Source organism: Perna viridis, chromosome 10, assembly GCF_037379345.1.
Source record: "Perna viridis isolate PV_CMFRI_1.1 ecotype Kerala chromosome 10, ASM3737934v1, whole genome shotgun sequence".
Lineage (NCBI taxonomy): Eukaryota > Metazoa > Mollusca > Bivalvia > Mytilida > Mytilidae > Perna > Perna viridis.
This window is the reverse complement of record NC_142454.1, coordinates 18,586,129-18,645,082: the sequence shown is the minus strand read 5'-3', so window position 1 is coordinate 18,645,082 and position 58,954 is coordinate 18,586,129. Positions and strand designations below refer to the sequence as shown.

The window sequence follows — 58,954 nt, the reverse complement described above, 5'->3', positions numbered from 1 at the left end:
ATAATGGTTCATTGACGAATACAATACCTCTTCAAAACTTGATACTAAAAATAAGTCATACATAGATGTATGTCTATTCCATGAGTATGGAAAAATATGCAACTGTCAAACAAACTAGATTTCGATTCAATTGCAAAGGATTATTACAGCATAAATATGTGTGTAAATCAAACATCTAAAGTTACCGTATTTCGTTTTGTTTTCATGAACACTCATGTTATGTACCGGCACAGATGTTCTTCAATAAGGTATTGAATGGTTCAAATTACCAGACAAAAACATGAATTTTAGGACGTATAACAGCGATCAATACGTTCCTGTGATAATTAGTTTTAATTTTTTAAATGAAATATATGTTTAGTGAATTATGGCATTACTTGTTTACGATTTCAGATAGATGAAATAAGCTTTACTCCTTAATCTAAATTTAAAGATTACAGTGAAAAAAAAACATTTTACAGAGATTGCTTGAATCTACATTGTTCACAACTTTGATAATTGACAAAAATCAAAACCTACAAAGATGAAAGGAATAAGTAAGAAGCAAACAGTCAACTTTCAAAAATACTCGTTGTATGCAGTATTATAGCAATGATATTATCATACAATATTGCCAGAACTAACCTACACTACTTTTCAACCGCACTTCTGGTCATTGCTACGAAAGTTTTATGATCGTCATCATGAACTCGTGGATCGTATCGTATGATGTATCCTTCTGCACCATGAAAACCGATTTGTTCTCGGTGTCATAGCTTTCATTTCCTATTTCGACTACTTTAAGAGCAACAATTCGGTGGGTTTTTCTAGATCAGCAGAGGACGCTTACCGGTGTACCTGTTTATGCTCAGGGATTCTTTAGTGAAGTCCGTGTTGCTCATTTACTTCTGTTTCTTTGTACGTGTCATTTTGGTTATGCCACGTTCTTTGTTGTGTGTTTCTATTCATTATTCTTGGATTTATTCCTTGTTCATGTCCAAATATTGGTTCTCTTAATTTCCCTATAAAAATATTAATCAATAAATTATCAGCCTGATGTTGTTCATTTCACTTCTTTCAAAAGGACGGAATTGCTATTTTTGTTAATAAATTAAGCGTTAAAAATAAAAAGTAATGTTTAAACACTATTTTAAGTTCTATTACGTAATTCGTTCTCGCAAACAGTGAAACACTGTACTCTGCATATTTGAATGAAGAAAAAAAAACTAAATATCATAGCGTTGGTAATAGAATAGGACAAGTTTACTACATTTTAGATTGTACATGAACTTCTCGTTGAATAGCCATCTGTTCCTGTGAAACTTTGTTGACTTCCCAAACTGTACTCATCGGGTACGTAAATCAACCAGGCTATATCTCGTTGAATTGTCCTAAATAGATGTAAAACGATGAGTTTTAGTGATAGATTTTCAAGTTCCACTAAAGCCCATTGAAACTTTGTTTTAAAAAGCATATGTTTAATTGTTACATAAACATTGTGTAAATCAGCATATTTGTTACAGGTAAATGAATATTTCTGTACTGTTTTCTAAGACACGGTTTTGTTCAACCTTTATTACTATCATAATTTAAAAAGTTGTTAGGTCGACATCACAGTATTTGATTTACCGATACGAAGATTAGGCAGATATCACCGAATTTATCCCATTGATTCCGCTATCCGAATTTAACTCGATTGAAATGTGACGGTTGACACCGGTGGACCAGGAGTACTCATGACTTTTAGTGGAGTGCATATTTCAAGTGTTGTGCATGTGCTTGTGCGCGTTGGGTGGATTTCTTGTCTTTATTTATTCTGCTGTCTTCATTATGTATATGGATCAACTCTGTTTCCTGTTTTCACGTTTTAGCCATATTTTTTAATGACGATGGTAATTGTTTTTTTTTATTTTTCGACATTTAACAAAATGCACTCCCTTTAAAATTTGAAGGGCAACTTTTTATTGAGCACAGTCGATACCAAAATGTACTACATATGTGAATGCTTATTCATTAGGAGCCTTTATTTGTTTCATGGTGTAGAGCTTACAAAAAATATGGAAGGATCTAACTATAACAAGAATGTAACCCTGTGTTAAAATTTCGTTAAAATCAATCAACTAAAAATGAATGTCTCATAATTAAACGAGAAGGCATACAAAGACAGCGCCAAACATTTATTGATTAGCAACTGCTTGAGAACAAGAGACTCAAAGAAGCCAATATATGTGGCTGAATTTGATATTCCAAAGGACTTATAATCAAATGATATTTTCAGGACTCTTCAATCATACATAAACTTTATGGTTTGTGTTACTGCAAATAAAAAGAAGGCTCGTTTAACCTATGTTTCTAACAGTTTTGTAAATAGAAAAGGCTGTCTCAAGGTTATACTTTAATTTTTTTAAATACAGAGTAAAAGAACAAAAATACAAATAAACGAATCTACTAACTAAATATTAATCATAACAGTTCAATGTACTTTCAGGAGGAAATAATCATATATGAGAACACTAACTAACTGGAAAGATCGGGCAAAACAAAAAAGGACATGTGTATTTTTGATATTTTGTTTGAATTGCCATAGTAAACAGAAATTAACATTCAGTTTTTCATATGACCCGTGCTCTAAGGAGATAAAAATTATATAGAATGCACTGTAGATTTCAAAATTAAGGGACATAACTCTGTAAATGACACTCAAATACAATAGAATCTATTGGATTTTCAATGTTGATTATCTCCTTAAAGCAGGCAGATTTTAATGAATAATTACACATTTCTTAATATAGACCCATAAAACAACTTAATTACAAAAATGAAAATATGTAGCCTTTTATGGGGTGTATCACATTTCTCCGATTTTGCATGATTCTTACAAAGACAGCTACTTAAGTACTTCACCGTCTAAGAATCAGGCAAAATATGTATAAGGTGTGGCACATGAAGGAAAAAACACAGATTTTATTGCATTAACCAAGTATTTATACCCGATAATCTCCAATGTGTTTGTAAAATTTGCCTATTAAGATATTGATAGGTCAAATTTAGTTGAAATGCACTATGGAAAAATGGCGGGAAAAATATGTACCTAAGATGTACAAGTGATCATATTTGCCTATCAATTTATATGACGAGAGCAAAATTTATAATTAAGGCCATGTAATTCAAATTCCAAAATTATCGCCACATGGTTAAATTAATAAAACAGAATATATTGTTTTAAATGTTTGCACTGTCAAACATTAAGAGTGTATCATTTGTACAATGTGGCAAACTTGCATTTGCTTAAAACTACCAAATCAAAAAAGGTTAGATGCGAAAGGTAATTTTTGAATATACAGCTTATGTATACCGGTACTTGTTGAATGCCAATTCAAATAGGGTCTGTAAGTCTCATGTACAATTTCTTATTTTAATAGACAAAGATTTTTGGCTTTTATATCTTGTACAAAAATTCCGTTAATGATTAATTTCCCCTGCATTTAAATGGTAGACTTGGACAAGTAATGTGACAAGACTTACATACCCTAATGCTGCAAAAGAAATTTCACTCAAGTATATAGATATATTTAAAAAGGTTTATTCCATAAAACACACGAAGTCTTGGTTTTCAAATCAAAAGTACAGAGAGAAATAAGATGTAAAAACAATAAATAAAACACATGTAAAGCTCATCATATAAAACCTACATACACAATGTAAAAAAACTGCTAAGTATGTTGTATGAATTGAAAAAAACTAAAGCTTTTTGAACTGACAGGTAGCTAAGGTGAATGGGTCATGAAAAAAAAACAATATGGTCACAGATATGGGTTTGAAAAAATATACTAATACCCAAGTGAAGGGCATGGAAAATACAATATAGGCGTGAAGTCGGACATGCAAAAAAATACAGTATAGCCCCGATTAGGGGCACAATGGTATGGAAAAAAAATGTGCTAACATCTATAAGGGTGAGCATGCACGGCAAGACATCACATAAAAAGCTACACCATAGATCTGGTGCATTTAGCCAATACCGATTCACAGGGTTAAAAAAAGTAGAATTTGATACTATTTTATTTTGCTACATTTTGTTTAGTTACTTACAAAACTTAGCGGGTGTGCTCAGGCCAATCATAAGAATATATTTGTTTGATGTGGCCTACTCAGACTGTTTTAATGGGTTGGTATAAGATGTTAGGTATTAGATTAATCTAAAACAACAAGGAATTTTTTTAGTACGACAGTTTTTCTCAAAGCATCAGCATTATCAGTTAAATTTTCAAGTTATGTCCAAATTCCCCAGAGTTGATAAACAAGATCAAACAAATACACCTTTAAACAGTATTTAAGTACTAATTGAACTATCTGATATCAAAAAAATCATTTTTTTTCCAAATATGTCCCCTGTGAACAAGTGAAAAAAAGCAAATCTAATCTGTCTATACTACAGGACAAACCCACTAAGAACACCACTAACAAATTTTCTAATTACATTTATATATAAACAATAAACATCAGGCATGAATCCAAGGACTGGCGTACCAGGTGTATGCCCCCCCCCCCCCCCCCACTCCACTAAATCGGTAAGAAAAAAAATTTTCACCACAAGTTTCACCCATAATATTTTTAGCCTTGCTTTGCACGGCATTTAATTCGATTTACACCCCCCAAAAACTCAAATCCTGGATCCACCCCTGAACACGCATAAACAGTTCTTTCAATTATGACATACATTATAAAAGATATATGTAAAACTGTTTAAAAGACATTATAAAAACCACTATATGGCTTATTTGGATTTAATTAATACCAATATGTTTATCATCATACACACATATATTTTAAAATGTAGACAAAAATTTCTGGATAAATGATTTTTCTTATTTTCACTGGTTCACAGAAATTTGAATTAGAGGAATTTAGAACCACTACTTCTTACACTGAAGTATTCCACTTTATTGGGAATATGAAATTAAAAATCAAAATGATATCACATAACTTCAGTTCATGTTTACGATGCAACTTGGTGAGTGTTTCTAGAAAAGCTTACCCTACTGGTGCACCTGGTCCATGCTCCCAGTTTTTAGTGGAGTCTGAGTTGTTTCATTTGATTTTATTACTTTGTATGTATGATTTCAGTTACTTTATGTTCTTTGTTGTGTATGTCTGTTTTCCATATCTGGTCTTTGTCCCTGGATTACATTCTTTTGATTACCACTGTAACCTTGGTTCCCTTGATTACTCTTTAAGTATCACTGTAAACGCCAAAAGTTAGAGTAAGCAAAAAAATTACACCTTTGTGACACCAAATCTCAAAGAAAATTTCATTCTACAAATATTACAAATTCATGTCACAATCTCTTCAGTATATTTATTCACATCCCAATCAAACATAGGAAGACAAATGACACACATTGATGAGTATCTATATGTATTTAAATAATGGCAAGAGAATGGGCACATGCGTAATTTTCAAATTGTCATTTCAAATTTCAAAGTAAACATGGTAAAGTAATTTTGCAAAATGATTTTTATTTATTCTGATATTAAAATAAATCAACATTCACTATTTTTATGTACATTTAAAATTGTGATCCGATTGGTCAACAATCATCAGTTTTCCATACATGTATGTCATAGATTCAGAGAATAGTTGGATAGATTGCTTCAGTGATGTAAGTACATGTATAACAATCTTTAGTATTATGCTTAAACAGTTTCTCAATTTGAAACTTGGAATATTCAAATTTTATCAAAATTAGTAGATAATGAAACAGATTTAACAACATATAACCAAGGTTAAAGCAAAATACATATTATCAAAATGGTTTGTAAATAAAACTTGGATTGTGTTTTTAAAAATATCTTTAAAACAAAGTGCAAATAAAACTTAAGAACTAGTTCTGAAAATTTTTCTATCTCCACAAAAATAATTTTAAAAAAATGGCTCAATATTATGTAATTAAAATAAAATCCCCTAACCTGGCCATATACATAAAAATAAATGTACATACATGTACAACATATATGTATATAGATAAGTTATTTCTTTGGCAAGAGTCTTATTTCCATTTTAAAAATAGACATATATATATTAAAATTTGCTTCCACTGGCAAAGCAACCTTGTACAAACTGTACAAATAATGAGTATCTTAAAATGGTTATACATAAATATATACAAAAAGAACATGAGTAAATTCTAAAATAGTACATGAACAAATATACATACTTTGGCAAAAATGAGATATTTAGTTAATTCAACACAACAAAGCAAGTACATGTATGTAATCTACTACAAATTAATACCTTTGAAATAAGACATAAAAAATGTACAGTGTTTCTGCACTGTCTCATTTAAAATTAAGTCAATAAGATGACAACACTTCCATGATATTATGACATCACAATGGAACATGTTATAAGATAACCAAGGTTCAATCATAACCAAGCAGCTCTGAGACTCATGTCTCTCAGAGAGCATTTAAGGTTTCATCTGTCTCTTGCTATACCATACTGCAATATATTTGCATATATCAGTGCACTAACTTAAATTTCCAGCACTACTAATGCTAAAACAAGAACCAATAATGATTTGGAAATGAAAGAACTTTTTTTTATAGAAGAGTATGCATGCAAGAGTAATTGAGGGAACCAAAGTTATAGCGGTAACCAAAAGAATGTAATGCAGGGACAAAGACCAGACATGGAAAACAGACAGCAAAGAACATGAAGTAATTTAAATCAAACATACAAAGTAACAAAAGCAAATGAGCAACTCGGACTCCAATAAAAACTGGGAGCATGGACCAGGTGCACCGGTAGGGTAAGCGTCCTCTGCTTTTCTAGAAACACCAACCGAGTTAATAAACAGCCATGAAATAAGCAAAACCTGTTGCTGAAGTGTGATCACTTCTCCCAATTGTTTCTGAGAGGAATGAGTTCTTTGTTATAGATTACATAAACAAAAATGTCAATATTGTTGTATTTCAAACATAATTTACCACAACTTCTCCTTGTCACTGATGTTTAGGTTAAATCCTCAGCTTATAAAGACTTTTAAGGCTAGCCTAAAGACACTCATTTAACAATAGAAAAAAAAACAAACAACTTTGTTTATCTAAAATTAAGCTCACCCCCCCACCCCCTGCAGAAAAAATGCAGTAAGCACCAAAATTATTCAGTTGGAAAAACAAAACAGGAGACAATGGCATCAAATGACAACATTAGGGAAAGTTTCATCAAATTCCATTCAGCCACTTTAGAGGAGTTGTAGATAAGAACTGGGGACAAATGATTGAAGAGACAGACTGCATGATCACTACAAAATAAACATATGAAATTTTCTATGAAAACATTCAACAGACAATTAAATCAGCAACAGAAATTTTCATAAAAAAGTTTGGTTTTAACATGTTTTAAATGGCACATCATAAAATAAGTATTTAGTATTTGTCTTTGCAGAAATTATATAATAACATTAAGTTGGTTTAATATTCAATAAAAATAAAAGAACCCACCATTAACAAATGATTTATGTGATTTAACAACAATAAAAAGTTTGAAGAATTGTACTTAAGGAAAATAAGACTTTCTCCAGTTAGTCCTATTGAGATGTTTCATATTTTCATGTATGTATGTGGTCAGTTGGTTAACCTCAAATCTGAATGAATCACCAACACACACTTATTTATAAAAACATTGTATAAAGCTGAAGGCTATATTTTCATCTGAATTTTTTTCCTTTATCCAAACATTTGCACAAAACAAAATTGACTAAAGACATTGACTCTGATTTGCTAATTTTACAGGTTAAAAAATCTTAAAATAACAACAGATATTTCTATCTTAATCAAAAAATGAAAAAAAAATCATAACTAACAAGCACCATGAAAAACATTGCACAAATTCTTAAAAATATAAATAAAACTACCTAGAAAAGAACACTGCATACATGTACGAGTGCATGTGCATGTTCAATTAACAAGATAAAAAATATGTCAACTGTAATAGCAATAAAAATTTTTGTGGTTATTTCACACATACGAAACAAAATAAACATAGAAATCGTACTAGCCCTTAGGATGTTCATTGTCTCATGTCGTCATTTCACACAAACAAAACAAAATTAATGTAGAAATCGTACTAGCCCTTAGGATGTTCATTGTCTCATGTCGTCATTTCAAACAAACAAAACAAAATTAATGTAGAAATCGTACTAGCCCTTAGGATATTCACTGTCTCAAGAAATTAACACATGATCAAAAATGTAAACAGTTATGTGATTGTAAGATTCTTTCACATGATTAAACAGTAGTGAATTACATTATAAATATATGTACAAGTAAACTGTTATAAGCTAAGTGATTATCTCCCCTCTTGATATTTGCTTTCCCTGCAGCAATATTACCTCCCCTGTAAGATAAATTTGCATCCTCTTTTGATGTTTTCAACTCTCCTGAAAGTATGACTTATGGGATATATTATACACTCATGCTCGTACCATTTTTCAGTGTAAAGTTTAAGACATGATATTTTTTTTTAAATATCTACTGCTTATTGTTATATACATACTGGTTAAAATACTTTTTTTGTTCGTTTGTTGGGGTTTAACGTCCGAGCAGCAATATTTCAGCTATATTCAGACGATGGTTGGCTAATTTATTGTTTAAAGAACTGATCAAGTCACTAAAAACAACAAAGCAGCTTAAAGCAGAGTTGATTTTTAGATAATGTGTCCACTTTGGCAACGATATGATAAAAAAAATCATTCAAGCTGAAGTGCACCTTACAAGGAAAGTAAAAATACTATAAATAAAATGATACATGGTATCACTACATAATACATTTTAACTTTGATACAAAACAAATGTAGAAAATAATCCTGATAAAGCAGTAAGCCCTAAACCTTTGTATTCATATTAATAAAACATTAACACATGAAAAATTTTGATTATTTTCGCAACAGGGTTTCTTGATGATGTCATCATATCTACTGATAATTCAAATAACAATGAGACAACTATATATACACATGAATATAACTTTTCTTGCAGAAATACTACAACGGGTCTTAATTAATTGAACACCTAGTAGTACATGTAAACAGAAAATCTAAAGTTTCTAAATATCAAACTTCCAAAACAGCACCTTTAACTTCTTTATCTACTATATGAAATCCTTGAGACTTCCATGAGGTCAGAGCTAGAATAATTCCACATGTTTCCATGGTAATACAAACAGGAAGTAGAGCAATGGGAGATAAGCACAATAAAATGTATTTCACTAGACCCAAACGTCTATAGTTGAATGATTTGGTTGAACCAAAAATAAAAAGAAACATCATTACCCCTCCCATAAATCCACATAAAAAGTTGACTGATTGTGGCATAGGGAGTGGGAACAATGGAACAAGAACTATATTAGGTATTGTAAATGGCATGGATAACCAGCCTAGCACTATAAATAAAATTCCAAATTTAAACTTTGGTGGAATGGCAGGGCACAAAAGTGTCATCATGATACCCTGTACCCAACGCTTTCTTTGTCTTATATAATCCATTGGAGAAAAAGTACTTTTTTCCCACATTTCCCCCTCAATAAATCCAAATTTATAACCATTCTTCCATGCAGTTAATCCAAAAAAGCAATCTTCTGCAATGCTCCCATCAATTCCAAAATCAAATGTCACTGCCTTCTCTACTGCGGCATTTACAACCACAAAACTTCCCTTCCAACTGAATAATGGTCGATGAAGATAATTTAAACAAAAACGCAAAATTCCATAATCGATACCAACTCGTACTAAATCTGCTATGGTTGTGATCCAGCTAACAATTTCCTCATTAGCATATGTTATCACTCCCTGGCCTAGCTGATATTTATCCTCATTAATAAAATTCATGATACCAATGGCAGAAGATTCTGTTAAAAGTGTTTCTTCATCTAAATGTATAATCCAATCTTTATCAGTCAACATGTTGATGCCATCTTCAAGACAATACTGTAAGGCTCTAGCTTTATATAACGTCCCCTTCGATGTCCGATAAGTAGGAGGTACAACAAGTTCTCGAGTACGTGTACTCTTTGGCAAGTCAATGGCTTTGTCTGTTACAACTTCAAAAATATAATTTTCTAAACCAACCATAGAACAAATCTCTATATTCTTATTCACATTTTTCTTTACTAATTCAGGATATGTTCCACGTGTAACAACTCGAAAACACAAAAATGGACCAAATAGCGTTGACATCTTTAACTTTGGTTTTGCAGGATGTGTGTTAAACATTAGAATTCCTAAAAAGTTACATATTGATAGTGGCAAAGGTATAAGGGTCATGTAACGCATGATGTACATGATAATTGTTGGCCATTTTCCATACCTCTCATAAGGATCATAATCAAATTTAGGAGCAATAACTCCACCAGAAGCTGTACAGAAGATTGTCAAAATGGTGAATAAAAGTATGATGGTTAGGAAATGTCTAATGCTGAGGCTAAGTTTTCTAATCACAGATAGTGCCATAGTTTTTACAGGTTCTGAAAATAGAAATCAAATACATTCTAAAAATCATATCAAGCATTTTATTTTTCAAATTAACAATGTTAGAAATAACTACATGACATATAAAGTACCAATTTAACATTAACACAGCCATATTTGGATAGTTGGCTGGTATCAAAATACCACACAAGTTCACGTGCAGTCAAATACCACACAAGTTCATTTACAGTCAAATACCACACAATTTCATATACAGTCAAATACCACACAATTCAAACTACTCTAGAACTTCAAGCTTCATTCAATTTAGAAATGTTTTCTTCAAGTTTTGCAATGTGTTTGAAATATTTTTAAAAATGAAATAGCTTCAGAAGGATTTTTTTACGACAGGTTTCAAGTTTATTCTGGGTCCTATTTAAGACAAGTATTTCTGTATTATGAGTTTATTACTGAAAAAAAAAACACAAAACTTTTTTTCCCATTTACTAATATTTAGAAGTTATAACCTTTTTAACATCTACTAGGAAGACACATACAATCTATATAGACTGGACAACATTAATGAGATTATGATGCTTCAATATGAAGACATTTAATACATGTAAATGAATCCATATTTATATCCTACCTCTTGAAAAATAATAATTATCCCCATGAAATGAGGAATCTACGGAACAAGGAGCTGTTTATTCTGAGTACATTTTTCTACTAACTCTAAACCCACAGCAAAAACAACAATATTGTATTTTTTAATTCTGAATAACTTATACAGAGTGCTATGTCAAAATAGCATGATATGCCTATCCCTTTAAATAAGCTCATGCAATAATAGAGTAGTACTTACTGAGACCACTGCTCAGTTACACTGCCCCCCCCCCACCCCCACCCCTAAATACACACAACAAAATGCTTCTACAATAGCATCCATCTTAATACATATGGAATTTGAGGTTTCATTCATTCAAAAATTTCACGTGAAAATCAATCCTACCCAATCTACTGATTGCAACTACATTGTACTAACACTTCATCCAAAAGTTTTAGAAAATCCATAAAAGGATGTAGGCAGCATCTGGATGACAACATTGTAATGACGGTATATTGACTGACCTATATATACATCACTATTCTGAGGTCAAAACTAACAAATGTGATGCACACTCCCAGTTGTTACTAAACATATGTCTAATATTAATATACAATAATACATGTCACTTAATTCTACCGACCATGACTAACATTTTTATCCCGGTGGGATTTGTTGTCTCCTTGACATATACACCATACCTATTCTCTTTATATTTCAAATTCAAACTTTAACACTTACATGTATTACATAAAATACACACCCCAACACAGGGAGGGTTCATGAGTTAAGACAACCCCTTCTCCTGGAAGCAAAATTGTATTAAAAACTGTTAAATATGATGAAGCATTATTTAAGTCTTAAAACCCTCCTTCTCCCAACCCACCTAAAAATATTTCAGGTCAGGGATTTTTCAGTTATGTAGTTAATTGAACTGTATACTTACATTAATAAAACAAGATAAACCGTTCATTCATACACACGAATATTAGTAAAACTCCGTGACAGATGTAATACATTAATCATGTTGATTCCCATCACCATCAATATGTCTGATTACTCACATCCTGATACAGGAAAAACCTTTCAACACCCAATAATCACTTCAAATCTTACTATTCTATTAGGATGATTTTGATAGTATGTAGTAGTGTACACAGAGGTTGTCCATCATACTATAGAGTACAATGGTATGTTGTTTTTGACAATGTCATAAAATGTCATTATTCTTTGTTAACCACAATATATACATATAAATCAAACAAATGTCTTAGGCAGAAACATCACTGTTTATAAAGAGTCACCAAAGTCGTAAATACAATTTTCAATTATTTTGCAAAAGTTCTAGTAGGTGACAATGTGTAATGTTGAAGATATTGCATTAAAATCAGTAAATAATTATCATTTATAGGAGATGACAATGTGTAATGTTGATGATTATCTGTGGGTGATTTTTGCAGAAAGTGATAGCCCATTTTTGTCAAAATTTAATGAGTAAATTTTCATTAAAACAAGTTCTACTATAAATTAAGAATTTATTGTGATTTTTTTTTCATTTTATTAAAAAAAACAATACAACTTTAATTTTAGCAAATTTGAGGAAAAACTACCACAATAGTTTATATGTTAACAATTCCACATTTTCAGTCTTCATTATTGTTACATTAAGTTTGTCATACTAAAAAAAAAAATTATTTTTGAATTTATTAAAGTAAATCATACCTTTTATAAAATTGAAATCTCTATTTCATCATCATTCGTAAAGTATTATTATCATTCCCAAGAAACAATATGGGGATCACATACAAATAAAAAAATTGTAGAGGTTACAGGGTGGTAGGGTTCAAAGAAATTGATTCTAACTAATTTTAAGTAGCATTAATTAATGCTGAAATATATATTATCATTAAACTTTCATTGTTTCATGAAAACATGTAGATAACAAATTCAAAATCTTGTATACAACAGTTGGTACATTATCTTCTTAATAAACCTATTAACTAAACACATCATACCACATCACCCATTCCTATGTTTTACTGTATTTTTTTACAATTGTTAATTATTAACTTTTGACAAGCATTTAATCATATCATTGCATCTTACTATGAAAGAATTATAAATTTCTTGTGAATAAAAAATAAGTTCAGCATGCTCAGCCAAACAACAAATTCAAAAAATTGAAAATTGAAAACTTGGAAGTTTTTAATAAAATATACAAGTTAACACTCTTTTTAAAGCATGGAAATTGACACCCATGAATGAAAGTAAATTAGAATTTCATAGTGACCAATTAAATACATGTACACTTGGTTCAACATGTCCTATCTTGGAAATTCTATAAAATGATTCTCACCAAAAACAGAACTTTATTACCAGGGTAAGATTATCTGTACTTTAATATACAAAATCCCCTTCTTTAGATTGTAAACATAAAGTACAAATGTACATGTGTACTACTTTTATAATTTTAAGGCAAGTTCAGTGGTATTATCCCAGATAAACACTATGTATCTTTTTAAAATCCGTCTTGTACATGTAAAGTAGAGGAGTATTTTAATCATTGGACCATGTGAATATCAACTTTGTGAAACCACTTAGAAACATTTTTCTCATAACATGTAATGCAATCCTTCATATATTTAGTAAAGACCATTTGATATCCTTTTTTATTTACATGTACATGTAGTGGTTCAGGACTTCTCACTTACAGCTTTATCAGTGCTATTCACATCAGTAGCTGATCAAAATAAAAAAGAAGTTGGAACAATTCTGCACTTGCAAAATTTGGGCTTAAATGAACAAATGACAGCCCTTTATGATTTTCTGGATCTTTGGCTCTATTTCTGCACATTGCATGTTATGGGAAAAAGTTTCTATGTGATTTCATGGGTTTCAATTTTGCAATAAAAAATGTTTGGACTTGAGCTAAATTGAAAAATATCAGTACTACTTTATTAAAAAACAGGTTAGGTTTAAAAATATGCAGATGGATTGTTAAGATGGAAAACTTACATACATGCACTAAAATTGAAATCGTTTTTTTCATTGATTACCATTTAAATATGCACTTATAGAATGGTCATACTGTGAGATATGTTAGAACTGAACAAAATAGGTCAACTTTATGTGGGTGAAGTGTGTCAATAGATTCAATGGAGTTTTTCACTGAGGGGGCATGATCTGACTGTAGAGGTTGAACCCTGAACAGTTGGGGCAAATGTGGACACAATATTAGTTTTTGACACACTTAAGCATAGGACATATAGTCCATTAAAGGCACAACAACTGGTCTGAACACAATATACATGTAGTACAAAATTTGAAAATAAACATATCAATGAAGTAATCTTATTAATAAATCCAGAAAATAACCAATGATCTATAATCAATCACATTTCAACCACTCATTGATTACTTTCCCAAACTGAACAATTTCCAATACCAAATTTCTTGAAAATTTAATTGTTTAGTGATCAGTGATTACAATGAGCATTTTTTATTGATATGAGCTATTGTAAAAAATGTCTAAAACATCTTCTTTTTCTTATCTTTATGCAAAGGAATTTGCCAAACCAAACTGTAAATACTCAAAAACCTTGTACAATCACCAAATTGTGTATGTCAAACAAGAGGCTCCAAGGAGCCAGAATCACTCACCTGGTTAAATTTAGCTTTTCAAGGTCAATAAATTTAACAAGGAGTTGTCCAGCAGTTTTGATTCAAGAAAACTTAGGTAGGAATTATCATAAGGATCATTTCAGCAATTGAAAGTTTCTTTCTATCTATTACAGTCTTCAAGATATTGGCCGAAAAGTGTATAAAAAAAAAAAATAAAAAAATAAAAAAATAGACATTTTTCACCTTTTAAGGGCAGTAACTCTTACAAGGAGTCGTCTGACAAGTTTGATCCCTGGAGACTTTCGTTGGCCTTATAGTAAGGATCATTTCTGCAGCTAAATTAATTTGGCTAAACCTAACAGTTTTGAAGATATAATATGTGGAACAACTACTGTCTGACCCCTATGTTCTAATATTAGTAATGGCAGCAATGTTTTTGACAGATCAAAAATCCCTACAGCAGTTCTATGTTGAAAAATAAAACATAGGGGTCAGACAGTAGTTTTTCACATATATCTGCAAACAGTTAGGTTAAGCCAAATTCTGACATCAATAAAAGTGTTCAGCATGCTGAAATCTATCTGTGGTCAAATTTTCATTTTAATCTGTTAAGCCATGTTGGAGTTATTGCCCTCTTTTGATGTTTTTTGGCTATTTTTAATGTTATTTCTTTCAAAAATCTTCTCCTCCGACACTACTTGACCAATTGGAACCAAACTCAGTATGAATGTTCCTTGTGGTATCCTACATAGAACTGATGTGGGGATTTTTGATCCATTGAAAAACATGGCCCCCGTTACTAAAAATAGAAGATAGAGGTCAGACAGTAGATTTTTGCATAAATCTCCAAAATTGTTAGGTTTAGCCAAATTCTTTCAATTGCTGAAATGACCCTTATTACAAAACCTTCAAAAGTCTTCAGGAATTGAAGTTGTCAGGCAACTCCTTGTAAGGGTTATTGCCCTTGAAAGATGAGAAATGAAGTTTTTTTGTTTTTTTTACACTTCTCAGCCAATATCTTGAAAACTTTGATAGAAAGAAGCTTTCAATCCCTGAAATGATCCTTATGATCAGTCCTACCAAAGTATTCTGAAGCTAAAATTGTTGGACAATACCTTGTTGAATTTATTGCCCTTCAAAGACAAACTTTAAACGGGTGAGCAATTCAGGCTCCTGGGAGCCTCTTGTTTATGTTACTGGAGTATATAGGGGAAACTGTTTTGCAGTATCTGTGTATAATGGCCAGTTACAGCCCGCCCTGTGGTATGAGGATTATTTCGTCATTCATTTAAGACCAATGGGCGGCCTTGGACTGACATTTTCATCCTGATGGGGTTTTTGTCTCTTTGACATATGCACCATACCTATTCCCGTTTTTTTTGTTTATAGTGTGTGTGCATGTGCAATAATCTCAATCAGCATCAGTCTATTCCATGAAGCTTATTCAAGGGGACAGGCATATCATGCTCTTTGACATTGCTCTCTGTGGACCTTAGTCACAATTAAAAATACAATATTGTTGTTTTTGCTGTGGGTTTAGAGTTAGTAGAAAAATGTACTCGGGATAGACAGCACCCATTCTGTAGATTCGTCATTCATTGGGGATAATTTTTTTTAATTTTAAACCAGGTTAAATTTTGCTTTTCAAGGGCAATAAATTTAACAGAGGACATTCATACCAAGTTTGGTTCCATTTGTTCAAGTAGTGTCAGAGGAGAAGATTTTTTATAGAAATGACTTTTAAAATAGCAAAAAAATGTCGAAAAAGGACAATAACTTCAATATAGCTTAACAGATTGGAACCAAAATTTTACCACAGTTAGATTTCGACATGCTGAACACTTCGATGCATGTCAAAATTTGGCTTAACCTTCAATTTTGGAGATATATGTGAATAACCACTGTCCGACCCCTATGATAAATTTGAAGTAACAGCAATCATGTTTTTCGACGGATCAAAAATCTCCACACAAGTTCTATGCAGGATACCCCAAGGAACATTCATACCTAGTTTGGTTCCAATTGGTAAAGAGGAGAAGAGTTTTGAAAAATTGTTAACAATGACAGACGATGACGAAGACAGATACAGTGACTGCAATAGCTGACATGGCTTTCAGCTTTTGGAGTTAAAAAATTGCTATGAAAACCCCCATTTTACACCCTTTAAAAAATCTCTTTATCCATGCCAGCATGTGTTCTGGTACATGTACATACAATATCAAACACAAGTTTGATACATATATGTACATGTATCTAATATCAAACAGCCACCATTTAATTCTGTTTCTGAAAATAGCATTAGATACAACTGTTGAGTCACTTTCATCTCATAATAACAGATACATGTATAAAATGTGTAAATAATTAAACCATTTACCTAAATTAAGTCATTTTTCCTATTTAATTACATTCAGAAATAGAATTATTTACTTTATCTGCTAATTGATATGATAGAGCTATGAATACTTAAAAATGTTTACATATTCAACACCTAATGGACATCCAATGATATGACATACAGTACAAGATGAAAATCTAGGGTCCTAAAATGTTGCAGAAAATATCTGATATAAATACACTGACGAAGGATTTGAAATTAAAATGACCAACTTAAAGTACTAGTAAAGATGTTTTTTTTAATTTCTTTTCAATTGAAAACAAAGCATTAAAGACAGTGAAATTAAACCAAATGACACCATGAAATATGAAGCAATATGTATTGGTTATACCAATACCATCCGTGGAGACTCGTAAGAGTAGTCAAGGATGTTAAAAACCCCTTAATATTAATATCAATTAAAGCTATCGACACCCTCAAAATAAAAACCTCAAATCATGTTTAGCATCAGACTGAAATAAACCTATACAATCACAAACTTTATTATACCTATCAATACAAATGGTGTCAGAAATATGATACCTCCCTATTAATGGTATCAAGTATAAATTTGGAAAAAATGATATTTTTAAAGGAAGCCAAACATGAAAAATTATCTTAATGACAATAATGAAATAATCTAATTAAGTAGCACTCCATCTAAGAATCATGCAAAATGCAATTCATGGGTAAAAAGCCTACATATTTTTTTTTTGATATTTTGTTTGAAATGTCATAGTAAACAGAAAATAACATGTGGTTTTTCATATAACCCGTGCTCTTAGGAGATAAAAATTATATAGAATGCACTGTAGATTTCAAAATTAAGGGAGATAACTCTGTAAATGGTGCTCAAATACAATAGAATCTACTCAGACTACTGTATTTTCAATGTCGATTATCTCCTAAGAGCAGGCAGATCTGAATGAATAATTACACATTTCATAGTATAGACCCATAAAACAACTTAATTACAAAAATAAAAATATGTAGCCTTTTTTGAGGTGTATCACATTTTTCAGATTTTGCATGATTCTTACAAAGACAGCTACTTAAAGTGTAGGACTGGGGAAAATTACTCCCTGTACCTATTGCTACCTTAAACTGAGGACAAAAGTACTGTATACATATTTAGACATATTTGTTTGGATTTTCTGTTTCATAAACACTCTTAAATTTTGAAAATAGGGCAAAACTGATAATTGAAAATGTTGATTCTGAGTTATTTTTGCTCTTTCTTTACCTGCTTTTAATTAATGCAAAAAAATCTTAATTGCATGAAAAATCTTGATAACTGCTGTTAGCATGATACATGTGCATATAGTAAATTAAAATAAGATATACTGTACAATGTACATCACTCTTATTAAAAGAAAAAAAAAACTTTAACATCGGGAGATAACCTCCAGGAGAAATATAAAAAAAATTTTAATCACAACAAGGGTCTAGCGTTAAAAGTAAAATGAAGAGCTATATGTATCAGGCTTTTTTTAGGGGGGATGGTTGTACTCCTCCTTTTAATTTTGTCTGATACTGACAAACAAGAGGCTTCCAGAAGCCTGAATCGCCTACCTGGTTGAATTTTGCCTTTCAAAGGTAATAAATTTAATAAGAAGTTGTCCAACAATTTTGACTCAAGAAGTCTTTGGTAAAGCGTATCATCAAGATCATTTCAACAATTCAAAGTTTCTTTTAATCTATCACTGTTTTCAAGATACTGACTGAAAATTGTTAAAAAAAGTCATTTTTCCCCTTTCAAGAGCAATAACTCTTACAAAGAGTCAGGTCTCACTAACCACTTCCTGGTCAAATGGCCACCCCCCTCTCCCCACCATGCAGTACCAAAAACACACTGAACCTAGAAATATGCATTTTAAATGCATTATTTGTGTGTATTCTGATCAAAAGTAGTTCAAACAAAGCTGAGAATGTGTACTTTAAAATCATTTTTGTAATTTACTACAAAAGTGTACGAATATTGTTTACATGTGTGAGTGGTTTGCCTCCATGCTGTCAGTTAGCAGAAAAGGTAAAAATGTTGATTTTCAGTATATTTTATTCAAGTAAATTTTATGAAGAATTTTTACAATCATCATACCATTAGAATAATGATTTTGAAAGCTTATTTTCCAAGCTTCGCAATGGTATGCAACTTTCAGGTGTCAATTGTATTTAAAATTCACAGTGAAACACTGAAAATTACTTGTTTAACATGCGAAGTAATGGAAACGTTAGTAGTGGTTAGTGAGACCATAAGCTAAATTATGGCATATTTCAGAGAAATGCATAATTTGATGAAAATTGCCTTTCCTGGTCATTATTTCCATTTTCATATAATATCGGTCTAGTCATATTGGTAATCTGGCTATAGTTTAAGACGTGCATTGTGCATGATATTGTAAACAACAACATAGCAACAAGATTTTTATTAGTAAAACTGACTCATAACTTGACATCATCCCTAAAATACCTAACGTCATTGCTTGGGATATTCAAAGTACTTAAATGGTCATACAGCACAGACTAACAATCACACAGTGATGAAATAGGCATGATATTAATTGTTGAAATCTGTTCTTTTTTTCATAATGATCAATGATATTTACTATTACAGCTTTTTGAATTATTATAGTTATCAATTTGGTGTGACAATTGAGCTAAAATTGTATTTTTTTTAGTAATTTAGGGAAAATATCACTGAGGGGCATGATATAAAAATGACCATTTTTTTGTAGTCCCATGTCTGATTTGATAGTTTTGGTCTTATTAGACTCACAATACCATAAGCTGTCATAAAAAGTAAAAAAATAAAAACATAAAAACTCATAAAATCTTTATAAGGTCTCACTAACCACTTCCTGGTCAAATGGCCACCCCCCACCCCCACCATGCAGTACCAAAAACACACTGAACCTAGAAATATGCATTTTAAATGCATTATTTGTGTGTATTCTGATCAAAAGTAGTTAAAATAAAGCTGAGAATGTGTACTTTAAAATCATTTTTGTAATTTACTACAAAAGTGTACGAATATTGTTTACATATGTGAGTAATTTGCCTCCATGCTGTCAGTTAGCAGAAAAGGTAAAATTGTTGATTTTCAGTATATTTTATTCAAGTAAATTTTGTGAAGAATTTCTACGATCATCGTACCATTAGCATAATGATTTTGAAAGCCTTATTTTCCAAGTTTTGCAATGGTATGCAACTTTCAGGTGTCATTTGCCCTGAGAATTCACAGTGAAACATTGAAAATTACTTGTTTAACATGTAAAGTAATAGAAACTTTAGAAGTGGTTAGTGAGACCTCATCTGACAACTTTTATCCCTGAAGACTTTTGTAGTCCTAATAATAAGGATCATTTCAGCTATTGAAGGAATTTGGCTAAACCACTACACTGAATGTTCTATTTACAATAATGGCTGCCATGATTTTTGATGGATCAATAATCCCCACATCAGTTCTATGCAGGATACACCAAGGAACATTTGTATCAAGTTTGGTTCCAATTGATCGAATAATGTCAGAGAAGATTTTTGAAAGAAATAATATTAAAAATAGCAAAAATCTTTGAAAAAGGGCAATAACTCCAACATGGCTTAACAGATTAAAACCAGAGATAGATCTTATCATGCTGAACACTTTTACACATGTCAGGATTTAGTTAAACCTAACGGTTTTGGAGATATATGTGAAAAACTACTGCCTGACCCCTATGTTCTATTTTTAGTAATGGCGTCCATGTTTTTCGACGAATCAAAAATCCCCACAACAGTTCTACGCAGGATACCATAAGAAACATTTACACGAAGTTTGGTTCTAATCAGTCAAGTAGTTTCAGAGGAGAAGAGTTTTGTATAATTGTTAACGACGATGACAGATGACGGACGCCAAGTGATGGCAATAGCTCACCTGAGTACTAAAATTATAATAACAAAGAGTCTACACATGTATATAATAATGTATGGAATGATATACTTATCTTATACACTACAAAGAAAGTTAAGATAACATTTTTTATCCCAGTATCAAAAAGTAAATAAAACAAGAGTATCCTTACCATGTGGGTAGACAGTTCAGTAATTATCCTGCTATCATGGTATATCAAAATATCCCTATGATTGTTAACGACACTATCGTCTCTCTGAAGTGATTTATCTCTGCCCATTCATTCCCCTGAAAGATAACAAAACTGACGTCACTCAGGTACATAGGTAATTATAGGTAGAATCAAAAGCCCAAATCAATAGTCAACAGTCGCTTATTTGATTAACTTCAATTACATTAGTACTGTTCCTGAGTATCATCAAAGCCTTAACAAGCAGTTGGTAGATACATGTGAGAGAAAATTGGTGCAGATTCAAATACTTATTAACACAATCTATAATAATGATAATCAATAGAATATTCAGCCTCCATAGTACATTTAAATTATTTTAGTTAGTAGTAGATGAATCCAAATCTACTTTAAAGGTCACTTCTATAAGGCACAGATCATTTTTCTTCTCAAAGGTGGCCTTGGATTTCATGTTGAGCTGGAAAAAAATGTTAGCATACTCACAAAAATATTTTTTTTTTTTTTTGCAGCCCTGGAGCCAAAATTTTCATTTAAAAAACAGAAAATTGATGAGGAAATATGTAATCACAACTTTTTTTCTGTCCATCACTGAGTAAAAAATAATTTTTGCTAAAATAATGCCGGTATTTTTTAAAAATCCAACTCCTCCCCCTTCTTATTTAATGAAATGGTTGGTGCCTTAGGCTAAAATGTGTCTGATAAGATCAGTTTAAAAGAGACTGTATAATTATAGTATTTAATGTCTATACATAACTCTGTACATAAATTGTAGGTTCTGGAGGAATTTAAACTGATTTAAAGAAACTTGAGAAGAGTTGTGTGGTTTAAACAGGTTTCCCTTTCCTTCAGATTTCAGGGAATAGCACAGCTCAAGAAGTTTATAAGAAACAACCAAAAAAATAAATGTATAACACAATACTCATACTGTGGTAGTGTATATTGACCAAAATAATTTCAGAAAGCACCATGGCCATTGCTTGATAATACAGGAGGACACTGATAATACTGCAGAATTCTTAACTTGTTCAGTTTGGGCAAGTGAAAAAACAACTAGACATTGCCCCAAACTGGACTAACAAACTCGCAGCCTATTGAATCCTGTGCATTTGAGGTACAATATGGACACATGATTCATAGTAGATACAATTTTTATGGAGAATGAACTTTTGCCACACAGTTTTGCTGCCATTTCTAAAACACACATCTCCAAACCACAATCAGTACTATTTTCCCTACGACACAATGACAGAACATGACTGCAAATTTATTTTAAACATGAATTCCTGACAATATGCACATCCCAATATGGCAATCTAACACTCCACTGAATTTCATTACAATCCTGCAAGTTGTTAAGGAGGTGTTGCAGACAACGCATCAGACTAAGTTTTGGTGAAACAGTTCAACAGCTGTCATATCTACAATTTTCGTCCTAACATAAATTCCTGACAGTGTCTCCATGTGGTTATAATACATCCCACAAAGTTTCATAACAATGCGGCAAGCTGCTAAGAAAATAGTTCAGCAGACAGAGCAAGAGGTTGAAACCTACATACATATGTACCTCCACAAACTTGGTTTGTGGAGGGTATAAAAATCAAGCCTGATACAGCTCTAATTTTGTATTATAATTGAATGTTTGACACAGCATAAGTTAGTGAAATGGGTCAGAAAAATTTATAATTAGATATTTTACATATCAAAGATAAAAGAAACATATATAAAAAGTAAAGAAAATTCTTATTTGGCATAAATTCAACCCCATCTATGCCTTTATGCATAAAACCATGTATTAAAATTTCAACCAATTATACTTTGTTTAAGAAGAGAAGTTAAGATTTTAATCTTTTTTTAGTCCCTTTTGTGGTATATGAAACACTGAAGTAAAATTTAAATATCAACTTGATCGAGTTTTATCAACTAATACTCAAGTTATCACATGACTATAATTTTGATATTACTGGAACTGACGTTATCACATGACTATAATTTTGATATTACCGGAACTAAAGAGAAACATGAAACATGTTACAATTATTTTGTTCCAATTACAGGCCATAGGGCAGGAACGTATCAGACCAACCCCATTTTTTCCTTGACTGCAATAATGCTTGCCTGATTTGTTAAACTTTTTGAAACTAGAAAAACTGTGAATAAAGTATACTTGTTAATACTCCTACCCTCCTCTTCCCAGTAGACATATATTTTTATGAGCAGAAAATGCCATAAATGATTTAAGACATTCAGATGGAAAAATAAAAGAGGCCATGCACAAAAGCATCTTGTTTTTAAGACTCTGAAAGTTTCATCAAATTCCACAGACGTTACAGATAAGAAGATGGCCACCCCTCCTCCTGGTCAACCTACATGTATCAGAAATCTGTGTCTTGTATCAGGGAACCAAAAAGTCATTCAGGTCCCAAAAAAGGGGTACACAATGGCATCATGGCAGTATCAGAGGAGTTCTGGAATAATAGAACTAGGGACAGCAAACGGACACCATGATTACATTATACATGTACCTCCTGCTTGTCAAGCTGGGGGTATAAAAATGGATTTTCACAAGTTTCAGGGTCCATATATTGAAAGTATCTCAAATAAAATGCATTACACCAAAGAATATATGATATAAAATTGACTTAGGTAATAAATGTCAAGGAAAACAGGGGGGTGGCTGAAAACATTTGTGCCATGTGTACCTGATATTACAGTAGCCTTACCCGTGCATGAGCATTTGCAATATATGTTTACACAAGTCTTAAGGAGGTAGACCAAGGGTAAGGGACACAAGTCTTACAAATCATTGGAACGTTTGTATTTACCATTTTACATCAATCTCATGTAAGCATCAAAGTAATTTGGACTGATTTTATTCTGTTTCAAATGAAAGCTTGATATGCTTTAGTGAAATTGAATATAATACAAACATATCACTGATTTCATGTGTTATGTCCCTTACCCTAGGTCTACCGCCTTAAAACATATTGAAACATATGTTTAGGACAGATATGGTTATACATGTACCTATATTTCTACTCATAAAAATGACATGGAAACAAATGTTTTCCAAATTACATGAAAACCATACCTTTATAAATTTTTATATATTAAATCCTAAGAAAGTCATATGATTACCATATAATATTGATTTACTTGTTTTTCATGAATTATATTTGTTAGTCCCATAAACATATGTTAAATGTTTTTCGTACTGATAGAGGTCCTAAATGTATGAAAAACACATGAGAAATGTTAAAATTTGTCCGGTGTAATATGAAACAAGCTACCATCAACATCTTACATTTTGAGACACAAACTATAGTCGGCGTCACATAAATAACATACTGTTAAAATTTGAATAAAAATATTTTCTACGACTTTATTGACACCTACCGTCGTTTAAATTGTCTTAAATGACTTGCTCATTCGTTTAGCCAAACGGCTTCTCCCTAAACATTGAATCGTTAAATTCCGGTCAGATTTTAATTCTAGGTGGCAATATTTACATTGTAAAAAGTCGGCCATGTTTACAGTGATCGGGTTGCTAGGAGATGTTGTTTACGTTTAAATGGTTTGTCCAAAAACCGAAGAACCCAGAATGCAATTCGGCGTTATTTCGGATATCTCGGATTTATTTTACGCTAACAACGTATAATACCGAGAAGTTGATCAAGCAGACGATTGTCACCGGAGTTCGACGGGAACTTACGCACTTCGTTTGTAAACAAATCGTCCCGTAAAAACCAACATGGCGGATATTAGTATGGGATTTTCCCGTAAGGATTTGTTACGCATGATTTAAGCTAATAAGCGACTTGTTTTTGAGAAGCTGTTTGGCTAAACGAATGAGCAAGTCATTTAAGACAATTTAAACGACGGTTGGTGTCAATAAAGTCGTAGAAAATATTTTTATTCAAATTTTAACAGTATGTTATTTATGTGACGCCGAGTATAGATAAGCATATATGTAATTAGGACAAGGTGACTCAATAAATGCCCATAAATTCAATCAATATAATTATATTATCTCAGCCAAGTACATGACTCAATCCAAAGACCAAAATAAAATTCTACTCACAAAGCTACAGAATGTCCAATATTCCATCATTTTTAGAACAAGGAGAGGCTAATTACATGACTACATCTCTGGACATATTGTATTGATCCAAGAGATAACTATATTTATAACAGTTGCTGTGTATTGTTAGAAAGATAAAACAGATATTTTGTTCATGTGTGTTTTGACTTTTCTGTAGTCTTGCAACTTGGATCACTTAGTACATGTTATCATGTTCTCATTTCACTTGTTAAACAAGAAATCTGTGAGTGATGCTCACTAGTGATACCCCCGCTTCCAATCCTAATATAACAAGAAAAAAAAAGTTCTCAATCAACAGGAAGTTGTTGTCAAATTTTTTCGAAAAATGGGCCCCACCATATGGCATAGCTACAGGAAGAATGTATTAAAATTTCAAGCAGACGTGTTGAGTAGTTGCTGAGAAAAGTGAGAAAAAAAAAGCAACTTTCAAACTAAAAAAGAAAAAATAACAAAGTCTTTGTTAAAAAGAAGTTTTTTTACCAAAAAAAATTCCCACCATATGGCATACCTACTGGAAGTATATGCTGAAATTTCTAGTTACTGTGATTAGTACATGAAATTGCTGAGAAAACTGTACACATTTGTATGAAGACAGTGTTACAGAACCACAGACACACTGAAAAGGGGTATAAAAATGTTTTTTTTTATAATAAAACAACAATGTAAGTAAGGACAGGTACATGTAGTTCATTGACTAACTCATAGTGTGCAATGAAAAACAAGAGGCTCTCAAAGAGCCTGAATCGCTCACCTGGCAAACCATGCGCTATTAACTAAGTATGTAAAGAGTAATCAAGTGAACCAAGGTTCTAGCAGTAATCAAAAGAATGTAATCCAGGGGCAAAAACCAGACATTAAAAACAGACATACACAACAAAGAACATATAGTAACTAAAATAATACATACAAAGTAACAAAAGCAAATGAGCAACTTGGACTCCACTAAAAACTGGGAGCACGGACCAGGTGCAACGGTAGGGTAAGTGTCCTCTGCTTTTCTAGAAACACCCGCCGAGTTGCTAAAAAACTCTAGTCCTGGGTATACAAATGAGGAAAAGGAAAACTATGACACGTTGAACAAATCAGTTTCATGGTGCAAATGGATAAACTGTAACAATCCACAAGTTCATGATGACAACCATAAAACTTCTGTAGTGATGACTTCAATCCTGTAGCAACATAACCCTGTTCCAGAAGCCTACTTGTTAGAAGTCTAGAGCGATACAAAAAGTCTGTGTAGTTTCGGCAAGCTCTGGCATAATGTATGAGTTGTGATATGAACACTCCATACGCAGGTGCTGAAGGGATGTTGTCACAGGTGAAAGGAAAGTTGACAATTTTGAATGAAAAGTCGTCACATTTGTCATAAAGTTTGGTCAATAGTTTTCCTCTACCATCGATTTCTATGTGTAGGTAAAGATATGAGGCTGACTTCACAGTGTCTGTGGTATCCTTTATCTCAAGTTCTTTGGGGTAGATGCGATGTATCAAATCCCTGAAATTAGGATTGTTTAAGGATAATACGTCATCTATATAACGGAAACTGAGATTAAAGGATCTAGCCAAACGATATTCATTCTTTCGGAACAGATCTGCTATAAAGTCAGCCTCATAAGAGTGAAAGAATAGGTCAGCAAGTAAAGGAGCACAATTTGTTCTCATTGGAATGCCGACCGTTTGTTGAAAAACATGTCCACCACACCGGACAAATATATTTTTGTATGTTGTCAATTAAAAATTCCAACATTTTGTAAACATCTTCCTCTGTATATTTGGAAGATGATTTGGAATTATTTCTTACAAAGTAAGAGGAATCTCTGCCAAGAACTATATATTTGTATCTAGTCTTGAACTGATTGTCTCCAAAAACTCTTTCGAATTTTTCAGGATCCACATTGACTTAATACCACTACGGGAGTAACAAATGTTGTGGTAGGACTGCAGACCCTCTTTGACAGTTGTGAGTATAGAAGTTAAAAGTTTTGGAGGAGGTTTGGTGGTACATTTTGCAGATCCAGCTATGAAGCAAAGACAAAGCATATCAAGCAAAGGCAAATTTTATTAATACATGAAACAAATAAGAACTTGAACCAATTCATTATCCTCATTTAACTCCTCCTAGAGGTAAGAAAATCAAAAAGGAGGAAAAATTTTATTTAACATTTTATTCATTCTTCTACAAGCCCCTCCCTGCACATAGCCCTATGCACTCCAGTTTCAGAGCTGTATTCCTCATCATCTGAGTATCAGTCATCATGATCAGCACATCATGAGCCTAAAATGATTTGATTAAATGGTTTATTTAATTAATACAATGTAGTTTAGTTCATTTTATTCTAGGGCTTTTCTCATCTCCACCATTTTGTCTTTTTAAGAAGTTCCAGTCCTCTTGTCTTCAAGCTCTCCTTGACCATGCTTAATATTGGGATTTTTGATTCAGTTTGTTAACATTGCTGCTATTACTGAAATGTATTTCTATTAACCAAACACAAAATCACATACATCCAGTCAGATGTCGAACAACTCTGCCCTAATGATGTGGGTCATATTGTATTCTTAGTACATACATTTTGCAGTCTGAGTCACCCCGGGGTGAATTACACACTTATCTAAGTTATCTATCTTTGTCAACAGAAGTTGCAAAAAATAAAAAAAGGAAATGACAATGATTTTTTTTTTCTAGGACGATGGAAAGGTCACCTAAACATCATAACTTTATTAACTTTTTGTTGCCCAAATACAAAACTGGTCGTATTTAACAAGTGGGCAACCAGCTACTTCTGGCATTGGTTTTTAATTGTAGCTCAAGTCTAAAATATGAAGAAAGGGCATTACTACTTTTTGTCATAACGTCAATTTTCCAACTATATCATCTTATAGGTTACAATTACCTTATACACTCCCGAAGGGAGCGTAAATGGCTGTATTATCAACTGGGACATGTATACTTATGGGCAGAAAAGGCATCAATATCCGGTTTGTGCATGTAAATTCAGGAACTCAAAAACAGTACAATGGCAGCTTCATTTTCGTACACTTCGAAAAATGTGATTGAGAACAGAACCAGTCTCAGTAGTGTTTTTGGTTAAGTTCAAAACATATCACATTTTTTCCAAGATATGGATTGTCAAAACAGTCAACAGAAGGCACTCCAATGTTTACGAAAATACCATTACCAATAATTCTGTACGATTGCCAAAACAACCCAAAGACACGACAATCGAACCAATAGCCGTGACTTGCGCAATAACGTATATCTGTTATGGTTGTATTATCAACTTGCTTATGTGTACTTATGGCAAGAAAAAATATCAATATCCAGTTTGTACCTGCATTTTAAGTAGCTAAAAAAACAGCACAAGATTGAGAACCAAACCAGTCTCGGAAAATATTAGTTAGTTTCGATAATTAAATACAAATCGATTCATAGCTTTTCCAAGATAGGGTTGGCCTTATAGTCAGCAGTATGGCGCCCAGATATTTACAAACATAACCAATGGTCTTGGTAGCCCGAAATAGAAGGGCGAAGCGCCCTTGGTGCCCTTACATGCGCCCTTCTGCCCTTACGACTTTTCTGATACGCTCTTGTGCCTTTTTTTTGCAACGGTAAGTTCTGAACAGGTAGTTTTTTGCATGATCGATTGGTTTCCTGTCATAAATATTACAATTACAATCACGACACGTACCTGAAGTTTACCTAGAGAATACAATCATGTCATTAAAATCAATTAGTGTAGATTAAACTTCAAAGGTGTTAATTACAAGATATCAGTTACAATTTACCTTTTGTTTTGTGTAATTGATTAACATAATTAGTTTGAAGTAGGTGATGAAAACCTCAGCGCATGCCCGCCGCTTGGGTGGTATGATTGATCTCAACAAGACTACTCTATGTCACAGCTGATAAATGTATATAATGTGCGTTTTGAGTCAGTTTTTAGTCATTCACAAACCACTATGCCTTCGCAGAAATGACGTTTAGCTCAACTTGCCAGCGACAAGCAGAAAGTTGCAAAGACGAATGCATCTATCAGATCGTTCTTCAACACAGACTCAACTAGGTACCAGTCATTTTAATTTTTTTTTTTTCAAATAAAATATTTATGTGACCACGTACATGTACTGATGACATTAAATTTTCGAACAAAAGTTTTAAAAAAATTCATAATTTTAAAAGTTTGATTGCTTGTTTGAACCAGTACGGCAGCTGACATGATTTTATCGTGACCTATGACATGACTAAAAATAGATTTCTTAAAAAAACTCGCTGCTCGTTAGATTTTAAATGATTTAGTTATTATTTATTGGATTAAATATTTATGAAAAAGTTTTGAACGTTGTGTAAACAAAATTAATTACAAGATAGACAATGACAAATAACGTGTATTCATATGGAGATCGGAAGCCGATTTGCAAATAACTTTACTCTCCGTGGAATTTTCTCCATAATTAAAATTTATAAAATTCGTATCCAAATTTCATAGCCAAAAAACTAAAAGACAGCAACCCATCTTTAATCACAAACCACTGCAAAGACCATGAACTTGCACTAGCCTGTAGAAATAGCTTCAACTCTGTACCAGTCATGAAGAAAACCGATGAAACGTTAGAAAAAATCTACAAGTATTACAAGTATAGTTGCGTCCATACAGCCAGTCTGAAAATGGTTCAAGCTGCGTTTAACCAAGCACCAGGGGGCATTAAACAAGCCAAACACCACAGATGGTTATCCCATGACCAAGCAGTTTCCAGCATAGTTAGATCCTATAAAGCTATTGTTGTTGACATAGGGACGTCAGATATAAGCAGTGACCCAGTTGGTAATAGTATCCTGAAGAGTCTTAAAGACCCAACTACACTTTGATCACTCTTGTTGCTGGCAGATACACTACCACACACATATCCACTTTATCAATGGTCTTCCAACGTAGAGATGTTAACCTCAGCATGGTAAAATCAACAGTAGACAAAACCGTCAAGATGTTAGAAACCAGACAAACCCAAGATGGACCTTGGCAGCTGAAATACACCCAGATGCATACATACAAAATGAAACAAACAACTTGACATGGTAAACATGCGAACCAAAAAAAAAAAAAGTGCCCTTTTCCGACTACAAAGATGCCCCTTTGCTCAACAGCACCCTGCCCCTTTCAATTTCTAGCTGGAGCACTGATAACGTAATCAATATTAGCCATAATTCTCGGTTCATAAAAATTGTGAAACGAAAATAATCAATATAAGAAAGAATCGAAACAAATCAATTAAATAAAATGAATTAATTCGTTATAAAAACAACATAATTTAACTGTACAAAATGAAACAGATTGAAGCGAAACTAAATGCAATAAAAGAAATCTTTGAAGACGTTTCACAAATTTAAGAACCATAATGTTTATCAGTGCCGTACGATTCGACCAAAAGACATTTCGGACCATGATAACCAATAATTCCTTATGAATGCCAGACAATTCGGCCAATAGACATATCAGACTATGACAATTAGCATAATTGGACAAATATATATCATTACAAAATTTACCACACTTGAAGGTTAATATGGTGTAGGCATTGCCTAAATCAGCGATCACCATGAGCTTTGCCATCCTGGAAGGTTATAAGTATAATATATCAAATCAGAGCTTGGGGAATGAAGCAAGCAATCTTAATCAACATTTGTTTCTACATCACTTGACTGATAACCAAAACTGTCCACACTGTAGGGACCACATTGAAGATAATCATCATTTCTTGTTATCTTGTAATTATTACGCTCACCACAGGAGGTCACTGCAGTCTGTCTGCTTAGACCTTAACATTATATTGCTGACATTTAATTTTTCATAAATATTGATTTTATGAAAAAAAGAATAATAATTTATTGATCTATTCATCAGCATTTATGATTATAAATGACATATTTATCATGCACTTTAATTATTGCTAGCTAGATATTAAAAAGCATTTCAAATCAATTCCATCTTCCTTATTGAAGGGATTGGTGCATGATGTTTAGTAAACATGAAGTATACAGAAAATACCTCTTTTGTCAAGATCAAGTTAATAATTTTCTATCTTTGAAATCTATCCATCAATGTTTACAAAAAATGTATATTGATGATATTCTAAAATAAAATAGAGTTTAATTTGAAGATAATTCCAAAGTTATGCATTATAATTTAAATTGCACAGAGAATTATTATAATTATTTTATATATATATATATATGTGTGTGTGTGTGTGTGTGTGAGTGTTTGTTGTCAAATCATGTAAATATCTTCTATCTGCATGCTGTACATGTTGCCTTGTATCAGGGGCGGATCCAGGATTTTAGATTGGGGGGGGGGGGGCGCACAGTAAAAATTTTTGGATATCATTCTTTTGTGGTAAAATTAGGAAGAAATTAAAGTTTCAACCTAAAAGCGCTGAAATTTTATGGGGGGGGCGCACTCCCGGCACACCCCGCCTGAATCCGCCCCTGTGTATGGAGAGGATATATATAGGCCTTGCCTGCTATCCATTCCTGTTCAATTTATTTATTGAATAAAATATGTTTAAATCATCAAATCAGTGCTGACAAAAATTACCACAGTTGTTTTTTATTAATGTTTCTTCGGGAGTGTTAAAAGGTTTCACCTTCATCATATTATTAGTAAACATCAATCATCCATGACTTCCTCATGAGGTAGCTTTAGTTTTTACACCAACAGTGAATTAAACACATTTACAATTTGAATTTTTCTAACCGGAAAAAAATATCTGTTCTACCAGGACTCATACAAAGAGAGAAAAACATTTTTTTTTTAATTTGAAGTACCTTCATTTAACCATCCAAGCCGTGTCAGCTACAGGAATCACCCATGATATCTACCTTGGCTGCACCCACTCCACAAATGAACTGGCAATTACCACACCAGGGGATATCATAGGGAAATGACCACACTTTTTTTCCAACCGGAAATTCATATTAGATTTGAAACTAATTGACTCTCCGAAACGGACATGAATGGACTCAATTCCGTGTTTTTAGATATCTTCATTTCTTTAAAATTTGTTCGAGTCGATAAAATTGTGATTTTGCTGCACTCTTTTTTAAAGTCAACGATGAATATTGACGGAAATCCCAATGAACCGTCTCTCTCCTATTTGAAATGATTTTTAGTAAAGAAATTTACTTTTTTCTCGGGGGCTGGGGGGGGGTGGTAGTACTAGTACTCTTTACGGTATATTTTGACGGGCTGCATCGAAAATTGAAATAGTGTGCCTTGTGTTATTTCCTGAATGAAATGTAGAAATAAGTAAAACGATCCGAAATTTTACTGCGTCGTCTATCTTTGTAAAGACAGTACTTATTTTAAATGAAAGCGCCCCGTGCAGGTCTGGGTGTCAAAAGAATAGGCCTGCAGCAGCGCTAAGCTTGTCGTAAAAGGCGACTAAATAGTGCTCAGAAACCTAGCCGGGGGCTAGGCGCTCTGCCCACAGAGCAACTGGGATGTGTGCCCCAGGTGGTGGAATGGGGTACCCCCGGCATGTTACATGCTGGGGTTGTCAGGCTATAATACGGAAAACCTGACCGCAAACCATAGTGGTGCACCGTGTTGGGAAAGATGCCACGTTCCTCGCACGTAAAAGAACCCTGCTGTGGTATTCGATAGGAGTAGGAACCTTGGCGCTCCGCCACAGGAGGCTAAATTGCCCGACTTTACCCATCCCCCTTTTTCTAGTGGCAATCAAAATTTGTCGACCCTACTGTCCTTATGTCCTATCCCGTTTTTCATTTCATCATCATTTCATGTTCATTTTATCATCTGTTTCATGTTCATCGTCTGAATATAGCTGAAATATTGCTGCTCGGACGTTAAACCCCAACAATCAATCAATCAATCAATTAAATGAAAGCAGTATTCATATCTATGTGAGCTTAAGCCTGGATAACAATAAGCTTTCAAAGAGACTGATGGTTTTGTAAGGAAACAAAATGTTGGAAATATATAGGATCCATGATTTTTTGACAATAACCTTTAAAATTTCTACAATTGTATTGCAATTAACCAACAGTACGATTAGAATGAACCTGTTACATGTAAATACACTATATGAAATAACCATTACCAAATAAACAAAAGCTACATGTAATAATATTTTCTTGCTCATTTGCTTCTGTTACTTTGTATGTATGATTTTAGTTACTTTATGTTTTTTGTTGTGTGTGTCTGTTTTCCATGTGTGGCCTTTGTCCCTGGATTACATTCTTTTGATTACCGCTATAACCTTGATTACTCTTGATCATCAGGTCATTTCTGTTTCTATCGACGAAGCGCATTAGTCATGAATGACTTCTCTTTTCTTACGTAAAATGGTGTTATTTTGAAACAATTTGTTACTTGATAACAATAAGTTATCTTCTATAATGTATCAGCTAATGCTCAAATTACATGAACAAAATCCTTCACTCTATAAATGGATATCTTACATCAGGTAAATATTTGATGATGGCCGACTGAGTTTTACATGGAACGATCAGGTACAAATGAATAAAAAATGTTTAAAAGTTTAATACCTAGACAATTAAATGATCAATTCATCAAACGATGGTTTCACAAATGAACAATTCTTCCAGAGGACTATTTTATTCTGAGTTTAAGGTAGAATTTGGATTGGAAATATATTTACAGAGGCTTAACTTCTATGATAGGGTAAACATAGCCAAGTTCAGATGTTCCAATATAAAGTTTCCTATAGAAACGGGGAGATATCATGGAACGCGGTTCCAAAGGAGGAGAGAATTTGTAATATCTGTGGGGAAGGGTTATAAGATGAATTCATACCTAGGTATTATACTTTAAACCCGACAGAATACCAACTGAAAGGGATGTTAATGTTCTGTCATATTGAGTTATACAAAAACTTTTCAAACTTTCTAAAACCTATGATCCTGTTTTTATAATATGCAATATCTTGTATATGTGTTTGTATTGTTTGTATTTGATGTATTTAGACATTCTTTTTAAATCGATTACTGATCATGAATATAGACAAACATGAGACAAGTAAAATCCTTGTCTTTAGTATCATTAGAAATATCACTAAACTTTGATTGGATAAAGATCGACAAAAATTAAACATGTAATAAATATAGCCTAGCAATTACTTACAATTAAAATAAATCCTACTTGTATGTTTGATTCAATATATATTTTTTAAAGTTCAGTTTCCAGAATAGATCTTGTGCTGTGGTACCCCGGCTGTCATCTCTCCACATGCACCGGCAGCGTAAGAGTATCCTGAGGCCATAAAAAGTAAAAGAACAGGGTAGACGAAAGAGGAAAGAAAAACTATGACACGTTGAATAAATCAGTTTTCATGATGCAAACGATCCACTTCTGTGGTGATGACTACATAACCTAATTGTAAGAAGTCTAGTACGGTACAAAAAGTCTGCGTAGTTTTGTCTTGCTTATTTTCTTCAGATGTGACAGTAAGGCGAGATTGACTGGATTATCTAAATCTTCTGGCGTTGCAATATTTAGCACACGGATGATGAAGATGATATCTAGGATGATTAATTGTTTTAGTTTTTTTTTTCTAATTCAGAATTTTACATTTATGTTATGGTTTGATTTTTTTCTTTCTTTTCCATACCCATGCCTTTCTTGTAGATTGGGTTTTCAGGCGCGTAGCTGAGGCCAAATTGAAGTGTAGGCAAAATTACGGTAGGGGGTCCAGGGGGTGAAGCCCCCCCCCGAAGCTCCGCGGAGATAGCGTTTCAAACGAAAGCTTGAGAGGCTTTGGTGAAGTTGAGTATGATGCAAACATATCACTGATTTCATGAGTTATGTCCCTTACCCTAGGTCTATCTCCTTAAGATATTTTAGATAATATTGAAAATTAAATCGGGATTTTTCGTATTTTGAAACCATCTATACGATGCCACTATTGGTTGACCAGATATTCAGGACATTCTCTTGCACAGTAAATAGACTTTTTATCATAAACATCGAAAATTGCAGTATCATTTATTTCACAAAACCTTATATACCTTGATTAATTCCCTATTATGCTCTTCTAAGATGTTCTCGATGCTCAATTTTGCTTCATTTTCCTGTTGATGATAGTATACTTCTTACACTACATAACCAGCCTATTGTTTGATTGGGTTTTCGTATTTTGTAGTGATTTACTAAGTTATTTTTTAAACAGAAGCAAGCGAATTTGTGGTTAATGGTTGCCTATATTTGTTACTAAATGTATCTATCGAGCAATATGGTTTGCATCTCCAATTTACTCCTTTCAAGTAAAAAACAGCATGTTATACAACCAGTGAATTACGTTGTATACAATGTATTAATGAATTCTGGGCACCTCATTCGCACTTCTATTTGTCTATAAAATGAGTAAAATACAGGAAATTTTAATATTTAAACGAAATATCGAAGAATTAAATGAAAAGCTTATCATGTCCTTTGTACTTTTAATTAAATCAAATTTATCCTGGTTTCAGGGACTAGTTTCCAGGTATTAGCTATTTGTCATACACTGTCACGTATACGTGTAAGATACTGAATATTGCGATCGAGAGACAATCTAAATTAAATTGTGCTTTGTCCATTTAAAGAGAGTATAGCGATGCAAAAACTACTGTTATTTTGCAGTTATAAATCTTTCCATTGTAACAAAACTTATACACAAGAAAGTGTTATGCATCGTATGAAATATTTTAAAAGTAATATAAAATATGTCGCTTTATCGATTATTTATTTCTATTCCATGTTATTACGAAATATAAATGGCGTGATTCTGTAACTTTTTTTTAAATTTGATGAACCTATAGGGTTTCAAATCTAAGTCATATGTTCGGTATATATTTACATCTATCGGAACATAATTTTTCCATGCAAGAATATTACTAATACAAACAGGAGAGCTGTCAATGCCATGTCATATTTATTTACAATTACTGAATTATGCCATGTTTTAAAAATGCTCTCAGTTTTTAGTGGAGTCCGAGTTGCTCATTTGCTTTTGCTACTTTGTATGTATGATTTTAGTGACTTTATGTTCTTTGTTGTGTGTGTCTATTTTCCATGTCTGGTCTTTGTCCCTGGATTACATTCTCTTGATTGCCACTGTTACCTTGGTTCACATGATTACTCTTTAAATCGATCTTTTTTTTAATGTTTTACACATGCCATCAGTTAATGAAGTTTAATCAAAGTTTACATGGAATGTTGTTACTTTGCTTTGCTTTTCTTTTTTTCTTTTTTATTTTTAATTCTTATTGAATTTCAACTTTACACGATAGAATTGCTTGCTAGAATAGAAGAGTACATTGTATACAATTTATTGTTGGATCTCCCTAAGTATTTAATTTTGATGCTGCTACTCCTTGAAACACAATTCAGCACACCGATATTTGCTATTCTTTATGTTTGGTGTTTTACTTTATTTACACAGCTGTATTTTACTTTGTGCCGATTTTATGTGAGAAGTGAATACAAAAACATGTCAATTTTCACACTTTAACTTTTGTAATCGAAACATATGACTTGATGCAACGGAATAAAAATCTTTATTCTTATTTCTATAAATATCAACCAAAGAAATAAATTGTCAGTGAACATTTGATATTAAGTTTCACTCTATATATGATGAAATATATAATCATTAATTCTTATCTGACTGCTCGTAGGAGATAGTTAACATTGAAAGTCCAGTAGTTTCTATTGTATTTTGATGTCATTTACAGAGTTACCTCCCTTAATTTTGAATTCTACAGTACATTCTATGTAGTTTTAGGCGCTCATGTTTATTTAATCATCATCTTTATTATAGTATTCTGTGAAAGTCACGTTGCAAGAAAAATCTGAAAAAAAGGCAAAAAAAAAAATTATTCTTTATTGTTTAAAAATAACGGTTCTACGTTCATTTAACGCAAGTTCTAATATTTGACAACGTTTATTTTCACTTTAAACATATGAATTTCAGAATCAATTTTACTGCAAATAAATGATTTTGGTATTCAGACATTAGGAGTTAATTTTTTAAAATAAGAATTTGTTTTCACTCACTATAGAAATGCTCTAGCTGGTTCCTCTTCCTAATGACGAACTATCAAGCTCATCCTCAGAGACCAGTTCATTAAATAAAAGGAATAAATAAAAGGAATATTATGTTGGTCGAAATGCTTTCTCCATTATTATTTTTTTTTTCTTATTTTATTTATTTATTTTTTTTATTCGCTTTGTTGTTTTTGCTATTATGTTTGTTTTTTTGTTTTTGTAAGATTACTCTTATATAATGTGTTACACCAAATTAAATTTTCTTACCAAAAAGTACGGACATGTAAGGTATATTATTCCCGATCTATTTTTTTATTATGATTTGCAAAAATTTGAAAACATGTACAATGTAGTTATAAATACAAACCACGTAACTATGTATTCGATATATTTGGTTTTACGACAATGTCTTTAATTGAAGAAAAACTTATGTTTAGAATGTTTACACATTACAAAGAGTAATCAAGGGAACCAAGGTTATAGCGGTAATCAAAAGAATGTAATCCAGGGACAAATGCCAGACATGGGAAACAGACACATACAACAAAGAATACAAAGTAACTAAAATCATACATACAAAGTAACAAAAGCAAATGAGCAACTCGGACTCCACTAAAATGGGAGCATGGACCAGGTGCACCGGAAGGGTAAGCGTCCTCTGCTTTTTCTAGATTAGAGTTGCTCATAAAAAGTTAAGTCCGGGGTAGACAAACGAGGAAAGGAAAACTATGCACATTGAACAAATCAGTTGTCATGGCGCAGATGGATACACCGTAACGATCCACGAGTTCATGATGACGACCATAAGACTTCTGTTTTGATGACTTCAATCTTGTAGCAACATAACCTGCTCCAGAAGCCTACTTAATAGAATTCTACCGCGATACACAAAGTCTGCGTAGTCTCGGCAAGCTCTGGCATAACGTTGTGATATGAACACACCATACGCAGGTGCTGAAGGGATGATGCCACAGATGAAAGGAAAGTTGACAATTCTGAATGAAAAGTTATCACGTTTGTCGTAAAGTCTGGTCTATAGTTTTCCTTTACCATCGATTTCTAAGTGTAGGACAAGATATGAGGCTGACCTCAGTGTCTGTAGTATCATTTATCTCAGGTCCGATGTATCAAATCCCCGAAATTAGGATTGTTTAAAGATAATACTTCATCTATATAACGGAAACTGAGATTAAAGGATCTAGCTAAACGATGTTAATTCTTTAGGATCAGATCAGCTATAAAGTCAGCCTCATAAGAGTGAAGGAATAGGTCAGCATGTAGAGGAGCACAATTTGTTCCCCTGGGAATGCCGACCGTTTGTTGAAAAACGTATCCACCATACTGGACAAATATGTTGTCGATTAAAAATTCCAGCATTTTGTAAACATCTTCTGTATATTTGGAAGATGATTTGGAATTATTTTTTACAAAGTATGAGGAATCTCTACCAAGAATTACGTATTTGTATCTAGGTGTACCATCTTTTTTTTTTTTTTTTGGAAAAAAACAACGATGGATAATGCTTTAAGTCGGGATTTTAACTGAATATGTGGAATTGAAATACACAGTGTTGAAAAATCATAGGGTTTAATGCTAGTATATTCTGATAATAGTGTTGAACTGATTGTCTCCAAAAGATCGTTGGAATTTATCAGGATCCACATTGAATTAATACCACTACGGGAGTAACAAGTGTTGTGGTAGGACTGCAAACCCTCTTTAACAGCTGAGAGTATAAAAGTTAAAAGTTTTGAAAGAAGTTTGGTGGTACATTTCGCAGATCCAGTTATGTAACGTTGTCTGTATGGATTCTTGTGGAGTTTAGGAATCCGGTACATAGACGGTAAATCACAGTCATCGTCCTTGGTAGAAAGACCAAAAGAAGATAGCACAGATTTATGGTTTTCCACAATTTCCTTTTTGGAAAGTGTGGTAGCAGTATAGGTCTTATCACTGCTATTATTTTCTACGTCTACCTAAATAATCAAATTGATAATAAACATTGGATGTAAAACGTTTTGCAGACAAACACAATGTTGTTTTGGGCTTTGTCTGGTGTTACAAAAACATATTTGTCATGTATAGTAGACAATGTTTTTGCTACATCGGGGTCTTTGAAAACTGATGTAGCATTGACACTCATTGACCTACTTAAAAATTGCAATGTAATTGTAGTTTCTGAAGAGTGTATCCATGTTCAATTTTAAGTACTTTTGATTATTTATAAACTTAAGAGACTGTCCATGTAAATATCAGGCAGATCTTATGATACTGGCACAGGGTAATTTTCCCCACTGATTTGTTTTTGTTCAAAAGTAATGTATGTACATGTACCATATGTATGTCAAAAAGTATAAAGTTTGTTTTGAATCGATAATGAAAGGCTCAGAAAGCCACCAAAATTTTGCAGAAAATGAAAGAGTTATCTCCCTTTTTCAATGACTTTCAATGCCATCTTTAATATGTAATTTACTTCTCTTTAACCGTTGCAGTGAATCAAAAACCAACATTCAACTTTGAGAATGGATGAATTTGTTTTATGAAATGAGTAAAAAAAATGAAAAAAAAAATTGTCACATGCCAGCCACTGCCTGGTTTTTGCCTTGACACTCTCCTGGTTATTATACTTAAAATGTAGTCCAAACCTCCTCCCATTTCATGCAAAAAAGATAATATTAGGAAAACTAGTAAAGCAACATATTAAAATGCTCATGTTTATTAAATAATAATCGTTTTGTCCATTGGTTTAGTTCAAATGGTTCTGATAAACCTGAAATTAAAAAAAAAATGTATCAATTTTGGAAGCAGTGATCAAATAAGATTTAGAATAATTTGTTAACCAAGAAATAATAGCATTTAGTTACAATTACATTACACCATTAACAGTATGAATATCGTAAAATTGCAATGTAAAAGTTGATCAGTTGAACTTTAAGTTTTACATGAAAATCAGTTGAAACTTTTGTTTTTGCACAAAAGACCTCAAGTTCAAAATAAAATTAGGTAAGAATAACTACGATGGTACATGATGAATAAGAGTTTTAGTATTGAATATTGAAATGTGATTTAACTAACCATAGAAATGCTTCAGCAGGTTTCTCTTACTAATGACGAACTGTCAAGCTCACCCTCGGATATCATTCCATCGCCTGAAAAGAAATTTATGTTGCTAAAAATTTCATAGAAAAACCAAAAAATTTCATAGAGAAGACGATAGGTGAAAATATGTACATTTTTACAAATATTACTTTTGATGAAAACGGAAACGAAAAGAGAAAAACGGGTAGTAGTCAAAGTGTCGGTGATTGTCGCGTCAGTCTAGCCCTAAAATAATGGGACAACTTGGACCAGTTAGTGTATGCATATGACGAAAATCTCAACAGAAATTGATGAAAGATTTGAACAAGTCTGTAAAATTTTTTTTGTCTTTTGTTTTGATTTTTGTTTTGTTTTGGTTTTTTTTTTTTTTTTTTTTTTTTTTTTTTTTTTTTTTTTTTGATTTTTTTGTTTTTTTTGTTTTGTTTTTTTTTATTTTGTTAATTTAAAGACACATTATGGAAATGAAGAGAAAAGTAAAAAAGTTAGACATGATAAACATATACAACTTTTTGACAAGAAAACTCGTGAAAAACATGAGAAAGGCGTAAAAACTGATGCATCATTCTTGACCAATGTGGTGAAAGGCAATTCTTTTATTAGTTCAATTCGTTACTTAAATTTTCAAGTATGCAAATTAGAACCTACACAACAACCAAAGCACAAAGATATGTCTTGAACAGCACTTATCAACGAATAACTGCATTTGTAATTTTACAAGTAAGATGGATTTTTACATTAAAATTATTAACTGTAAGTGTGTAAAAAATTTTACCATTGATGTCAACTTTCTCGAACACAGCTTTGGTAGAATCGTTGACATCTGTATGTCCGGCAAAAGCAAATTCCTCCAAAGAGATACTTCCATTTCCGTCCGTGTCCCAGGCATCAAATCTACATGGCAGTTTCAACAAGAATTTTCCGTCATCGGCTCTCTGAGAACAAATGAAAATGGTAAGAACTTTTTATCACTATTCTATTCCATTCAAGACATGATTTATATAAGTTACTCTTGCCTGATGTATAGGTACTTTCTATTTTTTTTAAATTAATTACAGCGACTTTACTCTGATTCCTATTTATTAAAATAGAATATGAACATTTTTTTAATCTTGTTTAATTCAGAAAATTAATTTAATGTAATAAACAAAACTTTAAAACGTTCACCTCTTCAACATCTCTTTTACCAGTGCAGACTTTCTTGCATCCGTAACTACAGACAGGTGCGCACTTTGGACAAGAGACTGTACATGTGGTTGAACAAACACTATTACAGAGTAACTTTCCTACTTTGTTTATGAATCTCCGCCCTCTTATACGGATCCAACGACGACGACGCCGTCTACGCCAAGCATCTGAGTCGTCGATCAAAACCATCATGGCGATGAAAAGAAAAACTAGTGTTATTTTCAATCTCATTTTACTGGTGACTGAACTCTGTTCTGCAAGGCAAAAAAAAATATTTAATAGAACGCTTATTGCTTCATCAGAAAGGCAATGAGTAGCATTTAAAACATTAAGGAATCGTTTACTGTTGAAATGATTTAGTTACACCATATTTATCGAACATCATAAATTTATTAACAAAAAGCACGATAAAAATAAACAGCTCAAAAAGTATTTCGCTACGGTTTATTTGTAATAACATGGGAAGGTGTTGTTTTAAACTTCGAATGCGAACAAAAAAGTAAAACTTTTTATCGTTTGTGAAGTCCGTTTGAGTTTCATAAATCTTCGAAAAAAAATTCTTAAAAATTCATTTTTCAAAATATTTTGACATTGTTATAGCAGATACTTTTCTGTAGTACTTTCAACTCCAGGAAATATTTTTAGAATTTCAAGAAAAACTTTCCTATAAGGCTCAATGTACTTAGTATTGTAAGAGTTTGGAATATTTAGGCGAATAACAAAGTCACGTGACATTAAATCATTGGAATATCTAAAGATGTCAGTTGAACATCAAACAACATCCTTTCTAATCCTGTATTTAAATCTATAGATATTCACATAGCTTGAAGTGACCTAGCTTTATTATGTAGCCTGAGCACATGGCGTTTTTCCGACGCAGTCGGTATAGTTTCGCTTTTTACCCTTTGACCTTAAAGACGCTCTTCCATGAAACGCAAGTCACCTGATCGGAATTCTGTTTCCCGATTTGCCAAATACTGACAACCTAGTGGCGTTCGAAAAAACTGTATCGCAATTGCGTGCCATGTGTTATTTCCTGTATAAAATGTATAATATTTAAAGTAAAAAGAACAAAATTTTAACGCGTCTGCTGTCTTTTTTTAAAAACTTGTTTTTATATACATTTGCATCAAATATTCAAATAGCTGTTCCAACAGAAAAAATTATATTTAAAAATTTTAAATCAATTGCATTAAGCCTAATGGGAATTTCTTAGGTCTGTTGAGAAAAGATTCGAAAATATTTCTCAGAGTTAGTAAGCAGTATAGAAAACCAAAGACAGTTGACTGGGTAATCAAGGGAACCACGATTCTAGCGGACGTCAAAAGAATGTAATCCAGGAACAAAGATCAGACATGAAAAACACACAACAAAGAACAAAAAATTGAACAATTTAGAAAAATGATTTAATAGTTTTTTTGGTTTTTTTTCGAAGATTAATAAGATTTAAACGGACCCTATTGAAAATATCGGCAAAAAATCCGAAGCGTCAGCAGTGGGATAATTCAAATATGTCATAATCTAAAAACATGGCTTATACATAAACACATGAAACAGGCACGATCTTCATACATAATGTAGCGATTTGAATGAAAAAAGGACTGATAATTTTGGCTAATTTTCAAAACAGACAAAAGTTGCCAATATAAAATTCTAAAAAAGTAAAATAGTAACTGTTACTCACAAATTTCTATGAAAAGAGTTCCAATGCTTCTGACAGTTATTTTTTGTTGCTTGATTTATATATGATGACACTTGATACTTAAAACAAGATTTTGTTTAAATGTGTCACATATGTAGTGTCAAATGAAACGATTAAGATATGTAGAACTAAATATTTCAAAAGGTTAAATTACTTCTATTTACAATATAATTATATATGAAATAAAAAAACACGCTAAACCAGCTTTGCTTTATCGGGGTTTTTATTTTCTCTATCATTTGCTTTTATTTTTTTTTTTATTTTCTTTCCATCAAGCGTCGATAATTCAATTCACCCGTCTGCACATTACACGTGGCCAAACAAAAAGGAGGTAACATCAGGATCCGTTAATTTGAAAATATTATTCGATTATTTCTTTTTTGTTTTGTTTTGTTTTTTTATTTTTTTTTGTTTTTTTTTTGCTTTTTTTTTTTGTTTTTTTTTTTTTGTTGTTTTGTTTTGTTTTATTGTATTGCACAATTAAAATTACAACTCATTTTGCAACAAAATGTTATCCATCTACATATTTTCATTTTTTTTTCAGAAATTAAGAAAATCTACTGCAATATGAAACTTCTATAAACATATTTGTTTACTTAATAAAATATAATTATTAAGATTAACATAACTTATATTTGTGTTGGTTTTAATGAATTACGATGGATAAATTGCAGGTTACACTATGAACGCATTAAATATTAAATTGACAATATATTTGTTGGTATTAAGCTAGGAAGGAGGAATGAATAGTGACCAGCTGTCCAGGCTGTAAGAACAATCAATAGTAGGGAAAACAATCAACCTACAAATTATTCTGTAGAAATTATAGATTTGTTTTGTTTTTAACAAATATTATTTCATGAATTATTTCTATAGAGCATTTTTCCAACAATTGCTATGCATGAAGGAAACACGTCATTATAAGTTACTCTCTACTTATTTAAACTTATTGTATATTGTCCTAACTATACCAGCGAAACAATATTTTACCGTTGTGTAGAAAACGGTGACAAATGGATGAAATATCTGATTTTTTAATGCTTAACGTGACACAGTAACAAACCTTAACCATATTCTGGACTATATACGGACGGATCAAAATGATTATCCGCAATTTCAGTTTGCGGAACTCAATACGAAATGTTTTTAATCTCTCAGTTGACCCAAAATATTTTGATGTGCAGTTGCGCGTGCGTAAAAGTCCTATCCCGTGGTCGTGACGTTGGGACGTCTTACGGCATTGAGTTATCGTTTGGTGAGTTAGTTTGCGTAGGAAGTGTCACCAGTCCTAATGTTGTTAATCGTACCAGGCACATGAAGATAATGTGCGACGTCAACGTGCCTTTTTCATGACTATTGATTCGCGACGGCTCCGTAAACGGACGGGAAAGTAACATTTCGAATTTTCACCGTATCCGCTTTTGAACTTTTTTTAAATTAAATGATCTTTTGTGGTATTGTTTACCGACACAAACTGTTAAAGTAATTAAAAATACAAAAGCAATATATAGATACATAAATATTGATTTCTATTTTCAATCAGTTTCTATTGTTGACTAATAATATGTGTGTGTGTGTGTGTGTGTGTGTGTGTGTGTGTGTGTGTGTGTGTGTGTGTGTGACAATTAGTTATGCTTGCATGACCTACTTTGGGCCCGGGACTGTTTATACTTGTTCATAAACCGTTTGCTGTTCATAAGAGTAAACTTCCGAAAGTTTCGCATTACTTGGTCGAAATTTAAACAAAATCATTAAAAACCCTAAAAAAAACTACTGATAAAGGGCGATAGAAGACAGGTTCTGTGTTTGAGTCATTGAAATAGCAAAACTTTTACGTTGCTTGTTGACCTTAAAATTCCAGGAAATACGATACTACATGCTTGTAATTTAGTGTAAGGCAATAATTTGTTTATAGTATAAAACTTCAATTCAATAGTAAATTTGCTCGCCTAAATACTATATCATGGATCGGTTGGAAGTATTTATACTTTGTATTGTGACTGGTGAGGCATTTTTTTTACTTGGAATGCAATCAATAAGTTGAATATAACGTCAGCATCAGCAAGGCTTAAACATCAAATATTCACTTTAATGTATTGCATTTATGTTCTGTAGAAACCTCTGTTATTTAGAAAATCGATTACATTTTCCTTACCCATCCAATATGATGTTATTTTATTTGGGCTGTAATGCATGTAATAAAAAACACTCAATATGTATAGTCATCACAAAACAATACGTAAAACAGTTGTGTGTGTTTGTATTCCAACATGTACCTTTTACAAAGTTTAAACTGGAAAAAATGGACGCGGTTCCATTATAACAATAGTTTGTAAATAGTCCTTGTTCACGTGTTTATTCTTATATTCTCACATACAAATATTATCAAAAAAGGGGCAAGAAGAAAAACAATTGCAGAATATAAACTTGGATCATTTTTGCATTTTTTGCCAATATATATATATATATATATATATATATATATATATACAACGTCTCAGAATGTGACGACTCTATTCTCTACCCTGCTCCATCGGCTCAAATTGATACAGGGAAGATAACGTAAACTTATGGAAGGGTCTGAAAAATTCCCAACGATGTTAGAACTGTTAAATTTGCAAAGCAAATTTTTGTCGTTCCCTCCGCGGGACTCGAACTCGTACCGCTGTGACATCTATGGCAACACCGCCTGCACTAAGTCCAGCGCCCTAGACCACTCGGCCAGCTAGGCCGATATATATATTTTGGGGTTTTCCCTGTTAGCCGTCAACTTGTTATATTATATTATATATATATATATAATGTAACGGTTTAGACGCCTTTCAGTCCGAGTGGCTTATTTGTATTGATTTAAAAAAAAGGCCAAACCGAAACATTCATTTGCATGAAGCCCTTTGATTTGGTTGATTCAACACGAAGTCAGGATAGGTTCATAACCTTTATATGAATAAATAATCTTCTTTTCAATACAACAATAACATGACAAAATCAGTAGCCTATTCCTCTAAAACCTAATTTGGTCCTAGTATCCTATCAGTACCTGATGTTGGTTTTGAAAATAATTTAAGCCTACAGAAGGTTTTATACAACTCATAGAAGGTTATCTGGTGAGTATTCATCTACTAGAAGTTTATTTGGACCTTTGAATCAAATTCTCCCTACGCTGTATAATTTCAACCAAGTTGACGGCTAACAGGGAAAACCCCAAAGGAGGATGACTCATCCAACCATATGGCTAATTTGCATATGTGAGTAGATATCATACCATGCCTATCTCATATTGTCTCTGGTGGTTATCACTCATAGTGATACTGAGTCAAGATTGGTATGGTTCTGTTTTTGGCTTCGGAAGTGACTGCACAAGCTGCTATTGAGATTCAGAATCTGCTTGAAGCCGAAAGTAGGCTTCTTTTTATATGCTGATGACATCACCACTGACCAATCAGAATACTTCTTACAAACACGTGCAATGTCCCGGTAAAATGTAAACAGGAATGGCGATCGCCAGTTGTGTTTTCTCCAGAAAGGAAAATGCAATATTTGCTAATAAAAATAATACAAATCATACATATAATGATCTCAGCATCTGGTAAGGATACTTTCCTCAGGAACCATAATCATAATATCATCAACTAACCGTATCATTTCAACAGGACGTAAAATTAAGCGTTACGACTTGTAAATCTGAATGTAAACAGACCGAAATAGATCGATAAATATTACTAATCAAGTCAAAATTAAGGTAATATCACTTTCCATGACTAATATGACAATCGTAATCGAAATAAATGCATGAGGGGGTTACCAATTTGTAACAATATATATATATATATATATATATATATATATATATATATATATATATACAAGGGTCTGAAAAATTCGAAATGTGACGACTCTATTCGCTACACTGCCCATTGGATCAAGTTGATACAGGGAAGACAATTGAAACTTACAGAAGGGTCTGAAAAATTCGAAACGATGTCAGAACTGTCAAATTTACAATGCAAATGTTTGGTCGTTCCCTCCGCAGGACTCGAACTCGTACTGATGTGACATCTATGGTAATACCGCCTGCACAAAGTCCAGCGCCCTACACCACTCGGCCAGCTAGTCTATATTAAAATATAGCTTTTGCCGGCCGGGTCATTCCTCCTCGTAGGATTAATTTAGGGCTGTAACTTTGTCCACGATGTATGGTAGTACGTGTCAGTTCATCTAGGTGTTAATATGTAGGACAGAGGATCAAATTAAATTCATGATGCATGTCACAAAAATTCAATAATATACAAACGGCTAAGAATGTTACGGTTCTATTCGCTACACTGCTCCATCGAATCAAATTCATACAGGGAAGATAATGTAAACTTATAGAAGGGTATGAAAAATTCCCAACGATGTTAGAACTGTCAAATTTGCATTTTAATCAATCTGAAAGAAGTTCATAGAATGATTTTGTAATATATTTGTTGTATAAGAGCCCAGGTTGGACATGTATATCTGTATGTTGTTAGTCCTCATCCTTTATCGGTGGCGTGTGTGTGTCACGAACCCAGAGAAACATGTGGGCCGAATAACTCCTGCCATGCCAAGTTTAACATACAGAATACTTACACCCTCATACAGGACATGCTATACAGTAACATAGTAGGGGTCTATGGCTACGAAATACTTCTTCAAGCAAAAATGAACGTGGAGATTGATAACCGAAATGTAACAGCTCAAGTACAAAATAAAGAAGGTTTTAGCACGTATATTGTACATTTTACAGCGTCAGGTATAAATTATTGTCGTTCTTTTCTGTACCTTGTAAAAACATCGTTTCATGTTTAAATATTATCATACTGAAAGGTCATTGATTATGTACTAAACTTTTGTTCTGTCTTTCACCATGTAGGGGCTTGTATATTATATATTAGAATTGACTTCAAAGCAGCATTGATGTGATTTAACATTTATTATTAACCTTGCAATCTTTTCATGAAATCGGCTTTCTTTTATAAATAATTTAGTTATAGTGTAAAATGGTGAACAAGAGTGGCTGCAAATGTTCAGTAGTTTTTCATTCATTCATTTTAGTTAAAAACACTAACTCCAACCCTTACGTCTTTATTGTAATACTTATATATGCTCTACCGTGATTTTCAGCCCCGCATGGGAATAATTGGGATTTATGTTACATACGAATGGAACATAACTTTTTGTAGATCTGGCAAGTCAGTTAACTACTAGTAGTTCATAGTTTGTACATTTGTGTAATTTATGTTTAGTTTTTTTTTTTATTTTCGTTGTAACAAGGAACACAGACATATTTTTACTGATTTTTAAGTGTGTCTAATTGTTTAATAGTGTTTCCAAAAAGGCAAGATTTTAAAGGGATTACGATCACGCCAAAGTACCTAAATCCCGCCGCATCTTTTGCGCCTGTCTTAAGTCAGGAATTTCTGGCCTCTGTATTTCAAGTCATGTTTTGTTTGCTTTAGTCTGTTTTTATGTTACTTGAGTTTGTAGGGGCAACTCTGGCGCTTTACCTGTGTATAATAGTGTTTTGTCCAGCTGCTGCCTGCCATGTTAGGTGGAGGTTTCCTTACCATTTATTGGAGACCAACCAATTGTAACATGTATATCGAAACCAATCATTGTTGATGCAATTGAGTTCTTAATTTATACATTATTATAGTTAGACATGGACAGTTTGTAATTAACCCTGTTTATTTACATCATAAATATATTACATGAATGTAATTGCATGACTACCGGTGCACCTGGTACATGCTCCCAGTTTTTAGTGGAGTCCGAGTTGCTTTTTTGATTTTGTTACTTTGTATGTATGATTTTAGTTACTTCATGTTCTTTGATATGCATGTCTGTTTTCCATGTCTGGTCTTTGTTCTTGGATTACATTCTTTTGATTACTGCTATAACCTTGATTCCCTTGATTACTCTTTCAGGTTATCAAGGTGAACTAAAAGACTTAGTTATCATATTACCAGTTGCAATGATTCTTGCATAGACAAGAATCATAGCCTTAATCTGTAGTTGTTACAGGTTTTTCCCAAGGAGAGTCGTATCTTTAATCGATTAAAAATAGTCCGTTACCCAACCTGAAGGCATTATTGAGGTATCATTTATTTATTTTGTTTTTTAGAATCGCTTAAAAAGCACAAGACAGGTCTAAAATGATCAAGGAACTTTTATGCAAATTTTAAAAACTTAATATATCAATTAATTTAAATAGCTATAGTAGTATAATTTCTATATTTATTAAACATATTTTCCAAAGAAGAGATTGTGGAAAACCATAAATCTGTGCTATCCTCTTTTGGTCTCTCTACCAAGGACGATGATTGTGATTTACCGTCTATGTACTGGATTCCTAAACTTCACAAGAATCCATACAAACAACGTTTCATAGCTGGATCTGCAAAATTTACCACCAAACTTCTTTCAAAACTTTCAACTTCTATACCCACAACTGTCAAAGAGGGTCTACAGTCCTACCACAACACTTGTTACTCCCATAGTGGTATTAATTCAATGTCGATCCTGAAAAATTCAAAAGATCTTTGGAGACAATCAGTTCAAGACTATTATCTGAACATAATAGCATTAAAACCTATGATTTTTCAACACTGTATACTTCCATTCCCCATACTCAGTTAAAATCCCGACTTAAAAACATTATACATCGTTGTTTTTCAAAAAAAGATGGTACACCTAGATACAAATATATAGTTCTTGGTAGAGATTCCTCATACTTTGTAAGAAATAATTCCAAATCATCTTCCAAATATACAGAGGAAGATGTTTACAAAATGCTGGAATTTTTAATCGACAACATAAGTGTGGTGGACGTGTTTTTCAAAAACCGATCGGCATTCCAATGGGAACAAATTGTGCTCCTTTACTTGCTGACCTATTCCTTCACTCTTATGAGGCTGACTTTATAGCTGATCTGATCAGAAAGAAAGAATATTGTTTGGCTAGATCCTTCAATCTCAGTTACCGCTATATAGATGACGTGTTATCTTTAAACAATCCTAATTTCGGGGATTTGATACATCGCATCTACCCAAAAGAACTTGAGATAAAAGATACTACAGACACTGTGAAGTCAGCCTCATATCTTGACCTACACTTAGAAATCGATGGTAAAGGATAACTATTGACCAAACTTTACGACAAACGTGATGACTTTTCATTCAGAATTGTCAACTTTCCTTTCATCTGTGGCAACATCCCTTCGGCTCCTGCGTATGGAGTGTTCATATCACAACTCATACGTTATGCCAGAGCTTGCCGAAACTGAAAACACTTTTTATATTGCGCTAGAACTCTAACAAATAGGCTTCTGGACAGGGCTATGTTGCTACAAGATTGAAGTCATCACTACAGAAGTTTTATGGTCGTCATCATGAACTCGTGGATCGTTATGGTGTATCCATCAGCACAATGAAAACTGATTTATTCAACGGGTCATAGTTTTCCTTTCCTCGTTTGTCTACCCCGGACTTGACTTTTTATGAGCAACTCGGGGGGTGTTTCTAGAAAGGCAGAGGACGCTTACCCTACCGATGCACCTGGTCCATGCTCCCAGTTTTTAGTGGAGTCCGAATTGCTCATTTACTTTTGTAACTTTGTATGTATAATTTTAGTTACTTTATGTTTTTGTTATGTATGTCTGTTTTCCATGTCTGGTCTTTGTCCCTGGATTACATTCTTTTGATTACCGCTATAACCTTGGTTCCCTTGATTACTCTTTAATGAGAGTATGTAGTTGGAGGTCTCGGTTGAATGGCGGTGTTTAGTTTCCTTAATTTTCTGTCGGAATAAATATGTTTATATGTTGTCACTTTCATCTCAACTTCTCTGCTTCACAGTTGCAATTATTTGATACTTACATATCATTACAAAATTAGTCATTGATCAATATTATGAAGTAAAATACTTCCCAAACAGGGAAATGTTGCGTTAGGAAGTATGGAATATATATGCAGTTCATTGCAGACACTGTTCGAGTAATGCACGTATTCTCAATTTTTGTTCCAGAATTTGAGATACGGTTCGCTGTCCCGTACTACCATACATCGTGTACTAAGTTACAGCCCTAGATTAATCCTACGAGGAGGAATGACCCGGCCAGCGAAAGCTATATTTTATAGCCTAGCTGGCCGAGTGGTCTAGGGCGCTGGACTTTGTGCAGGCGGTGTTGCCATAGATGTCACAGCGGTACGAGTTCGAGTCCCGAGGAGGGAACGACCAAAGATTTGCATCGCAAATTTGACAGTTCTAACATCGTTGGGATTTTTTTAGACCTTTCTATACGTTTACATATCTTCCCTGTATCAATTTGATCCGATGGAGCAGTGTAGTGAATAGAGTCGTCCCATTCTGAGACGTTTGTATATATATATATATATATATATATATATATATATATATATATATATATATATATATATATATATATAATACTGTAATGCGGGCACTGTATGACTCAGGCAAGTATTATTTTCCCCTTATTTGGAATAAGGTTCGCTGTTGCTGTTAAATATACACTCAAATAAAATCCGGAACTTGTATATAAAACAAATCACGTACATTTACATGTTGTGTATTATAGAGTCATGGACTACTTAAAAGATAATAGAAAATATTTGCATTGGTTTTTTTTTTTTCATCTGTCGTGCAAGTTTGTTTTAATGGGTATTAGCACATTGTCAGTATTATAGTTTATTATACCAGTATAATAGACGGTTCATTATTAGGATATTCAATGTAAACTGTCAAATATTTTGGTAGAATAAAGTACACTTATTTACGTTGCATGCAGTATTTGAATTGATTGAAAGCAACTTCTGAACTCGCACAGTACGTCTACGAACACAGACTAAGCCTGTTATGATATTATTGACCCAACAAATAGTATACTGAAACTGACAGAAATGCACATACAAATATTGAACGTAAACACATGGAAAACCGTACCTCATAGTATGTAGATATGTGGCCGATATCCCAAAAACGCTGGTGAGGCTATAATGTATTGTTTGAAAGAGTAATCAAGGGAACAAAGGTTATAGCGGTAATCAAAAGAATCTAATCCAGGGACAAAGACCAGACATGGAAAACAGACATACACAACAAAGAACATAAAGTATCTTTAAAAGTGTCTTTGAAACGACATAATAACAGAAAATAATATTGTGACGTCCAATCCTATAACAAATTTTACTCTTACGACTATTTGTGAAGCAGATCACTTGTATACAGGTAATTTGAGAATCCAAGTTCACTCGCGTCTAACATGCATAAACACTACAAACACAGGAGAAAACAGTGAAGAAAAAGAGTCATTTTTTTTTCAGATTATGTCAATAAGAATATGTTCAGCCAGAAGGTATAACCAGCACATCTTTATCTTTTTATTGATAATAACTCAATAATTGGTAAGTTGGCTTTTTATTTTCAAAATCATTATTCATAAAATAATAAAACAAAACTTTAAGATAAGAAATAGTAGAGATCTCATTGTTATAAAAATTAAAAGCTCTTCAACTAACAATTTATATCATATACCATACAATATTCTAATTCAGCAAAATAACAATAGTGAGATACAGCAGGGCAAGAAGTTGAATTAATGTTGGTTTGAAATTTAGACCAAGTGGATAATATCAGATTAATATAATCTTTATAGTAATATAAATGACCAAATGAAGATTAACTATCCAATTCAATTAGATTCATGAACAGGTCCTACAAAAATACTGGCAGTTGGAATGGAGCTAGCGAAAGGGATGTCATTAGTATACTCTATAACAAACATAGCTGGAATGTCTATCCTTACCATTAAAAACTTCAAAAAAAGGGATGAAGGACTGTATGACTGTTTCGATGTTACGTGCAACTATGCATACCATGTTCACGCAAAAAAGTAAGTGTACTGATATTTCAAAATACACCAATGCAAACGAATAATATAAAGCTTTCCTCAAACCTTTTAAGACCATGCAATTAATTCTTTTTTATCTAAAATGTGCAATTTTTTCACTGTCAGTTTAATATCTCCACAAAGATTATGCTGAAGGCTGACTTGTACTAAACATTAATTCATGGTGAAGAGTTCGAACGTTACAAAGTGCATTCTATGTGTCTAGCAGTAATTTCAATTTTTACTCTTACAGTAGGTGTTTGTCTTCAATAGATCTTGCAAAGTATCTATAACCCAAGTCCAATGTTTGTCGCATGTGGAATTCAACATTTGCCATGTGCTCCGCTGTCTTTCTCCGTATATTTGGAATTCCTTTGAAAGGCTCACTGTCATAATATATAAATTGTCACTAATCATTACAAATTGCGATTTTTAAGATTTTCAAACAAATATTGCATTTATTTATACTATAAACATTTAAAAAAATTAAGACTAAGGATCAAGCACAATATTATTTCAAACTTAACTTGCGATTAGTTATTTTTCAGAGGACCCAACAAATATGATAATCACAAACAGTAGTAAGACTGATGAGTTGGTTGTTAAAGAATATTTGGACTTCACCCTTTAATGCAAAGTAACACCCGGCCGTTATAATGGACTACTGCAATGGACCCGACGGAACTAAATTTTGATTACAGTAAATTAAACGCTCAATTCAACATTTCATGTCGACAATGCTGTATTTAAATGCCAGGCGTATGATTATAAAAAAGCAAACGTGCTATCAAAGGAAGTGATACTGCAAGTCAAAGGTACAGTAAAGATACACGTGTCTTTATAAACCGATTTAAACACAAATTAAATTGATTATTAACATCAAATGTATAACATAAAGTGTATCATATAAGCTAAAATCGCAAATGTTTCCCACAGAATATAATTTAACAAAAAAATGTATTCTAATAAAAATATTTCTTTCAGATTTGAGATTGTAGATCATGTCTACCTTGCTTATATGGTAACTTATTTATAAGCATTTCAATGAAAACCGGGTAAAAGTTGTGTCGTCCAGCAATTTTTCTAGCGTCAGCTAAACACTCGAATGATCCTAAACAAATAAGATAAGTGTGTACATATATAAACTTAAATAAGTTTCATTGCTTTCCAAACGGACTCCAAAAAATGACAACCAGCGATATGTCATTTCAATTTGGTATGATATTCTGCTTTTATTGATTAAACTGTCTCCACATTGAAAAATTTATTTGAAATTTTTTCAACGAAAGACCTAAAATGAAGCATGATGGTAGAAATTAACAAATAAACAATGGAAAGAGTGTTCAAGGGAACCAAGGTTATAGCGGTAATCAAAAGAATGTAATCGAGGGACAAAGACCAGACATGGAAAACAGACATACACAACAAAGAACATAAAGTTACTAAAATCATATTAACAAAGTAACAAAAGTGAATGAGCAACTCGGACTCCACTAAAAACTGGGAGCATGGACCAGTTGCATCGGTAGGGTAAGCGTCCTCTGCTTTTCTAGAAACACCCGCCGAGTTGCTCATAAAAAGTCCGGGGTAGACAAACGAGGAAAGGAAAACTATGACCCGTTGAATAAATCAGTTTTCATGGTGCTGATGGATACACCATAACGATCCACGAGTTCATGATGACGACCATAAAACTTCTGTAGTGATTTCAATCTTGTAGCAACATAACCCTGTTTCAGAAGCCTATGTGTTAGAGTTCTAGAGCGATACAAAAATTGTGCGTAGTTTCGGCAAGCTCTGGCATAACGTATGAGTTGTGATATGAACACTCCATATGCTGGAGCCGAAGGGATGTTGCCACAGATGAAAGGAAAGTTGACAATTCTGAATGAAAAGTCATCACGTTTGTCGTTAAGTTTGGTCAATAGTTTTCCTTTACCATCGATTTCTAAGTGTAGGTCAAGATATGAGGTTTTCACAGTGTCTGTAGTATCCTTTATCACAAGTTCTTTGGGGTAGTTGCGATGTATCAAATCCCCGATATTAGGATTGTTTAAAACTAATACTTCATCTCTATAGCGAAAACTGAGATTAAAGGATCTAGCTAAACGATATTCTTTCTTTCGGATCAGATCAGCTATAAAGTCAGGATCATAAGAGTGAAGGAATAGGTCAGCAAGTAAAGGAGCACAATTTGTTTCCAATGGAATGCTGACTCTTTGTCTGTCCACCACACTGGACAAATATGTTGTGGATTAAAAATTCCAGCATTTTGTAAAAATCTTCCTCTGTATATTTGGAAGATGATTTGGAATTATTCCAGCATTTTGACCCTAACCCTAGTTTACAATTATAATTGACAGCATACTGTAGTAAAACTGTAGTAAAACTTGGAATCTTTGACATAGCTTGTTCTGATACAGCTGTCAATACGCTTAATATTGTGGGATTGTAACAGAGTATGGGGAATAGAAGTATACAGTGTTGAAAAATTAGGTTTTAATGCTATTATATTCAGATAATAGTCTTAAACTGATTGTCTCCAAAAGATTTTTCGAATTTTTCAGGATCCACATTGAATTAATACCACTACGGGAGTAACAAGTGTTGTGGTAGGACTGCAAACCCTCTTTAACAGCTGAGAGTATAAAAGTTAAAAGTTTTGAAAGAGGATGGCACAGATTTATGGTTTCTGGCAATCTCTTCTTTGGAGAGTGTGGTAGGAATATATGTCTTATCACTGCTATTATTTTCTACGTCTTTCTCTGATAATAAACATTGGACGTAAAACTTTTTGCAGACAAAAACAATGTTGTTTTGGGCTTTGCCTGCTTGTACGACAACATATTTGTCATGTATGATAGACAATGTTTTTGCAACCTCAGTTTCTAGAAAAGCAGAGGACGCTTACCCAACCGGTGCACCTGGTCCATGCTCCCAGTTTTTAGTGGAGTCCGAGTTGCTCATTTACTTTTGTTGCTTTGTGTGTGTGATTTTAGTTGCCCTATGTTCTTTGTTGTGTGTGTATGTTTTCCATGTTTGGTCTTTGTCCCTGGATTGCATTCTTTTGATTACCGCTATGGCCTTGGTTCCCTTGATTACTCTTTGCTACATCGGGGTCTTTGAAAACTGATGTAGCCTTTGCACTCATTGGCCTACTCAAAACTTTCAATCGTTTCAAAATTAGACCTCAATGCCTTTAACCACTCTAACAGAGAATCAATGTCTTCTTGTTCTTGTTTTATCCATTTTCCTCGACGGCATTCATAAGAATTTTTAAGTTATAATTCCAGTTTATGGAGCTTGGTTCACGGTACTTGGGACCGTGAACAACTAAATGAAATACTAAGACTGGTAATGTGACCAGTGACTGCTTCTGAACAAAATAAAGTGAATTTTGTGGGTATTTGATATGCATATATCTTCTCCTGTCTGATTTTTATAAAGACTGCAATTTAATACCTGTAAAGCAATTATCTTTGTTTTTCAAATTTCTTTACAATTCAACAGGTAGATCGAATATAAATTACATCACTATCCTGATTTTTATACAACATTTCTGTTTAGTTCAGTGGATCAGTTTTCCTTTTAAACAAAACATGGAAAACCATATGTATGACCCAGGGAGCATGTTTTGGTTGTTGTTTTTACGATAACGATATAGTCTAAACCATTGTCTGAAGGAAAATGCTGTATGAAACCATATGAGCAGTCATTTGGATCCACTTATGCAAAGATATGTTGCAACTTCCGAGCATTGTTCGGTTAATTTATTGGCTAGATTTGACGAATTTTGTTCACATCTCGCATAATATTTAAGATTCAATTGATCTCGTCTGTGCTGTAATGGGACTTCACCTGTCTCTGCTCACATATTTCTAAAGGCGTTGATTTGATTACCTATAGGACAATTTTAATTCCCTTGAATTGAATGCGGTCTAGTTTTTTGTTGAACATTCGGAAGGGCAGATTTAAATGGCTGACATAAATAGTTGCTTACGCCTTGTTATGGACAATAATGTATAATGTTGCATTAAAAAGGAGTCCGTGTATGTACCATTGAGTAGGTAAAACAAAAAAGTATAGCGGAAACAAAATAACGTTTAAGTTTTTGAAATTCGTCACTGTATATAATAAAATAAAATATTAAAAGAACACTATAACATGTATCTATTTGTAGTTGTTAGTATATCTGTAGTTCATTAAGATTGTTAATAGACACTTTGGATTAACGAAAGACGATAGAAGCGAAACTTAACGATGTAAGAGATCAAGCAACAAAAATAAAAGACTCGAAATAGAGAATGAATTATAACAAGAGTCCCAGCCTTGACTTATTTGTATCAAAGGTTAAACTAATTGAAAAGTTCAAACATCTGTCGACATAGTTAGGTATAATTTCCGACAGATTTTTGACGAAGCACTTAGCCTTCCTGTTTGATCAATTCTGTCACATTATTGTTTTGAATGATTTATTTGCAATTTGAATGTTTCCGTACCATTGTTTTACTGGAAAGTACATCGATTAATTTCCTTATACTATTCGGACTAAACAATTTTCTTGTGTGTACTATTAACATTTGAATATCGAAATGTCAACACTGGGATAAGTCAAATTTGTCCAAAAAAAAAAGAAAACTACACTGCTTAAATGTGAAAACAGGAAATAAAGGCTATCTACATACACACTGTAGCGAACCGAATGAAATGTGTTACACATAAAAACTGGAGATAAACAAAACAAGGCGTAAAACATACCTAAGAACTATTAATATGAACTCCAACAAAGAAACGGAGGTAACATTATGTGCTCCCCCAGCCCCACTGCCTATGAATATTCTATTACCTCGAATGAAGGATTTATATTTACAACATATTTTGAACTTCTGCATTTCATATAAATAGTTCCAATAACCTTAAACCAGTTTAAAACGAACAAACTGGTATCATTTGATTGCTACCTATAATATGTATAAATTCAGTATAAACAAAGGGTCGTTTTGATTAGTTTCGTATCAAATAACAAGGTGAGAACATGTATATAACTATGTAAGAACTTTTTGTTGACTTACTAATACGCATCAAACTTCAAGGAAATTAACTTGGAGCTTTAAAAGGGAATATGTTTCCTGTTCTGTATATATCCGTGGTATTGGATGGTATATTGTAAATATCCACAGATTTACGTTTTAGCTCACCTAGCCAAAGGCCATGCGAGCTGTTGCCATCACTAGGCGTCCGTAGTCGTCGTCGTTAATTTCTTTTTTCAAAACTCTTCTCCTCGGACACCACTTGAGCAATTGGAAACAAACTTGAATGTTTTTTGAGGTATCCTGCATAGAATTGGTGTGGAGATTGTTGATCCATCAAAAACAGACAGTCATTACTAAAAATATAACAAAGGCATCAAACTAGTTTTTTTTTCGCATATTCTATCTTCTAAACCATTATGTTTACATCAATATGATTCTAACGTAATAACAATCGAGACATACAGGGTTTTTCTTCGTTTCTTAGCCCTCATGTTTAAACAGTATAAAGTATGTTTCTTTTTTTCTACCAGGCACAGATATCGCCACATGACAATTACAAGGTAAATAATACGTTTTGTGATCTTGTTCATTAAGGTTTCTATACAAAGCAGATGAAAACTCACCAGGAAGAGGACAGGAGAGATACAACAGAAACCACTGTTCAAACAGGTTTATAACTGTGGAAAGAGTATTTGGTATCTGCAAGAAACG

At 32.8% G+C, this 58,954-nt stretch overlaps 2 protein-coding genes across 4 annotated transcripts; both read right to left on the bottom strand.

Moving 5' to 3' along the window:
- Nucleotides 1–2,361: 2,361 nt before the first annotated feature.
- Nucleotides 2,362–32,193, bottom strand: LOC148604824 (glycolipid beta-1,4-mannosyltransferase egh-like). Of its 3 annotated transcripts, none has more exons than XM_088548330.1 (3): nucleotides 32,049–32,193; nucleotides 21,115–21,230; nucleotides 2,362–10,504 (listed from the first exon to the last, which is right to left on the bottom strand). In XM_088548330.1, the coding sequence occupies exon 3, from the start codon at nucleotides 10,488–10,490 to the stop codon at nucleotides 9,096–9,098; it is 1,395 nt and encodes a 464-aa protein (XP_088404456.1). In that variant the 5' UTR covers nucleotides 10,491–10,504; nucleotides 21,115–21,230; nucleotides 32,049–32,193; the 3' UTR covers nucleotides 2,362–9,095. The 3 variants fall into 3 exon arrangements, with proteins under 3 accessions (XP_088404456.1, XP_088404457.1, XP_088404459.1); XM_088548331.1 differs by lacking the exon at nucleotides 32,049–32,193 and adding an exon at nucleotides 25,211–25,270; XM_088548333.1 differs by lacking the exons at nucleotides 21,115–21,230; nucleotides 32,049–32,193 and adding an exon at nucleotides 12,002–12,261.
- Nucleotides 32,194–39,990: 7,797 nt separating this feature from the next.
- On the bottom strand, nucleotides 39,991–43,396 carry LOC148604823 (EF-hand calcium-binding domain-containing protein 1-like). Its single transcript, XM_088550527.1, has 5 exons — nucleotides 43,259–43,396; nucleotides 41,554–41,828; nucleotides 41,162–41,321; nucleotides 40,366–40,439; nucleotides 39,991–40,060 (listed from the first exon to the last, which is right to left on the bottom strand). The coding sequence occupies exons 2-4, from the start codon at nucleotides 41,803–41,805 to the stop codon at nucleotides 40,378–40,380; spliced, it is 474 nt and encodes a 157-aa protein (XP_088406653.1). The 5' UTR covers nucleotides 41,806–41,828; nucleotides 43,259–43,396; the 3' UTR covers nucleotides 39,991–40,060; nucleotides 40,366–40,377.
- Nucleotides 43,397–58,954: the final 15,558 nt, after the last annotated feature.

Bases quoted from the DNA above. Each gene is read 5' to 3' on its own strand.
- LOC148604823 (XM_088550527.1), bottom strand. From the start codon at position 41,805: ATGAGATTGAAAATAACACTAGTTTTTCTTTTCATCGCCATGATGGTT. The intron at 41,322-41,553 runs GTGAACGTTTTA...ATTTGTTCTCAG, and splicing joins GTAAAAGAGATGTTGAAGAG to AGAGCCGATGACGGAAAATT. The intron at 40,440-41,161 runs GTAAAATTTTTT...ATTTCTTTTCAG, and splicing joins CGAGAAAGTTGACATCAATG to GCGATGGAATGATATCCGAG.
- LOC148604824 (XM_088548330.1), bottom strand. From the start codon at position 10,490: ATGGCACTATCTGTGATTAGAAAACTTAGCCTCAGCATTAGACATTTC.